Source organism: Salvelinus alpinus, chromosome 7 (assembly GCF_045679555.1).
Source record: "Salvelinus alpinus chromosome 7, SLU_Salpinus.1, whole genome shotgun sequence".
In the NCBI taxonomy this organism is placed as follows: Eukaryota; Metazoa; Chordata; class Actinopteri; order Salmoniformes; family Salmonidae; genus Salvelinus; species Salvelinus alpinus.
The window spans coordinates 61,471,046-61,543,134 of record NC_092092.1 but is presented as its reverse complement, the minus strand read 5'-3'; the positions used below and the strand labels follow the sequence as shown (position 1 = coordinate 61,543,134).

At 41.9% G+C, this 72,089-nt stretch overlaps 1 protein-coding gene and 1 long non-coding RNA gene across 3 annotated transcripts; both read right to left on the bottom strand.

Moving 5' to 3' along the window:
- Nucleotides 1–14,689: 14,689 nt before the first annotated feature.
- On the bottom strand, nucleotides 14,690–25,371 carry LOC139581422 (uncharacterized). The gene is made up of 6 exons (XR_011676216.1): nucleotides 25,150–25,371; nucleotides 24,543–24,881; nucleotides 18,445–18,560; nucleotides 16,162–18,298; nucleotides 15,749–15,861; nucleotides 14,690–15,421 (listed from the first exon to the last, which is right to left on the bottom strand). It is a non-coding gene; the product is annotated as an uncharacterized lncRNA (long non-coding RNA).
- A 19,547-nt stretch (nucleotides 25,372–44,918) lies between these two features.
- LOC139581421 (uncharacterized) lies at nucleotides 44,919–63,783 on the bottom strand. 2 transcript variants are annotated; one of them, XM_071411170.1, is made up of 5 exons: nucleotides 63,570–63,783; nucleotides 62,784–63,116; nucleotides 56,354–56,461; nucleotides 45,793–45,906; nucleotides 44,919–45,698 (listed from the first exon to the last, which is right to left on the bottom strand). In XM_071411170.1, the coding sequence occupies exons 1-5, from the start codon at nucleotides 63,616–63,618 to the stop codon at nucleotides 45,685–45,687; spliced, it is 618 nt and encodes a 205-aa protein (XP_071267271.1). In that variant the 5' UTR covers nucleotides 63,619–63,783; the 3' UTR covers nucleotides 44,919–45,684. The 2 variants fall into 2 exon arrangements, with proteins under 2 accessions (XP_071267271.1, XP_071267272.1); XM_071411171.1 differs by lacking the exon at nucleotides 56,354–56,461 and having other exon boundaries at nucleotides 63,570–63,776.
- Between the last annotated feature and the right edge of the window lie 8,306 nt (nucleotides 63,784–72,089).

Sequence of the window (72,089 nt, the reverse complement as noted above, 5' to 3'; positions counted from 1 at the left end):
CACATGGAATGAGTGGTTAAAACCTCATTCACTCTCCTCAGGACTTTGAATGGCCCCACAAACGGCGGGCCCAGCTTCCGGCAGAGCAGGCGGAGCGGCGGGTTTCGGGTCGAGAGCCAGACCCGGTCCCCCAGTGCGAACACCGAGGCCTCACTGTGGTGATGGTCTGCGCACACTTTCTGGCGCAGCACGGCGCGCTGAAGGTGGACATGGGCGGGTCCCATGTCTCCTCCGCGCGCCGGAACCAGTCGTCCACCGCAGGCAGGAGCCTCGGTCTGACTCGGATGCCAAGGAGCCAGAACCGGCTGATACCCCAATACACACTGGAAGGGGGTGAGGTTAGTGGAAAAGTGGTGGAGCGAGTTCTTGGCCATCTCTGCACAGGGCATCGCTGCCCACTCCCCCGGCCGGTCATGACAGGAGGACCTCAGAAACCTACCCACATCCTGGTTTTACTCTCTCCACCTGCCCGTTACTCTTGGGGTGAAAACCTGAGGTAAGGCTGACCGAGACTCGCTTTCCAGACCCACAACGTGAACTGTGGACCCCGATCAGACACTATATCCTCAGGCACCCCGTAGTGCCGGAAGACGTGTGTAAACAAGGCCTCCGCAGTCTGTAGGGCCGTAGGGAGACCGGGCAAAGGGAGGAGATGACAGGACTTAGAAAACCAATCCACAACGACCAGGATCGCGGTGTTACCCTGTGAGGGAGGAAGATCAGTCAGGAAATCTACCGACAGGTGCGACCATGGCCGTTGTGGAACGGGTAAGGGTTGTAACTTACCTCTGGGCAGGTGCCTAGGAGCGTTGCACTGGGAGCACACTGAGCAAGAGGAAACATAAACCCTCACGTCCTTAGCCAAGGTGGGCCACCAGTACTTCCCAGTCAGACAGCGCACCATCCGACCGATCCCCGGATGACCAGAGGAGGGTGACGTGTGGGCCCAATAGATCAACTGGTCATGGACAGCAGACGGAACATACAGAAGCCCGACGGGACACTGGAGGGGAGCGGGCTCTGTACGCAACGCCTGCTCAATGTCCACGTCCAGCTCCCACACAACCGGCGCTACCAGGCAGGAGGCCGGGAGTATGGGAGTCTGATCCATGGGCCGCTCCTCTGTGTCATACAGCCGGGACAGTGCGTCTGCCTTCATATTCTGGGAACCTGGTCTGTAGGACAGGGTAAACACAAAACGGGTAAAGAACACGGCCCACCTTGCCTGACGAGGATTCAGTCTCCGCGCTGCCCGGATGTACTCCAGGTTGCGGTGGTCAGTCCAGATGAGAAAAGGGTGTTACCCCCCTCAAGCCAATGTCTCCACGCCTTCAAAGCTTTCACCACAGCCAACAACTCCCGGTCCCCCACATCATAGTTCCACTCCGCCGGGCTGAGCTTCTTCGAGAAGAAATCACAGGGGCGGCGCTTCGGTGGCGTGGCCGAGCGCTGAGAGAGCACAGCTCCTATCCCAGCCTCAGACGCGTCCACCTCCACTATCAACGCCAAAGAGGGATCCGGATGGGCCAGCACGGGAGCCGAGGTAAACAGAGCTCTTAGGTGCCCAAAAGCCCTGTCTGCCTCAACCGACCACTGCAGACGTACAGGACCCCCCTTCAGCAGTGAGGTAATGGGAGCAGCCACCTGGCCAAAACCCCGGATAAATCTCCGGTAGTAATTGGCAAACCCTAAAAACCGCTGCACCTCCTTTTACCGTGGTGGGAGTCGGCCAATTACGCACGGCTGCAATGCGGTCACTCTCCATCTCCACCCGTTGATGTGGAAATGTGAAACCCTAGGAAGGAGACAGCCTGCTGAAAGAACAGGCATTTCTCAACCTTGACGTACAGGTCATACTCCAACAGTCGTCCAAGTACCCTGTGCACCAAGGACACATGCATGGTGTGTGTAGCGGAGTATATCAGAATGTCGCTGATATACACCACTACACCCTGCCCGTGCAGGTCCCTGAAAATCTCGTCTAGAAAGGATTGGAAGACTGATGGAGCATTCATCAACCCGTACTGCATGACGAGGTACTCATAATGCCCTGAGGTGGTACTAAACACCGTCTTCCACTCGCCTCCCTCACGGTACGCACCAGGTTGTACGCGCTCCTGACATCCAGTTTAGTGAAGAAGCGCGCCCCGTGCATTGACTCAATCGCCGTGGGGGTTGAGAGGTAATGGGTAACTGTACCTCACCGTGATTTGATTGAGACCTCAATAGTCAATGCACGGGCGCAGACCTCCCTCCTTCTTCTTCACAAAAAAGAAACTTGAGGAGGTGGGTGAAGTGGAGGACCGAATGTACCCCTGACGCAGGGATTCAGAGACATATGTCTCCATAGCCGCCGTCTCCGCTTGCGACAGGGGATACACGTGACTCCTGGGAAGTGCAGCGTCCACCAGGAGATTTATCGCACAATCCCCCCGTCGATGGTGTGGTAATTGAGTTGCCGTCTTCTTACAGAAGGCGAGAGACAAATCGGCATATTCTGGGGGGATGCGCACGGTGGAGACCTGGTCTGGACTTTCCACCGTGGTAGCACCAACGGAAACCCTTACACACCTCCCCGAGCACTGTTGCCATGAAATGGTGAGCTCATGATGAGCTAACCAGGGAAGGCTTAGTACCACTGGAAACACAGGAGAGTTAATGAGGAAGAATCTAATTCTCTCCTCGTGACCCCCTTGCGTCACCATGACCAGGGAGATGGTGGCTTCCCTGATTAGCCCGGACCCTAATGGTCGACTATCCAGAGCGTGTCCCGGGAAAGGTCTAACCACAGGAATAATGGGGATCCCTAAACTAAGGTTGAACGCTCTGTCGATAAAATTTCCAGCCGCTCCTGAATCGACGAGCACCTTATGTTGGGAATGCGGGGAAAACTCAGGAAAACACACAGGTACAAACAGGTGGACAACAGAGGACTCTGGATGAGAGTGAGGCAGACTCACCTGGGGTGACGCCCAAGTGCCCTGCCTGCTGCCTCGACTCCCAGAGGGACCAACCCGGCACCGACCGGCAGTGTGTCCTCTGCTGCCACAGATGGTGCATGTGAAGGCCCCTCCTCCAGCCTCCCTAAGCCCATGTGAAGGCCCCTCCCAGCTCCATGGGCACCGGAGCGGGGGTGCTGGAAGATGGAACCAACAGAGCCCTCTCTGGACGTCCACGGGTGACCAGCAGGTTATCCAACCGGATGGACAGATCCACCAGTTGGTCAAAAGTGATGGTGGCATCCCTGCAGGCCAATTCCCGTCGGAAGTCCTCGCGCAGGCTGCATCGGTAGTGGTTGATAAGGGCCTTGTCGTTCCATCCTGCTCCGGCGGCCAAGGTCCGGAATTTCAGGGTGAACTCCTGGGCACTCCTTGTCTCCTGCCTCAAGTGGAAGAGCCGTTACCCCGCCGCTCTACCCTCGGGCTGATGGTCGAAGACGGCCCGGAAGCGGCGGGTGAACTCCTCGAAGTGGTTCAACGCCGCGTCTCCTTCTCCCCACACAACGTTTGCCCACTCCAGAGCTCTCCCCGAGGGCAGACACCCTCTCCCTTCCTGAGGGAGCTGGGTGAACTGTGGCCAGGTATAGGTCCAGCTGTAATAGGAACCTCTGGCACCGTGCTGCCGTCCCATCATACTCCCTGGGAAGGGAGAGACGCATCCCAATGGGACTGGATCCAGGAGGGACGGGTAGAGGTAACCCCGGTTGCGCTGGTCGAGGCGCTGGTGAGACCTCCTGTCTCTCCCAATGGCGAATAAACTATAAACACCCTGGAAGGCACAGTGATGCTGAAACGTTGATAAATACCCATTCAATTGCTGGGAGTTTATACAGGGAGTGTGCAACTTTCTTTATTTTCATAGTTTATGGTTGTAAGTAATAAAATGAACTAGAAAATGTTGCAATTCTGAGTAATGACTACTTTTGTAAGGATATACAGTACACTTCAGTACTACTGCAGTTGCTAAATAATTCCAATAGATGGCAACGAAATTCCATTAGATGGCAGCATAAGATCACAAATAAAATTTCAGAACATTAGTTCTCCCTGGATTACACCTCCTCCCCACAGGAAAACTCCCACATGCACTTTTTTCTGACCCTTTCCACACTGCTAATGCAAGTGTTTCAGTCAAGGACTGAAAAAGCATTTAACAGATTACTGTGAATCAATATAATAATGAATGTTTATTTTATTAGTAACTATTTTTATGCTCAATAATTAAAATTATACTTGATTACTATTTCAATAATCATTATCAATAATCCTAAACATTAATTCAGTAACTTCTGGTCGAGAAAAAACTATTTTCCTAGGACATTCATTGTAAAATTCATCAACCAGCATCGTGGCACTCTTTCACACAAGTAGCCAACTCAACAAGCCCCGCCACAAGCAGCGGCAGCGAGCACTCTGCCTTCTCGTGCAAGAGAGGGTCATGTTGAGGTAAATATGGTACATTTGAAATTCTTCAAAGTAGCCACCCTTTTCCTTGATAACAGCTAAATTGGGTTGAGGTAGGGTGATTGTGGAGGCCAGGTCATCTGACGCAGCACTCCATCACTCTCCTTCTTGGTCAAATAGCCCTTACACAGCCTGGAGGTGTGTTGGGTCATTGTCCTGTGCAAACCAGATGGGATGTTGTATCGCTGCAGAATGCTGTGGCAGCCATGCTGGTTAAGTGTGCCTTGAATTCTAAATAAATCATTACACCAGGCTGGTGACACATCCGTTCACCTACTCCGCGTCTCACAAAGACACAGCGGTTGGAACCAGAAAAAAAAAAAATTGGACTCATCAGACCAAAGGACAGATTTCCACTGGTCTAATGTCCATTGCTCATGTTTCTTGGCCCAAGCAAGACTCTTCTTGTTATTTGTGTCCTTTAGTATGGTTTCTTTGCAGCAATTGGACCATGAAGGGCTGATTTACACAGTCTCATATGAACAGTTGATGTTGAGATGTGTCTGTTACTTGAACTCTGTGAAGCATTTATTTAGGCTGCAATTCGCAACATTCACTCAATTCGATGACTGAGAACAGATTTCTACGCATATCAAATTACCCAGCAGCCATTTAGAAACAACAAATCGTACAAACAAAATTGTTATTTCCAAATTAAAAAATGCCTTCTGGCTGTTTAAATCATTCACATCCTGAAAAAGAAGACAGGGAAGTGCTTTTCCTTTAGGCTGTACACCTTTTTCTGATGAAAAATAATATGGTTAACCATGAACAGAACATGTTTAATGTTTGATGGGTATGCGCCAGCCATCTCTAGCACTATAAATCACTACAACGAGTAACCAGGTGAACAGTGAGACTGCTTAACAAGTACCTGCAAACATAATAATAATAAGTTATGTGAGGTAAGCCGTCGAGGTTAATGCGTCAGGTCTCAACATTGGCAAAGCTGGGATTGTGACATAGAACAATGGGCTGTGTATAGAACGTTCCCGAAAGCAAGTTGGTGCCACGGGGCTTTCGCGAATACTTCAAAACTACGGCAAGCAGCTGGGAAATAGGGTAATATTATGAACAAAGATTTTTATAACTAAACCAAGAGAGAACACAGCCTTTCGTTTCCAATTGGAACATATTAGTCATAGTGGGCAGAACAAGCAAGGAGGTGGACAGAGTCAAGCATGAGCTAGTGAGGTCCTATTGGCCCGTTCTAGCATACATTTGCATATTTCCATTAGGGAATGCCTACTCTCTGAAATGCGCGTGTGCAATAACTCAATTCGACGTTGCACTCCTCCTAAATAACGCGATTTAAAAAAAACTTTGTCAAAGGCTAAAGTCTACAAAACTTAGTCCACTGATTCTACTTTTGGGAACAGAAAACTGTATTGAGATCAAATGATTCATCGATGAGATCAGTTGCAGAATGTAGGCCAAAACCCATCTCATTCCATCTTCTCCCACTGCCAGTGGGTTTCCTCTCACTACCATATTTGGTAGTGAGCGGAAACGCCAAGCGGTTGCTTCATATTTATACATCCAGTGAAATATCTGTCTCATTGTTCTGTGTTATGAAACTGGGCTCCATGTTGGATTCAATTAACATGTTTTTATCAGAAAAAAAAGCGTTGTTAAAAATGTTGTGTCCAGCCTGCTGCTTGCTTTAGCCTGCTCGGTTTCCATGACGACTAGCAGATAACTGCTACTTAACAGGAATCCGGGGCACAAACATGGGGTTCGGGGTCGTAAAGGCTGACTGTGTCATGGAATGCGTGTCGTGGAATACTTTTAATGTTATCTCAACTGCAAACCAGGTCATTTGGATCTGCTATTACACTGAAATAAAAAATATTAACGCACCATGTTAAGTGCTGGTCCCATGTTTCATGAGCTGAAATAAAAGGTGCCAGAAATGTTCATTATGTACAAAAAGTTTATTTCTCTAAAATGTTCTGCACAAATTTGTTTACATCCCTGTCAGTGAGCATTTCTCTTTTGCCAAGATAATCCACCCACCTGAATGGTGTGGCATATCAAGAAGCTGATTAAACAGGATCAGCAGGTAGAGGCAGGTAGCCTAGTGGTTGGGCCAATAACCAAAAGGTTGTTAGATCAAATCCCTAAGCTGAAAAGGTGAACATCTGTTGTTCTGCCCCTGAACAAGGCACTGTTCCTAGGCTGTCATTGTAAATAAGAATTTGTTCTTAACTGACTTGACTAGTTAAATAAATGTTAAATAAAACTGTGTGATCATTACACAGGTGCACCTTGTGCTGGGGACAATAAAAGGCCACTCTGAAATGGGCAGCTTTGTCACTAAAACACAATGCAGCAGATGTCTCAAGCTTTGAGGGGGTGTGCAATTGGCATGCTGACTCCAGGAATGTACACCAGAGCACTTGACAGAGAATTGAATGTTAATTTCTCAACATAAAGCACCTCCAATATTGTATTAAATAATTTTGCAGTATGTCCATCCGGCCTCACAAACGCAGACCACGTGTAATCACGTCAGCCAAGGACTTCCACATCTAGCTTTTTCACCAGCGGGATGTACTGAGTAATATTTCTGTCTGTAAAAAAAAATTCTGATTCGCTGAACCTGGCTCCCCAGTGGGTGGGCCTGGCTCCCCAGTGGGTGGGCCTATACCCTCCCAGGCCCACCTACAGCTGAGCCCCCGCCCAGTCATGTGAAATCCATAGATTAGGGCCTAGTTTATTTATTTAAACGGACTATTTCCTTATATGAACTGTAACTCAGTAAAATCTTAGAAATTGTTGGTTTATATTTTTGTTCAGTATTGATGAAGCACAGTGATAACACATTAATCATCTGTTTAATAAATAAACAAAATATCTCACATTGCATTCACATTTTAACTTTGCTCTGCTAAATCGTTGAAAGGGCGGTGATAGACATTTGAGTGACAACAAAACCAACATCAAACTTTGTTTTTCCATTGGACTTTAGTTGTGCTTTTAAATGGTTGAAAGCATACTGTTAACACATTGGAACTTCAACAAATTTTTGGCTGTCTTTTTGAGTGAGTGAATATAGGTTGTTATCTCATTGATCAACATCTCAATCAAATATTACCGAATTATCCATGTTGAAATGATGTGGTTTGCCCAGTGGGTAATAAACCTTTTATTTAACATATAAACTCAGCAAAAAACGAAAAGTGCCTTTTTCAGGACCCTGCCTTTCAAAGATAATTCGTAGAAATCCAAATAACTTAATTGTAAAGGATTTAAACACTGTTTCCCATGCTTGTTCAATGAACCATAAACAATTAATGAACATGCATCTGTGGAACGGTCGTTAAGACACTATTAGCTTACAGACGGTAGGCAATTAAGGTCACAGTTATGAAAACTTAGGACACTAAAGAGGCCTTTCTACTGACTCTGAAAAACACCAAAAGTAAGATGCCCTGGTAATCTGCGTGAACGTGCCTTAGGCATGCTGCAAGGAGGCATGAGGACTGCAGATGTGGCCAGGGCAATAAATTGCAATGTCCGTACTGTGAGACGCCTAAGACAGCGCTACAAGGAGTCAGGACGGACAGCTGATCGTCCTCGCAGTGGCAGACCATGTATAACAACACCTGCACAGGATCGGTACATCCGAACATCACACCTGCGGGACAGGTACAGGATGGCAACAACAACTGCCTTAGTTAAACCAGGAATGCACAATACCTCCATCAGTGCTCAGACTGTCCACAATATGCTGAGAGAGGCTGGACTGAGGGCTTGTAGGCCTGTTGTAAGGCAGGTCCTCACCAGACATCACCGGCAACAACGTCGCCTATGGGCACAAACCCACCGTCGCTGGACCAGACAGGACTGGCAAAAAGTGCTCTTCACTGACGAGTTGCGGTTTTGTCTCACCAGGGGTGGTGGTTGGATTCGCGTTTATCATCGAAGGAATGAGCGTTACACCGAGGCATGTACTCTGGAGTGGGATCGATTTGGAGGTGGAGGGTCCTTCATGGTCTGGGGCGGTGTGTCACGGCATCATCGGACTGAGCTTGTTGTCATTGCAGGCAATCTCAATGCTGTCCGTTACAGGGAAGACATCCTCCACCCTCATGTGGTACCCTTCCTGCATGCTCATCCTGACATGACCCTCGAGCATGACAATGCCACCAGCCATACTGCTCATTCTGTGCGTGATTTCCTGCAAGACAGGAATGTTAGTGTTCTGCCATGGCCAGCGAAGAGCCCGGATCTCAATCCCATTGAGCACGTCTGGGACCTGTTGGATCAGAGGGTGAAGGCTAGGACCATTCACCCCAGAAATGTCCGGGAACTTGCAGGTGCCTTGGTGGAAGAGTGGGGTAACATCTCACAGCAAGAACGGTCAAATCTGGTCCAGTCCATGAGGAGGAGAGGCACTGCAGTACTTAATGCAGCTGGTGGCCACACCAGATACTGACTGTTACTTTTGATTTTTACCCACACACCCTTTGTTCAAGGACACATTATTCCATGTCTGTGAAACTTGTTCAGTTTATGTCTCAGTTGTTGAATCTTTATGTTCGTACAAATATTTACACGTGAAAATAAACGCAGTTGACTGTGAGAGGCCATTTTTTGTTGTTGCTGAGTTTACTTACTAATAGACATACTACATGCTGAGATCTCTTGAGTGACGGTAACAGTGCTGATATAGTTTGGCATGCTACAGGCAAGAGTCCCCACAATGTCCTTCTTGTCACGCCTGCACCCGCTCCCCCTTTCTGGCGCTCGAGGGTGCCATTCATTACGCACACCTGTCACCATCGTTACGTGCATCGGCGCTTCTTTGGACTCATCTGTACTCCATCACGTTTTTTGCCTCCCCTATGTCTGTCTATTCCTCAGTTTCATCCCGGTGTCAGAATTAATTATGTTATGTTTCCGTTGTCCTGTACGTACTTCTCGTCTCCCAGCGTCTGTCCTCACAGAATGCCAATATTGAAAGCATCAGGGACTTTTTTGTTTTTGTTTTTGTTTTTAGTTTTGGTTGGTGACGTCGAGTCCGGGTGCCGCTGCCGAAGGAACCGAGCCAGCCTCAACTGGCTTAGCTGGCTCGAGAGGTTTTCTTGCCTCGGTTGGCTCGGCAGGCTCCCATCCCACGTCATGCCTCAGCTGGCATGTTGGGCTCCCACGCCTCATCGGGCTCCCACACCTTGGCTGGCTCATCGGGCTCCCACGCCTCTGCCGGCTTATCCGGCTCCCACGCCTCGGGTTGGCCCGACAGGCTCGCTCGCCTCGGCCGGTCCATCAAGCTCACCCAGGTGGGTACTACATCACGTTTTTGATTTCCTCCCCGATATCTGTCTATTCCTCAGTTTCATCCCGGTGTCAGCATTAAGGTCATTAAGCTCACTGGACTGAGGTGCTCCTCTGGACTGAAGGGCAGCTCCGGACTGATGGGGCGGCTCAGGACTGAGGGGCGGCGCCGGACAGACGGGCGGCTCAGGCGGCGCCGGACAGACGGGCGGCTCAGGCGGCGCCGGACAGACGGGCGGCTCAGGCGGCGCCGGACAGACGGGCAGCTCAGGCGGCACTGGACAGACGGGTGAGGCGCACAGTAGGCCTGGTGCGTGGTGCCGGAACTGGTGTTACCGGGCTGGGGACACGCACCACTGGGCGAGTGCGGGGAGCAGGAACAGGGCATACTGGACCCTGGAGACGCACAGTAGGCTTGGTGCGTGGTGCCGGAACTGGTGGTACCGGACTGGGGACACGCACCACTGGGCGAGTGCGGGGAGGAGGAACAGGGCGTACTGGACTCTGGAGACGCACAGGAAGCCTGGTGCGTGGTGTTGGCACTAGTGGTACTGGGCTGGTGCGAGGGGCTGCCACAGGCGGACTGGTGCGTGGAGAAGGCACCGGATAGACCGGACCGTGGAGGCTCACTACAGGTCTCGAGCACCGAGCCTGCCCAACCCTACCTGGCTGAATGCTCCCCGTAGCCAGGCCAGTGCGGCGAGGTGGAATAGCCCGCACTGGGCTGTGCTGGCGAACCGGGGCCACCATGCGTAGGGCTGGTGCCATGTACACCGGCCCGAGGAGACGCACTGGAGACCAGATGCGTGGAGCCAGCTTCATGGCACCTGGCTCGATCCCCAATCTAGCCCGGCCGATATGAGGTGCTGCTATGTACCGCACCGGGCTATGCCTGCGTACCGGGGACACCGTGCGCATCTCTGCATAACACGGTGCATGCCCGGTCACTCTCTCTCCACGGTAAGCACGGGGAGTTGGCTCAGGTCTCCTACCTGGCTTAGCCACACTCCCCTGTGCCCCCTCCCAATAAATTGTTGGGGCTGACTCTCTGGCTTCCAGCCGCGCTTTCGTGCAGCCTCCTCATACCACCGCCTCTCCGCTTTCGCTGCCTCCAGCTCAGCTTTGGGGCGGCGATACTCACCAGCCTGTACTCAGGGTCCCTTGCCGTCCAGAATCTCCTCCCAAGTCCATTTCTCCAGATATCGCTGGTTCTCCTGTTGCTGCCCGTTACCACGCTGCTTGGTCCTTTTTCGGTTGGGTGGTTCTGTAACGGCTGTCGTCTTCCTCCTCGTCTGAGGAGGAGAAGTTTGAAGGATCAGAGGACCAATGCGCAGCGTGGTAATTGTTCACCTTATTTAATGAAGTGAACAACTCAAAATACAAAAACAACAAAGTGAAAACCGAAACAGTTCTATCTGGTGCAGACACACAAAGACTGAAAACAACCACCCACAAAACCCAACAGAAAACAGGCTACCTAAATATGGTTCCCAATCAGGGAAAACGATTGACAGCTGCCTCTGATTGAGAACCATATCAGGCCAAACACAGAAAACCAACACAGAAATAGAAAACATAGATTACCCACCCAACTCACACCCTGACCATACTAAAACAAAGAAAATACAAAATAACTATGGTCAGAACGTGACATCATGACGTTTCACTTGTCCAGACGCTGTCCGTGTTTTCCTTCATGTCTGTTTGTTTTTAAATATTCACTATCTGTACTTGCTTCTCGTCTCCCAGCGTCTGTCCTCACACTTCTTCAGTATGGCGGTGTCTGTTAAGTCAATGAGAAAAGCCACAGTTCCATTCAGTGTCTGTCTGTCCAGAGTCCAAATGTACTGGTGAATGTCCCCCACAGAGGAGCAGGAGACCCTCATCTCTCCATGGGACAGACACTCAGAGGACAGGACACTGGCACTGTGGAGGAATGAGAACAGACAACTGTTATTTAACTCTCTAAAACAGTCATGAAGGTTAGGTCCCGGTTAAAGTTAGGCCTGGGGTTAGAGTTAGTTTGTTGACAGTTATTTGATCATCTATAAACGATCTATTGGCGACAATTAAAATAAAGTGTTACAAAGTTTATACCTTTAGTAACCAGTAGTAGGTCTAATTGTCTTGTCTTCAGAAGAATCCCCTCTGAGTTGTAAATGTTTAAGTGATAGTTTCCATAATCAGCTTTCTCTGTGTTACTGAGCATCAACATCCCATCCTCCACATAGAACACTGCTCTGTGTTTTAAAGGTGGGTTGGTTGTGACTTTGTTGTTTTCTAATTTTGAAAACTTTGGTCCCTACAAGTTTCTTGAATTCAAGGTCATGACCGCTGGTGTTGGTGATCTGCCAGAGATAGACCAGTCCCTCCCAGAGCTCCATAACACTGAGATTCATCCTCTCTAGCATCACAGGACTTATCCATGCCTGAGGATGGAGTGAAAAGGGGCATTGTGCAGAAAATTATAACTTTTTTAACGGAATCTCTTTCATCATTACACTTATGAACTTTGTGACCAGACTGATTGTTTATCATTGATTTTAGTCATAAGATGTAGATACAATTCAAATATATATCTGTATGATACTGCATAAGTGATTTTGCTTACCGTAAGACAGTCCGACTAACATCTGTCAGGTTTTGGCCAGGACTGTTCTGGTTTTTTGTCACTAGATGTCCCCATTGCACCTTTTTTGTACCTTTTGTTTTTCCCTTGCTCTATTATTGTTTGCACCTGTATGTCGTTCCCTTGTTAGTATTTAATCCCTGTGTGTTCCTTAGTTCCTTGCTCAGTGTTTGTATGTTAGCACCCAGCCCCAGCCCAAGCCTTGTTGTGAACATATATTTTTCTCTTGTTGGATTTTCCAGAGGTTCTCTGGTTTTGTTCTTTTGTATTTTGGATTAGTCTTTTAGGTTTGTTTTTTCCCTTGCTGTTTTTACCACTTTGTGGATTTTCTTTGTATTTTGGAAGTTATCTATTTTTTATTAAACCACCATTTCTAGTACTGCTGTGTCTGCCTCATCTTCTGGGTTCTGCCGATTTAGTGACTGTTTCTCGCACCGGGTCCTGACAACATCATCATTAGTCCATACACAGCATGCATGTTGATAGTCTGTCACAACAAATGTTGTGACAGACTATGTCATAGTATGATATGTCATAGTATGTCCTGCAACCATTGACTCACAAATGGGGGTCCCCGCTTCGTATTTCAAAAATAATTGAACAGTCAACCTCACTAATGCTGTCACTAACGGTCACTAACGCTGCTTGAACACTAGCTATGTATTATGTTGGTAGATAGCTACACCGTATCTTCTACAGGAAAGGAGGTGTTTAAACAGACTACTGTCATTTCATAGAGTGTCAGTAATGTTTTATTTTAGAACATTTCTAAAGATACAACAGTGACAACTTTTCCCCTGATGCCTACTTTTCCCCTGATGCCTTGAAATGGATGAAATCATACCTTGAAGGCAGAACTGTGTGTCAGAGTGAGCAATGAGCTGTCGCCCACTCTTAGCTATGATGTGGGCGTGCCCCAAGGGTCAATACTGGGGCCCCTCCTGTTCAGCCTGTACATTAATGATCTGCCTTCTGTCTGTACTGGGTCTGAAGTTCAAATGTATGCAGATGATACAGTGATATATGTGCATGCAAAGAGCAAACAACAAGCTGCACAAGAACTCACTACTGTAATGGTCCAGGTTACAAAGTGGCTCAATGACTCGTGTTTGCATCTCAATGTGAAAAAAACTGTTTGCATGTTCTTCACAAAGAGGGCAACAGATGCTACTGAGCCAGATGTCTATGTGTCAGGGGAGAAGCTCCAGGTGGTATCTGATTTTAAGTACCTTGGCATCATACTTGATTCTAACCTCTCTTTTAAAAAGCATGTGAAAAAGGTAATTCAAATAACCAAATTCAACCTAGCTAATTTCCGATTTATACGAAATTGTTTGACTACAGAGGTAGCAAAACTGTACTTCAAATCTATGATACTCCCCCACTTAACATACTGCTTGACTAGTTGGGCCCAAGCCTGCTGTACAACATTAAAACCTATTCAGTCTGTCTACAAACAGGCTCTCAAAGTGCTTGATAGGAAGCCCAATAGCCATCATCATTGTCACATCCTCAGAAAGCATGAGCTCTTGAGTTGGGAAAATCTTGTGCAATACACCGACGCATGTCTTGTATTCAAGATCCTTAATGGCCTGGCTCCCCCTCCACTCAATATTTTTGTTAAACAGAAAACCCAAACATATGGCAGCAGATCCACAAGGTCTGCCATGAGAGGTGACTGTATAGTTCCCCTAAGGAAAAGCACCTTTAGTAAATCTGCATTCTCTGTGAGAGCTTCCCATGTCTGGAATACACTGCCATCAGACACACATAACTGCACCACATATCACACTTTCACAAAATGCTTGAAGACATGGCTAAAGGTCAATCAGATTTGTGAACATGGTCCCTAGCTGTGTGTTGCCGCTTTCCATGTCTGTTGTCTGTAACTTGTAAGGTGTGGAAACACTTTGTTGCTTTTATGAATTTTGTCTTGCTGCTTTTTGTTCTATGTTGCTCTGTCTGTATGCTACGTCTTGCTTGTCATATGTTGCTCTGTCTGTATGCTATGTCTTGCTTGTCCTATGTTGCTATGTCTTGCTTGTTCTATGTTGCTATTGTCTATATTGTAATTGTTTTTAATAACCTGCCCGGGGACTGCGGTTGAAAATTAGCCGGCTGGCTAAAACCGGCACTTTTACTGAAACGTTGATTAATGTGCACTGTCCCTGTAAAAAAAATATATATATATATATATATATTTTTTTTTTTAAATAAGCGGCCGGGTATTAACTTGGATTGTCTACTCGTCTCAAGATTACTTTAGCCCATCATTCTAGGAAGTAGGAGACATAAGAACTGGTGACTTGAGATGTGGTCTATGATGTTGAGATGTGGTCTGTGATGTTGTGACTATTGACTGACTACACATCAGCATTGGCTCTTCATGAAGGGAAGTGCTCCAGTATGTGTGATAAAATGTATTTCAGTGGGCCGATAGAAAAGTCAGAAAACCCTGCACATTGTCACTTAGTTTGTTGTGCTTTAAACAAGCAGTAGTAGATAAAGAGAAATTAGGTCCAGAATGTTTCAAACAGTAGTAGATCATGAGAATTTAGGTTTAAAATGTTTAAAAAGTAGTAGATAATGAGAAATTAGGTTTAAAATGTTTAAACAGTAGCAGATAATGAGAAATGAGATTCAAAATGTTTCAAAGGTAGTAGTTAATGATATATTAGGTAGCTTGCTTTTACTTCTATGCATTCAAAATCGCACAAATACATCAAATCATAACATTATGAACTCACAGTAAGAATGTATATCACAAGCAATATAAAACAAAACATTGCAATGCAATACATTGTGCTATACATTTAATAATAAGTACTTACACAAAATGATAATTACAGCTTAATTAATAAAGGTTAAAAGAGCGACATCAAACATTTTCAACTGTAAGCAATATTATATAATCATTAGCAGTTATTTCATAAGGTAATCGCACAGCCTGGTTTGTCCCCATAGCAACTCTCAGGGCATCAACACGCTCTTCTGAGATCTACCATGATCCACCTGAGAGAATCCATACACTCTGCTTACTGACCATTATCTGGAGAGAGAGAGAGAGAGAGAGAGAGAGAGACAGAGAGAGACAGAGAGTGATAGTGATAGAGAAAGTAATAAAGAGGGGAGTGATAGTCATAGAGAGCGACAGAGAGTGATAGAATGATAAAGAGAGAGTGAATAAGAGAGAGAGGGAGGGAGAGAAAGATAGAGAAAGAGGGAGGGTGACAGAGAAAAAGGAGGATAGTTAAAATGATAAACTTCCTCAAACAAATATACAGCTACATGTTAATTAAATGTACAATGATGCATTACTGGCCCTGTTCTAGAGGAATCTCTCTCTTAATTTAAGGTACAATGCATGGTTACTGACAATGTTCTTGAGGACAGGTTTTCTTCTGTAGAAACAGTATGATCCCAGACAGACTGTCAGCAGAATGAAGACTTCAGCAGGTTGGAAATTAACAAACACACTGAACCCTGGTCCTGGGGGACAGACGAGAGACAGAATAGAACTTAAATTAAGTGCTCAGCTAATGAATCAAATTTGTCAAAAATCTGATGTATTTAGTTCTCCATGTGGTCTATATAAAAAAAATATCAAAGGGACGCAAAGGAACTCATTTCGTGGAACGACCCTAGAGGTCAGGATGATTATGATGCCATCAGTCGTCATCATCATCATTATTAATATGATCATGTATTATTTTGCATGATGTGTCTGCTAAAGCAAAACAAATAATGGCACAGACATAGGAATGAAAATGTGACAGTACAGTAGCTTACCTGGACACCTGCTGATGTGGTTTCTGGACGGTACAGGTGAGATCTCCTGACAGGCCTTTCTTCAGAGTGATGGTGTTTGTCTCATCACCAGGAGAGGTCTCAGTGTCTCTCAGTGTCTGTCCATCCAGAGTTCAGCTGTACTACCGTCCCCCTCAGAGGAGCAGGACACCCTCATCTATCCATGAGACGGACACTGGAGCTGTGGGGATTAAGGCAACTTCAGCAAACAGACAAAAAACATATCTACATTGTGTCAAATTATTGTATATTTCTTTGGAAGCTAATAGTCATACGTCTTTTTGTTGTTGAGATAGCCCTTTACCTTCAATGAACAGGTCTAGTCTTCTGTTGGCTAATGAACTTCCATTAGAATGAAATGTTCTAAGAGGTATTCATCAGACTCCGTCCTTTCTGTGTTATCCATCCTAAATGTCCTGTTGTTCATGAAGAACTCTGATATAGCTTTAATGGAGTCATGCATTCTCACTAAATCATTTAAAATGTTGACTATGTCTGTAGCTTTATCATTGGGGTCTTTTTATAATAAGAATGTATATCCTCTGGTATCAGTCAGCTGGAGAAAGACAGACCCTCCCAGAGCTCCATAACACTGACATCCATTCTCTCTAGCATCACCGGAGGAGATGAATGCCTGAATTGCGTTCTTTGGAATATAGTGCACGATGTGGAAGGTGTGCTAACGCATCGTGGAGTTGCATTATTTTCCGGAGAACGCACAGAGCCCTGAATTGATTATTCCTATCATACCATGGCTATAAATTAACATATTTGCCTCTAAAATGTATTCCTTTGCCAATAGAAATGTGCCAACATCCACTGAAGTAGCTAGCAAGTCTAGCTAGCTAAATTGCTACAGTACAGTAGTTGTCTTGGTAATAAAAATTAAAAAATAATCCCTAGCTCAGCTAACCAAACCATCATTCTTGCTTACTATTATGAAAATCGAATTCAACAATGCCATTAATGTTTTCAATTTGACGTTTGCTTTCAAAAGCAGCTAAAAAATAAAACATGTAAGAATGAGCTTCATAGACATTGAATTAGACCAAGCAATATTACCGTGTGTTATAGGGAAATAATGCAGGCTCTAGAATGCAGGCTCTAGAATGCAATTCAAGGCAATCAAAAATGAGTATTAAACAATGCAATGGTACAATTGTTTATAATCTAATTATCTGATTTTGAGGCTTGAACATGACAATAACATACATTTATAACTATTACAATCCTATAAATGTATGAAGAGAGAAATAAAGCAAAAACGAGAAATGGACATTGAATTCTTAAGGATCCGCCCCTTTTTTTCAATTTTCACCTAAAATGTAATACCTAATCTAACTGCCTGTGGCTCAGGACCTGGAGCAAGGACATGCATATTATTGATACCATTTGAAAGGAAACATTTGAAGTTTGTGGAAATGTTAAATTAATGTAGGAGAATATAACACATTAGATCTGGTGAAAGATCTCGTAAAATATTTATTTTTTGTACCATCAAGAGAAAGGCCATCATGTATTATTCCAGCCCAGGCGCAAATTGGGTTTTGGCCACTAGATGGCAGCAGTGTATGTGCAAATGTTAGACTGATCCAATGAACCATTGAATTTCTGTTAAAAATGTTGTATCAGGACTGCCCACATGTGCCAGTACAGGTTGTTCTATTTGAGTAAAATTAACATTTAACATTATTTAGCTTCTCTGAAAAGAGAAAGCTGCAAAACAATAGTGATTTTTAGGCTATAATAACTGTCATGAGAAAAAGTATTCAAATGCAATTTGTTTCAATATCCTCAAAAAAAGTATTAATGTAATTTAATACCAGTGCTGATTCACAGCTGCCAACAGAACAGAAAAACGCTGAATAAAAAATAAGCTACTACCATAAAAATATTTATTAGAAGTTAATTAATGCACACAGAAAAAACTAAGGAAATTGTTTGGGCTGTTTTGAAAAAGGAATGAGTTGTTTGTCTCCATTCTAGTTACTTATCAATGACTACTCTCTGGAAGCCTACTAATGAGTCCTAAACCTCTATCTCCCCTCTGTTAGCAAGTATCACAGGTTTGGTCGCCTCTTTCCTCATTCTGAAGACTGAGATCCTTTGAGTTCTGCATCTGAAATGTGAAATGGGGTAAATCAGTGGTGTGATGACACAGTAAGTCAGATCCTAAGTAGTGGTGACACACATATGTGCTGTACTGTAGCCTCATTGATAGTAACTATGGTAACATTATAGGTGGGGTGCTTGCTGTGTTCTAACCTGTGGTGCTGGACTTCTCCTTCTCCTCTGAATACAGCAGACTACCAGCATCACTGCTAGGAGGAGACCAACAACTGAACCTGACCCCAAGATGAGCGCAATGGGTAGACCTGGTCCTAGATAGAGGAGCGTTAACATGGTGGAGAGGTGATGAGCATATTAATGAATAGTAATAAACACAACACAACATACACCGACTGTACAAAACATTAAGAACACCTTCCCAATATTGAGTTGCAACCCCCCATCTGCCCTTACGGGGCATGGACTCTACAAGGTTAGCCTGGATTCACCTGGTTAGTCTTTGTCATGGAAATAGGTGTTCCTCGTGTTTTGTACTCTCAGTGTAGATGTATATCCAGGCACGTGCACAAATAGGGCTGTGCCCTCTTATAAAAAAGTGCCCTAGCAGCACAGTGGCATTTTGTCAAATGTAATAGTCATTTAAAAAAATACTTTTCAGTCTCTTTCAAATGTATTAATTTAAATGTAACAAAGTGCACATCAAACTGGCTCATTTCATAAACTTTAATCTTGGAAAATGTCCCCTCCCCTGCACTTCAGCCCCTCACCCACACTCCAGCCCCACTTGTGCACTTGTCTGACTTCTGCATGCAGTGGACTCTGACTACAGACACTGGGTGGAGAGTGTGCATACTGGAAGGCTATGTTTGAGTTGGATCTGTAATGTGTATCTCTCTCTGTTAAGGATAGCGAATAATGCATTGGACTGCTTGTTTGTATGAGGCTCAAATCAACTCAAATCAACTAAAAATGAGACAGCATAGCCAATTAGCTGGTGTCATGACATGGCCTTTTCTGGGTATAGATCGTGGCATCCCCCTCGCTCTCTCTCTCTCTCCTACACCCATGTTCTGTTATCTCAGGTTGTAAATTCCTGGCGGAGACTCTCTCCCCCTGGCCCTGCAGAAAGAAAGACACATAGAGAGAACAAAGGATTTCACATGGCGAATTCCTAAATCCCCAAAATGGGAATTTGATACAAAATGTCCACTTGTGAGAAGTTGGGAATAGTCTGTGGATACTTAAGGGACGGGTATGACGAGTGTGTTTCATTTGGTGACCTCAGAGATGACAGGAAACACACATAACTATATCTCTGAAAGTGTACATTTCTCAATTATGGGGTTTGCATCTAAGTCTTGTATAAAATGAAATAGTAAAGATGAAGCTATTTGGGAAATGATGTCATGTTTAAAGTTTAACTAAGTCATTGGCCCGCCCCCGTGAGCACAGACAAGATCTGGCATCATGAAAAAGCCCTTTTCTACTGTTACGAATAAATCCCCCTCCTGAGGAAATCCTCTTCAGACCACAAAAAACTCAGTTTAAGCTAAGGTTGTAATGGTTGTTGAATTCCTAACCATACCACGTGGAGCATTGGGTACACGGCGGGAAATGGTAAAACTCAGAGACTATCGATCCCGACAGAATAAGAGCAAAACTTAGATACTAATTACTAGTCTGCAGCTAGAAATGATGTCAACCTGGAATGCGAAGATCGACAACCGCCGAAACATCTATCTATAAGAACATTTCTGAATGGTACTCTGAAGCATACATCTAACCACGAAAGACTTTGATCTTCAGGGAAGCAGAGAGAGAGACGATGATGAACTGACTCTCTAACAGAAGGACTGACGATTCCAACAGAGATCACAATGACACACTGGGCGTAAATATATATATGGATTACAATTATTCCCGAATGAGTGAGCGTTCATTGTGCAAAGCATTAGCATTTAAATTAATATAGTTATAGTAGTACTGTGTGTAGTGAGCCTTCTGTTCTTTCCCGGCTGTTTTCAGTCCTCACCCACTTCCCTTTGTCCACCAAGCCGTCATATCGGCTTAGCCCACTAGGGAACCTCCCCTATCATTTCCTTGTAACCATATCTACTGTGTTGTTTATTCATATCTGTGATTATTAAGTTAGTTAGTAAATAAATTATTAAGACAATTGCTGTTTGGATGAATCCTAGTAAAGGCTGGGTTCGTGCCGATAACCAACAATTTATGACATTTTGAATGAGACTAACGTGAGGTAAAGAATCATTCATTAATTAGAAGACTAAATGATCAGATGTTAAAATACCTGAAGAGTTATATTAGGAAAATTATAACTTTGTAATCTGAAGATTTTCCTTGGTGCCCCGACTTCCTAGTTAATTACATTTACATGATTAGTTTGATCACGTAATAATAATTACAGAGAATTGATTTGATAAAATAACAGTCTTCACTTTAATGATTCCAAAGACACGACACTAGCTAGCAGAATTACATTTTCATTCACTATGATCAGCTGATAGCCACTCTTTTCCTACTGTCAATAATTTTGTCGTCTCTAGACCAGTTGCTAGGAGTTAATGTAACTTACTTGCTTACAATCTGTAATGAGGCCATAATGAATTGGCCTATACATATTGAAATTTGGAAACAGAGACAGTTGGTACAGTTTCCATTTCTATTTATGAAACAGGCTCCTGTGGGTAGCCCTGTTTACAGCTGATGAGGACCCCCTGACTGAAATCAGGCCACTGTTACCAGGCAACAACACCCACAGAGCACAACAACAGCACTCATCTACAGAAGTTGGTAACACAGAAGCACATATAGCATGCTGACCACTTCCTTTTTGAGAATATAAGTATAGCAACCTAAACTGAAGGTCTACATTTTTCTTAAACTCCTACTGGCTGTTTGCATTCAATGATTCCATGGCTTTTAAGCCCCTTATACATACGGAGTCTATAGAAGTCTAAGCCCCCTTTTTCCACATTTTGTTAGTGGGATTTTAAATTATTTAATTGTAATTTGTTTTACATTGATCTACACAAAATACTCCATAATGTCAAAGTGGAAAGAACATTTTACATATTTGTTTTTCAAATTAATAAAAATGTAATAACTACAATAGTCATGGAATAAGTATTCATTCCTTTTGTTAAGACAAGCCTAAATTAGTTCAGAAGTAAAATGTGGCTTAACAAATCACATAAGTTATATGGACTGAAATAATATGTGTTGACATGATTTTTGAATGACTACCCTTTCGAATGTTCCCCATACATAGAACATCTGTAAGGTCCCTCAGTCATTCAGTCATTTGCAAATGTGCTTTGTTAAAATCCCCAACTACTACAAATGCGGCCTCAGGATTTGTGGTTACCAGTTTGCAAAAAGTCCAGTGTAGTTCCTAGAGGGCCATCGTGGTATCGGCTTGAGGGGGAATATAAATGGCTGTGACTATAACCGAAGAATATTCTCATGGGAGGTAATACGTTCGGCATTTGATTGTGAGGTATTCTAGGTTGGGTGAACAAAAGGACTTTGAGTTTCTGTATGTTATCACAATCACACCACAAGTAGATAATCATGAAACATACACCACTGCCTTTCTTCTACCATGGGGAGTTCTTTATTCCTGTCTGCGTGATGAACTGAGAACCCAGCTGACTGTATGGATGGGGACAGTATATCCCGAGAGAGCCATGATTCCGTGAAATAAATTATGTTACAGTCCCTGATGTCTCTCTGGAAAGAGATCCTCACCCTGAGCTCGTCCAGAGACAGAACATTAGCAAGTGATATACTCAGAAGTGGTAGATGGTGTGCACGCCTCCTGAATCGGATTATAAATCCACTCTGAATACCTCTTCTCTGCCGGCGGCATCTTGGACCAGCCTCTGGGATAAGTTCAATTGCCCTGGGGGGAACAAACAAGTCGTATTCCTGGTCGTAACGCTGCTGAGTTACCGCCGCTCTTATATCCAAAAGTTATTTCCGGCTGTACGTAATAACACAAAAAATGTTCTGGGCTAATAATGAAAGAAATAACACACTGCAAAGTTGCTTAGGAGCTAGAAGCAGAGCTGCCATGTCTGTCTGCACCATCTTACTCTATGTCAGCATGTGAAGTAGCTAGCTACTGTCGCAGTAAAATCGGCTAAACAAACTGCACTATCAATTTAGAACTCTATCTCACTGAATTCAACTTGCTGCTCATCTCTGCCCAGAGTTAGAGCAGAGTATGTTTCTGTCCCACTTTTAAGGAGATGGGAAACTCCATTGGACTAGTATTAACGCTCATTGTGTATAGACCATGCTGTGCATTCTGGGTGATTCTGACAGCTCTCCTTCAAGTAGTGAATGGGAGTCATTTGAGATAATTAACTTGTTCTCTGTGATATCGTATAGTTTTGGACATAACATACTTTCGAGGAAAATAGGCAGTTCTCAACTCATATCCTGACTTAGAGAAGGGATTGAGTGACGATTAGTTTAGCAACCGCGTGACGCAGCTTAACAACGTGAATGCGATGGGTTGACAGTCAGTTGGGTGGGACGTTTCTCCATTCATTGCCCAATGGGATTCCTATCACATCCTTTCTGTAATATCTCTGTTTTCCAGACACACAGGATGCACTGTGACATGATACTTGAAGGAGAAACCGAGTTGAATAATTTGGTACACTGTTTAGATTGGGCACATCTAAGCAAAATATATACTTTGTCATGACTTTGCGATCTGGTTAGCTGGTAATTGTTTTAAAAGCGTTATGAAATGTGATAGTTTGTTATCCCCAATCTCCAGTGACGAGAATGATGTAGCTATGTGTCACGCCCTGGCCTTAGTATTCTTTGTTTCCTTTATTATTTTAGTTAGGTCAGGGTGTGACATGGGGAAGGTATGTGTTTTTGTATTGTCTAGGGTGGTTGTATGGTTTAGGGGGTTAAGTAGAGTAGATGGGTTTGTGTTTAGTGTAGGTGTCTAGCTGTGTCTATGGTTGCCTGAATGGTTCTCAATCAGAGACAGATGTCATTAATTGTCTCTGATTGGGAGCCATATTTAAGACAGCCATAGGCACTAGGTTAATGTGGGTAATTGTCTATGTTGTACGTTTGTAGCTTGTGTGTGCACTTACGTCTATAGCTTCACGATCGTTTGTTGTTTTGTTTCAGTTTGTTAAAGTGTTCGTTGCGTGTTTTTTCCTTTCTCTAAAATAAAAGAGAATGTATTTTGCACACGCTGCGCCTTGGTCCACTCTCTCTCAGCAAGACGATCGTGACACTATGATGTGTTTCTAAACAATTTCCTGACTTTCACAGATGGACCACTTAGAAGTTAAATCATGGGGACATTTGTTATTTTACCCATTGATAGAACATAGGCTTTCACCAAATTGACAGGAGTTGCATGCTTTTATTTCTGGGGGTGGATTCATTAAAGAAAATTGTAGAATTGTTTTGTCCACTTTGACATTACAGAGTATTTTGTTTAGATCATTGTTAAAAAATTACTATGCAATCCATTTTAATTCCACTTTGTAAACAATAAAATGTGCAGAAATCCAAGGGGGTGTTACGACTTCTACCGAATGTGGCTACTCTTCCTGTTCGGGCGGCGCTCGGCGGTCTTGTCACCGCTCTACTAGCTGCCACCGATTCCCTTTTCTTTTTTCTGTTGGTTATGTCTTTATTGGTTTCATCTGTTTCTTGTTTGGGGGTTATTGCAGGGTTATTTAAGCCTTTTATGCCCGCCTGCTTTTGTGCGGGCTTGTTTTCTGTTTTGTCGTGGAAGGTTTTGTTTGTGCATTTTTCCGGACTGTTTGGTGTCCTGTTTTGGGTCTGTCTTTATTTTGCGCCTATTGCTTTGGCGTGACCATTTAAACCGAATAAATTACGGTTTTCCCCAAAACCTCTGCTCTCTGCATCTGATTCCATACCCACCACTCCTAGCTACGTGACAGGGGGTGTAGACATTCTATAGGCACTTGTAAGCCAACATGAATGTGGATTTTTCAGTGTTGCCACGTGCTGTGTCTCAGCATATTGTATTCTCCTAATTTACACAATTTTCTGCAATTTCCAGCCGTTTAAGGAAATGGTTACTAGGTCTAAGAAGTAGTACTTATGATCTCTGCATAATGGAGATATTGATGGTTTAGCTGGCAGTTTCATGGCTACTTTGATCTGCTGCACCTTATTACATTTGTTTTGTATTTGGTCATTTTAATAGATAGGGGAGGATAAAATATGGATTAAAATATCTTGTGTTATATGATGTTACTTGCCTTCAATGTCCAGTTGTACTTGTCTGGTTCCCAAACGTAACCCATTGGAATCGTAGATCTCCGCAAGGTATTGCCCAGAATCAGTCCTCTCCACATTGGTTAACCTAAAGGTCCCATTGTTGATAAAGAACTTTGATATTTTTTCACTCATTCCCCTAAAGGTCACCTTGTTTTTTTTCAGTGAGAATATCAGTGCAGGACCATCGGTGAGGTTCTTTTTAAACAACAATTCACATCCACTAGCGTTGGTCATCAGCTGGAGATTCAGAGTTCCACTCAAAACCACAGAACACTGGGATGAGTTCTGAGTAGCATTACAGGTGGTCACCGTGTCTGTGGCTGAGGAGAGAGAGAGAGACAGACAGAGACAGACAGAGACAGAGAGAACTAATGATAATCACAATCTTGTCATTGGGATCTCAATGAAAGACATAATGCCCAAGAAATGTACGTCTCTCTTTAAATAATTTGTAGCAATAGCGGCACTCATCTAATGCATGATGCTGTATGTGCATTTGACTCAATAACCATTCATATCTTTACAAAACAAAGTAGACAATAGAAACCATGTAGCAGATGCAGAATAAGAGGATAAGAAGCATCTTACCATGAGACACTCCTGTTAACATCACCAACACTAGTCCAAACACAGCCTCCATGTCTCTTCACACAACAACCTTCTAAGTCCAGTTACATTAAAAAATAAAATAGTTACTGTAACTGATCCTTAAAGCCAGAAATGTATTGCCTTTTGATTAACCTAGTTGTCAAACAAGTAGTGAGGTGGTTGAGTCAGGAAACCAAGTGATGGTGTTGTCTCTGTGAGCAGGGGAGGTGCTTATCACACCGATCACATCTCACTTCTACATCCTATGGTGCCTGGCTTCTACCTCTGCATTGCTTGCTGTTTGGGGTTTTAGGCTGGGTTTCTGTATAGCACTTTGTGACATCTACTGATGTAAAAAGTGCTTTATAAATAAATGTGATTGATTGATTGGCATGCAATGTCTGCTCTGAATAATAGAGGCACTTACACAACTGAAAGGGGAAAACATATTTTGCACACAGTCTATAGAAACAACTTGATCAGATGTTATATGTTTTTATAGTACTATTGTGTGTCTTTTATTTTGCTGTGTTTATTTGGGATCAGCATTGTAGGTGTCCTGTGTCAGTTACAAACCATTATGATCAGAATCAGAATTACCTTCATTCACCAAGTATATTTACACATGCTCAGAGTTGTACTTGGTGAAATAGTGCTGCTAGTGATAGACAACATACTGAGAGTTTTACTTGGTGATATGGTGCTGCTAGTGAGAGACAACATACTGAGAGTTTAACTTGGTGATATGGTGCTGCTAGTGATAGACAACATACTCAGTTTTACTTGGTGATATGGTGCTGCTAGTGACAGACAACATACTGAGAGTTTTACTTGGTGATATGGTGCTGCTAGTGATATACAACATACTGAGAGTTTTACTTGGTGATATGGTGCTGCTAGTGATAGACAACATACTGAGAGTTTTACTTGGTGATATGGTGCTGCTGGTGATAGACAACATACTGAGAGTTTTACTTGGTGATATGGTGCTGCTAGTGATAGACAACATACTGAGAGTTGTACTTGGTGATATGGTGCTGCTAGTGATAGACAACATACTGAGAGTTTTACTTGGTGATATGGTGCTGCTGGTGATAGACAACATACTGAGAGTTTTACTTGGTGATATGGTGCTGCTAGTGAGAGACAACATACTGAGAGTTTTACTTGGTGATATGGTGCTGCTAGTGATAGACAACATACTGAGAGTTTGACTTGGTGATATGGTGCTGCTGGTGATAGACAACATACTCAGTTTTACTTGGTGATATGGTGCTGCTAGTGATAGACAACATACTGAGAGTTTTACTTGGTGATATGGTGCTGCTAGTGAAAGACAACATACTGAGAGTTTTACTTGGTGATATGGTGCTGCTAGTGATAGACAACATACTGAGAGTTTTACTTGGTGATATGGTGCTGCTAGTGATAGACAACATACTCAGTTTTACTTGGTGATATGGTGCTGCTAGTGATAGACAACATACTCAGTTTTACTTGGTGATATGGTGCTGCTAGTGATAGACAACATACTCAGTTTTACTTGGTGATATGGTGCTGCTAGTGATAGACAACATACTCAGTTTTACTTGGTGATATGGTGCTGCTTGTGAAAGACAACATACTGAGAGTTTTACTTGGTGATATGATGCTGCTAGTGATAGACAACATACTGAGAGTTTTACTTGGTGATATGGTGCTGCTAGTGATAGACAACATACTGAGAGTTGTACTTGGTGATATGATGCTGCTGGTGAGAGACAACATACTGAGAGTTTTACTTGGTGATATGGTGCTGCTAGTGAAAGACAACATACTGAGAGTTGTACTTGGTGATATGGTGCTGCTAGTGAAAGACAACATACTGAGAGTTTTACTTGGTGATATGGTGCTGCTAGTGAAAGACAACATACTGAGAGTTTTACTTGGTGATATGGTGCTGCTAGTGATAGACAACATACTGAGAGTTTTACTTGGTGATATGGTGCTGCTAGTGATAGACAACATACTGAGAGTTTTACTTGGTGATATGGTGCTGCTAGTGATAGACAACATACTGAGAGTTTGACTTGGTGACATGGTGCTGCTAGTGAAAGACAACATACTGAGAGTTTTACTTGGTGATATGGTACTGCTAGTGATAGACAACATACTGAGAGTTTTACTTGGTGATGTGGTGCTGCTAGTGAGAGACAACATACTGAGAGTTTAACTTGGTGATATGGTGCTGCTAGTGATAGACAACATACTCAGTTTTACTTGGTGACATGGTGCTGCTAGTGACAGACAACATACTGAGAGTTTTACTTGGTGATATGGTGCTGCTAGTGATATACAACATACTGAGAGTTTTACTTGGTGATATGGTGCTGCTAGTGAGAGACAACATACTGAGAGTTTTACTTGGTGATATGGTGCTGCTAGTGATAGACAACATACTGAGAGTTTTACTTGGTGATATGGTGCTGCTGGTGATAGACAACATACTGAGAGCTTTACTTGGTGATATGGTGCTGCTAGTGATAGACAACATACTGAGAGTTGTACTTGGTGATATGGTGCTGCTAGTGATAGACAACATACTGAGAGTTTTACTTGGTGATATGGTGCTGCTGGTGATAGACAACATACTGAGAGTTTTACTTGGTGATATGGTGCTGCTGGTGATAGACAACATACTGAGAGTTTTACTTGGTGATATGGTGCTGCTAGTGAGAGACAACATACTGAGAGTTTTACTTGGTGATATGGTGCTGCTAGTGATAGACAACATACTGAGAGTTTGACTTGGTGATATGGTGCTGCTGGTGATAGACAACATACTCAGTTTTACTTGGTGATATGGTGCTGCTAGTGATAGACAACATACTGAGAGTTTTACTTGGTGATATGGTGCTGCTAGTGATAGACAACATACTGAGAGTTTTACTTGGTGATATGGTGCTGCTAGTGATAGACAACATACTGAGAGTTTTACTTGGTGATATGGTGCTGCTAGTGATAGACAACATACTCAGTTTTACTTGGTGATATGATGCTGCTGGTGAGAGACAACATACTGAGAGTTTTACTTGGTGATATGGTGCTGCTAGTGAAAGACAACATACTGAGAGTTGTACTTGGTGATATGGTGCTGCTAGTGATAGACAACATACTGAGAGTTTGACTTGGTGACATGGTGCTGCTAGTGAAAGACAACATACTGAGAGTTTTACTTGGTGATATGGTACTGCTAGTGATAGACAACATACTGAGAGTTTTACTTGGTGATATGGTGCTGCTAGTGAGAGACAACATACTGAGAGTTTTACTTGGTGATATGGTGCTGCTAGTGATAGACAACATACTGAGAGTTTGACTTGGTGACATGGTGCTGCTAGTGACAGACACCATTTAGAGACACAATACAGACCCAGGAGTTTACAAAAAATGTACATACATTCATATCCGTAGGGATGTAAGGGTGCTGAGGGTGCTGCACCCCCACCCCCAAAGTACTTCCCGCGGCTACGCATACATGATATACAATTAGGTAGAGTGATATACAAATGTACAGTAGATTATACAGTTGATATAGAGTGGATTATACAGTTGATATACAGTGGATGTACAAATGTAGTATAGTACAGTTATTTTGTGTACCATTCAGAAATGTGATATGTTGATTTCTTTGACAGCTCGGACTGAAGGAGAAAATATTTTTACCACATAAAGTTTGTGTGACCAACAATAACATTCTGTTCAAGTAGGCCAACTGACCAGTAAGATTAGCTACTAAGCAAAACCAGGCCTTTTTAACTAGTTTACACATGTTCTGTACCACCATACACACCATGCTGTTGATAGGTTAGAGTGGCTTCACTGTTGATCTACTGGAATGTCTTGAAAAGGAAGTGAGAAAGAGGTTACTTTATGGTGGCATAAAAACTTTGTTTCTCCTAACTTCTCCTAACTGAGGGCAATGTCCCTCAGTAATCACATTGATGTGTCTGGTCCACAAAGTTCAGTGTGATGAGATGAAGGCCCATTGGTCTGACCTTTTGGATCTACTGCAGAAAGGTCATTTGAGGAAGACAGTGGACGTGTGATGTTTTTCACATTCAGTCAAATTTAATTTGGTCATTCTCAAGAGATTCTCCAACATTAAAAGAAAAGTATCCAATATCAGACATAATTCATGTTTGAATGGGTTATCATTATATATCAACAACTATCCTACAGTATAATGGACAATGGATAAATCATCCATACGTCTATAGGGTACGGAGTCCTCCTTTTACCAGCAGAAAAATACATACAGCAAGACCTACTGTCACAGGTGTTGTGTGAGGTATGTGTAGTTGGACTGAACTCAGACTCTTAGCTCTGCCCAGAGTACAACATGTGATCCCATAGTCAACCTCATTCTGAACACAAATCAGATAGCCACTGTTTACACAAGAAGACATACATAAACATACAGGTTGTGGAGTGTAATTGATTTAATAGTCTGGTTCCACATCGTCGCAATAGGGAGGTTTAAGACTGAAGCAGCTCTTATATCCGGTGGGCCATGATCCTAGTGTTAAATCTCCTGAAGAAGGATTTGGTTTTGGACAGTTTATACTTCCTCTTCCTGTCCTTGCTCTTTTTGTGGTAGACCCCATCCCAGTGCTCCTCCTCCTCTTCCCAAGTACACAGTCCCCACGCACCCCCGTTCAGGTCCGGGTCGCCCCGGTGGTTCTCCGAGGAGTACCGCACAGGGACCAAGGTCAGGTTCCAGAACATCAACCATGCCAGCAGCTTCTTTAAACATGTCCGGTCGCTGCTCTACCAAGTCGTGGCTTTTCGTGGGGGTCGTTAAAGTGCCGCACTGTCTTCTGAGGTTCTAGGTGGTGTTCCAGGTTCCACCAGCTGGCAATATATCAACTATAAATTATCCAAAATCTAATTAGAAAAACAGACAGATATATGGATCAACCAATGCAGTACTGGAGGTAATAGTGATCCTTCTTCACTACGTCCACTGCCAGTTTATCTAGCGTCAGTGTCTGGATGTCAGAGTCGTGGTAAACGATATCATTGAATCCCTGATCATCCGTCATGGCGAAGGTGACATGGAATGGTGCTGGAATATATAGCTACCGCTTGAATGTATAGCTGCTGTTTTACGGGCTCTTGAACAAATCTGCTATTTTGTTTGTTTTTCGCGCTGATCTTAACATTGTTTGTACATAATGACTCCTCCATCATTTCCAGTGACTGAAAATGGCTTCTGGACATCGGAACCACATTCCAAGATGGCATAGCAGTCAGGTGTCTTTGGCTTCGTCTTATCGTGTATATATTTTTTTTTTCGTCGCATTTTTTTCGCATAAATTTAGTATATATATTTTTAACCCCAACTTCCCCAACTTCAACAATGTGGTATGGATCTACTATTTTCTTTACATACATGAAGGGAACATTTTGACATTTGCCGTATGGTTGATGTCCGCGAACGTTTGTAAAATTCGCGGACGGCGGCGGGCCGTGCACGGGGGCCAGATCTTCCGAGAAGTCATCGAACGAAGTCTCTCAGACATTCGGTTTCCGTTTTATAAAATGTTCACATTTTGGTCGTTTTTCCGCTGTCCCGGTAGATCCCACCAGAGGGCGAATGGAATCATATTGCAAATGTACAAAACATCACCAATAACGACGTGGCCTTTTCTCCTAAACGGAAAAGACTTCGAAGATGAAACTTGGTGAACATAGGTTTGGCATAATGGGCAGTTGCCCCCGAACAAGATGGCATCGAGGCCTCAACGCTTTTTGAGTTATGGCCATCTTTCTGGGATTAAAGGTCAAAAACAAAAATAGAGCGCTAATTTAACCGTTTCACGTCAAAGTACATGAACCTACGGTGTCAGGAAAAAAAGAACCAGCCATTTATCTATCGTAATTTAACTTCTTATGGCTGCAGGGGGCGTATTGAAAAACTGGAAAATATGTGCCCATTTTCAAACGGCCTCTTAATCAATTTTTGCTCTTACAATATGCATATTATTACTACTATTGGATAGAAAACAGTCTCTAGTTTCTAAAAACGTTTGAATTATTTCTCTAAGTGGAACAGAACTATTTTTACAGCCCATTTCCTATCCGGAAGTGAGATTTCCAACATCGATGTCTCTCTTCAAGACCTTGTCTATAAAAGGGCAGGTCACTTAGGACTGTAGAAACACGTCATACGCCTTCCCCTGGGTGTCATGCGGAAGTGAGAGCAGAAAGGACTTGAATATCTCGTCCAGGGTTTGAACACAACCTCTTGGAGTGAGACTTGCGCACTTTATTTTTTTTTTCTGGGCGCGAAGTAGGACCTGTACTTGGCTCCTGGAAAACGCTCGTTAAAGGTGAATATGACCTCCGGCTTCGATTTTATTTGATACATGTCACAATATCATCCTAAAGTATGTTTTTTCAATATAGTTTAATTATATTATTGAAATTTATTCTGGACTTTAGACGTGATGCGACGCAAGAATTTTGTCAAGATGGAGAGGTTAGCGTCGCACTGCCAGTGTGCTTGCTAATTCAAGAGGGAAATCGTTCGTTCTGGATCGAAATAAAGACGTTTCTGAACAAAGGACCCCTTGGAGAACATTCTGATGAAAGATCAACAAAGATAAGGACCCAATTTGGGATGCTTTTTCATATATCTGTCGAACTGTGCTATGCTACCATTTGACTAGAATCAATGCTGCTGTGTGCTAGCTAATGTAGTAAGCTAATATAACGATATATTGTGTTTTCGCTGTAAAACACTTAGAAAATCGGAAATATTAGCTCTATTCACAAGATCTTTGTCTTTCATTAGCTATCCACCATATATTTTTCTGAAATGTTTTATGATGTGTAATTAGTAGTTGACGTTGGTGTCTGTATTTTCTCTGGCTACTCCCGTGCGATTTCTGACTGTACCTATGATGGTAGCAGTAATGTAAAACTGATTTATAGCTAAAATATGCACATTTTTTGAACAAAACATAGATTTATTGTGTAACATGTTATAGGACTGTCATCTGAGGTAGTTTTTTCTAGGTTATTTAGGTTGGTTCTAGGTTAGTTAGGTTGGCTTGCAAAAAGGAGGTTTTTTTTCCAAACGTTACAGATCCAGTTGCAGCGTGTTCAGACAAACCTTTTTTAAGTGGGTTTCGGAGCCCTGCGAGATTTCTGTGATTTTCTGTGATTTTCTGAAATAACACACACTCATTTAACCCTCTGTAAATAAGTCAGTTCTTAACATAAAGACTTAAAAGTCAATATTCTATAAGAGCCTACCCCAAGGAGGCTTTGTGTTCACTTTCAGCTTCCTGTGTCAACAGGTAGTACCTTAAAATGGTGTCATAGGGGCTGTTTCGAAGGGTTAAAAAGGTCAGATCTTTTCAAAGCTTCATATGTGTGATTAGGCAACCCTCGTGAACTGTAAATCAGTCATTTCTCCCAACAGATGTCAAATAAAAGCTCTCTCTCACACACACACACACAGCAAGGATGGAGTGACAAAGTGCGGTGCTTGAAGACACACAGAGCCTGCAATGGCATTACCATAATCTCTAGGCTGTGCCGAGTTCAACGAGATGCCCCGCTTGACTGTAGCTCGCTCCGTCTGAGTGCAGCGACCGTGAAAAAAAGAAGGCCCAAAAAGAAGCCTGTACCTAAATTTCAGGGGCTTTTGGGTGACAGTGGGAGAACCGTTAGGGTGAGAAGCACAATTCGACCTCAGGAACGTTCCTGAGGTTCTCTTGATCTGTGCAAGCCAAACCTTGACCCTGTGGCATTAACCCTTAACAGTTAAAAGAAGGTGTTTACATCAAACAGCTAGCATTGACCTCTCTCCCCATAGGAATACATTACAGGAATACATTGCCTGCTCCCCTAAAATCATCCTGAAGCCTATGTGGGTGATGAATGTCTTATGAACCTGTCTTCAATGACAATCCATCAGGCCACTATGAGGTCTACGTGTGTTGATTCTAAGCTTCCTGGAGAAACCGGACGTGATTAAAATCACCCTAAAAGTGTTTTTCCATACCCAACCAGCAGTTTGTGATATATAGTGCATTTAACCCTGTGTAAATCAGTCAGTTCTTAACGTAAAGACTTAAAACTCAGGAGTCTGTAAAAGCATACCCCAATCAGGATATGTATTTACTTATAGCTTCCGGTGTCAACCGGAAGAGCCTTAAAATGGTGTCATAGGGGCAGTTTCGAAGGGTTAAAAAGGTCAGATCTTTTCAAAACTTCATATGTGTGATTAGGCAACCCTCATGAACTGTAAATCAGTCATTTCTCCCAACAGATGTCAAAGAAAAGCTCTCTCACACACACAAACACAGCAAGGATGGAGTGACAAAGTGTGGTGCTTAACCTTTACTTCATACCCATCCCGGATCCGGGAGCATCCTCATCAAAAAAGCTGACTAGCCTAGCCTAACGGGACAGGGATATCATATAATATAATTTCATGAAATCACAAGTCCAATACAGCTAATGAAAGATAAACATCTTGTGAATCCAGCCATCATTTCCGATTTTTAAAATGTTTTACAGCGAAAACACAATATGTATTTATATTAGCTAACCACAATAGCCAAACACACAACGGCATATTTTCACCATGTTTCCACCGCATAGGTAGGCTTCACAAAACCCACAAATAGAGATAAAATTAATCACTAACCTTGAACAACTTCATCAGATGACAGTCTTATAACATCATGTTATACAATACATTTATGTTTTGTTCGAAAATGTGCATATTTATAGCTACAAATCCTGGTTTTACTTTGCAGCCACCATCACAAATAGCACCAAAGCAGCCAGAATAATTACAGAGAGCAACGTGAAATAGATAAATACTCATCATAAAACATTTATGAAAAATACATGGTGTACAGCAAATGAAAGATAAACATCTTGTGAATCCAGCCAATATTTCTGATTTTTTAAGTGTTTTACAGCGAAAACACAATATATATTTCTATTAGCTCACTACAGTAGCCAAACACACAACGCAATTTACTCCCTGCCAAAATAGCTTGCACAAAACCGACAAAATAGAGATAAAATTAATCACTAACATTGAACAACTTCATCAGATGACAGTCTTATAACATCATGTTATACAATACATTTATGTTTTGTTCGAAAATGTGCATATTTAGAGCTGCAAATCGTGGTTATACATTGTGAATACGTAGCAACGATTCACCAGAATGTCTGGAGATATTTTGGACACTCACCTAATCTGACCAAAGAACTCATCATAAACTTTACATAAAAATACTTGTTGTATGGCAAATGAAAGATACACTGGTTCTTAATGCAACCGCTGTGTTAGATTTTTTTTAAATAGCCAGGGAAAATATAGCGCGCCATATTCAAATAACATGATATAAAAATCAAACTTTCATTAAATCACACATGTAAGATACCAAATTAAAGCTACACTCGTTGTGATTCCAGCCAACGTGTCAGATTTCAAAAAGGCTTTTCGGCGAAAGCATAAGATGCTATTATCTGATGATAGCACAACAGTAAACAAAGAGAGTAGCATAATTCAACACTGCAAGCACGACACAAAACGCAGAAATGAAATATAAATCATGCCTTACCTTTGACGAAATTATTTTGTTGGCACTCCAATATGTCCAATAAACATCACAAATGGTCCTTTTGTTCGATTAATTCCGTCGATATATATCCAAAATGTCAATTTATTTGGACCGTTTCATCCAGAAAAACACAGCTTCCAACTTTCGCCACTTCACTACAAAATGTATCAAAAGTTACATGTAAACTTTACCAAAACATTTCAAACTACTTTGTTAATACAACGTTAGGTATTTTTAAACGGTAATAATCGATCAATTTGAAGACGGGATGATCTGTGTCCAATACAAAAAGAAAACAAACTGACGCAACTTTTTTCGTAACGTGCCTCTCTCAAAAAAGGTACTTCATGTGACCCTCATTTACGATAGCCCTACTTCTTCACTACACAAAGGAATAACCTCAACCGATTTCCAAGGACTGGTGACATCCAGTGGAAGCGGTAGGAACTGCAAGCAAGTCCATTAGAAATCTGGTGTCTCTAAGAAACCTCATTGAAAAGACAGTGACATCAAAAAAATACAAATTCTGAATGGTTTGTCCTCAGGGTTTTGCCTGCTACATAAATTCTGTTATTCTCACAGACATGATTCAAACAGTTCTAGAAACTTCAGAGTGTTTTATATCCAAATAATAATAATAATATCTACTAATAATAATAATAATAATAATAATAATCTACTAATAATATGCATATCTTATATTCTGGGGATGAGTAGCAAGCAGTTGAATTTTGGCATGCTATTTTTCCGAAAGTGAAAATGCTGCCCCCTGCCCTCAAGAAGTTAAATTCATATTTATATAAAAAAAATCTGAGTTTACATTGAGGCGACTAGATTCACTACTGGCAAAAACATCAAGTGACTTTGCATAGCCACATCGTTTCAACAGAAATACTCATAAATATAGATGATAATACAAGTTATACACATGGAATTATAGATATACCTCTCCTTAATGCAACCGCTGTGTCAGATTACAAAAAAACTTTACAGAAAAAGAAACCCAAGCTATAATCTGAGACGGCGCTCAAAAGTAAAACACCACAGCCACAAAGATGGCGTCAACATAAACAAGAAAATATATGATAAATATTCCCTTACCTTTGATGATCTACATCAGAAAGCACACCAGGAACCCCAGGTCCACAATAAATGTTTGTTTTGTTCGAAGAAAATCAGTTATTTATGTCCAAATACCTTTTTTTGTTAGTGCGTCTGGTTTACATATCCAAACGCTAATTCTGGTCAGCGTTATATCGGACAAAAACTTGAAAAAGTGATATTACCGGTAAAAGAAACATTTCAAACTAAGTACACAATCAATCAATAGGATGTTTTTAACATATAGCTTCAATAAAGTTCCAACCGGAGTATTCTTTCTTGTCTTCGTGAGCAATGGAACGCAATGGACTTCCATGAGGAAAAAGCATGATCAGAAAATGGCTGCTTGATGGACACCTGATTCTCCTATCATTCTCTCCCACAACATCATAGAAGTCATTATAATTTCTATTGATGGTTGACATCTAGTGGAACCCCTAGGCAGTGCACAATCATTCATATCTCAAGGGGATTTCTTTAGGGACTCTGGTGAATACATACAAGCTCAGATTTCTGACTTCCTGTTTTGATTTCAACTCAGGATTTTGCCTGCCAATATGAGTTCTGTTAATCTCACAGACATAATTCAAACAGTTTTAGAAACTTTAGTGTTTTCTATCCAATACTAATAACAAAATGCAAATATTAGCAACTATGACTGAGGAGCAGGCCGTTTGATATGGGCACCTTTCATCCAAGCTACTCAATACTGCCCCTTCAGCCATAAGAAGTTAAAGACACTCAGAGCCTGCAATGGCATTACCATAATCTCTAGGCTGTGCCGAGTTCAACGAGATGCCCCGCTTGACCGTAGCTTGCTCGGTCTGAGCGCAGCGACCGTGAAAAAAGAAGGCCCAAAATGGAGCCTGTAACTAAATTTCAATTGCTTTTGGGTGACAGTGGGAGAACCGTTAGGGTGAGAAGCATTATTCGACCACAGACCACGTGTGTGGCATCGTATGGGCGAATAGTTTGCTGATGTCAACGTTGTGAACAGAGTGCTCCATGATGGCGGCGCGGTTATGGTAAGGGCAGGCATAAGCTACGGACAACGAACACAATTACATTTTATTGATGACAATTGGAATGCATATAGAAACTGTGACGAGATCCTGAGGTCCATTGTCATGCCATTCAACCGCCGCCATCACCTGACGTTTCAGCATGATAATGCACGGCCCCATGTTGCAAGGATCTGTACACAATTCTTGGAAGCCTAAAATGTCCCAGTTCATCCATGGCCTGCATACTTACCAGACATGTCACCCATTAAGCATGTTTGGGATGCTCTCGGTTGATGTGTACGACAGCGTGTTCCAGTTCCTGCCAATATCCAGCAACTTAGCACAGCCATTGAAGAGGAGTGGGACAACCTTCCACAGGCCACAATCAACAGCCTGATAAACTCTATGTGAAGGAGATGTGTCGCCCTGCATGAGGTAAATGGTGGTCACACCCGATACTGACTGGTTTTCTGATCCATGCCCCTACAGATGCATATCTGTATTCCCAGTCATGTGAAATCCATAGTTTTGGTCCTAATGAATTTGTTTCAGTTGACTGATTTCCTCATATGAACTGTAACTCAGTAAAATCTTTGAAATTGTTTCATTTATATTCTTGTTCAGTGTAAATACATTTGGGGAGAGGTCGAAACAAATATGAAGCATTGGCAGATAAACATTGAGTTGTTATTTTACCTGAAATGCATATGGTCCATTTTTAGCTCGGTCTTTGTAGAATGTTGACCCATTTTGAGTTACACAAAGTTGTGTGTTCTCTACTCTGACAAATAATCCACAGATAAAGGGGGAAACCTACAGTAGTTATTTTTTTGTTTTTTTGTTTTTTTGTTTTCTTTGATTAATCTCTCGTCATTCATTCTTCTTCTTCTCCGGATTTTATATGGCGGTTGGCAACCAACTTTAAGGTGCATTACCGCCACCAGATGAACTGGAGTGTAGGAGTTGGAACCTGTTCAGGGAACAGAACCGAAAACCACAAAATAACAATATTTTAAAAGGAACAGAACCAGAACCGAGAACGAAAGTTATCTATACTGTTCCAGAACAGAACTGTTATTTTAAAAGCATGAGAACATTGTTTTTCCAGTCCCAGAAAAACACAGAAAACCCTCACTTTGCCACTCAGAAACTTATTCTAGTGTCTGCCTGCCTGCCAGTTGAAAATCTTTGCCAGTGTGTGCGTGTGTACAGGCTACCTGCCCCTCCCCTCCCTCCGAAGCATAGTCTACTCTTGCTACTGATGTTACATCGGTCTACTCTTGCTACTGATGTTACTTTTGGGGATTTGTCGAACGGAACATGGCTTTTGTTTTCGCAAAATATTGCGCAAACCAAATGGCGGTGTTTTGTGATAAAAGTAAATTTATCGAACAAAAATAACATTTGTTGTGTAACTGGGAGTCTCGTGAGTGGAAACACCCGAAGATTATCAAAGGTAAGCGATTCATTTGATTGCTTTTCTTACTTTCGTGACCAAGCTAGCTGTAAAATATATTTTCAAAATCTGACACGATAGGTGGATTAACAACAAGCTAAGCTGTGTTTTGGTATATTTCACTTGTGATTGCATGATTATAAATATTTTTTGTAATATTTTTTAATCTGATACGTTTGGAAATTTCCGTCTTCCTTTCAGGACCGGAATGAGGCTGAAGTTTTTTTCATCATAACGCACAACCCAAATGGCGTTTTTTTGTGATAAAAGTAATATTTATCGAACAAAAAGAAGATTTGTTGTGTAACTGGGAGTCTCGTGAGTGGAAACGTCCGAAGATTATCTAAGGTAAGCGATGAATTTGATTGTTTTTCACACTTTCGCGACTATGCAAATTTGGGGTTAGCTGATGTAGCATTGAAAGCTACACTCACAAAAGCTTGGATTTCTTTCGCTGTAAAATATATTTTCAAAATCTGACACCATAGGTGGATTAACAACAAGCTATACTGTGTTTTGGTATATTTCACTTGTGATTGCAAGATTATTAATATTTTTAGGAATATGAATTTGGCGCCCTGCAATTCAGCGGTTGTTTAGGAAAGTGAACCTGTATTCGGTATCGGTAGATCAGAGAAGTTAACAGCGCGATTTGCCAAGGCAGTATCACGCCCTGACCTTAGAGAGCCTGTTTATTTCTCCTTTTGGTTAGGTCAGGGTGTGATTTGGGTGGGCATTCTAGTTTTCTATTTCTTTGTTGGCCGGGTATGGTTCCCAATAAGAGGCAGCTGTTTATCGTTGTCTCTGATTGGGAATCATACTTAGGCAGCCTGTTTTCCACCTGAGTTTGTGGGATCTTGTTTTCTGTTTAGTTTCTTAGCCTTACAGAACTGTGCACTTTTGTTTTTTGACTTTGTTATTTTTGTTTGGTGTCATCAATAAAGTTACGATGTACGCCTACCACGCTGCGCCTTGGTCCACTCTTCATTCTACAAACGAGAGCCGTTACAGGCAGAATACTCTGATCGCAGCCCTATCCAGAAGTCTGGCAGGGGTTTCTGATTAAATTCAATTTTCAAATAACTGCTTTTTGCAATTTCAATGAGGCTCTCTTGTTCAGATATCGGTAAGCGGACTGGAGGCAGGGGATGAAAGGGATAACGAATCCAGTTGTTTGTGTTATCCATTTCGGGAAAGTACCTGCGTAATTGCGCACCCAGCTCACTCTAGGAGACAGAGTGGTATTACGGCTGTGTGGTCCCATGGTGTTTATACTTGTGTACTATTGTTTGTACAGATGAACGTGGTACCTTCAGGTGTTTGGAAATTGCTCCCAAGGATGAACCAGACTTGTGGAGGTCTATAATTTTTTTTCTGAGGTCTTGGCTGATTTCTTTTGATTTTCCCATGATGTCAAGCAAAGAGGCACTGAGTTTGAAGGTAGGTCTTGAAATACATCCACAGGTACACCTCCAATTGACTAAAATTATGTCAATTAGCCTTTCAGAAGCTTCTAAAGCCATGACATCATTTTCTGGAATTTTCCAAGCTCTTTAAAGGCACAGTCAACTTAGTGTATGTAATCTTCTGACCCACTGGAATTGTGATACTGTGAATTATAAGTTAAATAATCGATCTGTAAACAATTGTTGGAAAAAGTACTTGTGTCATGCACAAAGTAGATGTCCTAACCGACTTACCAAAACTATAGTTTGTTAACAAGACATTTGTGGAGTTGTTGAAAAACGAGTTTTGATGACTCCAACATAAATGTATGTAAACTTCTGACTTCAACTCTAGCTATGACGTGTTCCTACACAATTTCCTAACTTGCGCAGACGGACCACTTAGAAGTTAAATCATGGGAACATTTGTTATTTTACCCACTGATAGAACATAGGCGTTAACCAAATTGACAGGAGTTTCTTGCTTTTTATTTCTGGGGGTGGGTTCATAAAAATAAAATAAAAATCTTCCACTTTGACATTACAGTTTTTTTTGTTTAGATCATTGACAAAAAATTACAATAAAATCCATTTTAATCTCACTTTGTAATAAAATGTGCAGAAATCCAAGGGGGTGTAGACCTTCTCTAGGCACTTGTAAGCCTAAATTAACGTGGATTTGTCAGTGTTGCCACATGTGCTGTGTCTCAGCATATTGTATTCACCTATGTTCCACAAATTGTTTCAATCCGACAGTATTTCCAGCCGTTTAAGGAAATGGTTACTAGGTCTAAGAAGTAGTGCGTATGATCTCTACATAATGTTGATGGTTTATCTGGCAGTATCATGGCTACTTTGATCTGCTGCACCTTATTACATTTGTTTTGTATTTGATCATTTTAATAGATAGGGGAAAATAAAATATGTGTTTTATGTGTTACTTACCTTCAATGTCCAGTTGTACTCATATGGTTCCCAAACGTAACCCATTGGAATCGTAGATCTCCGCAAGGTATTGCCCAGAATCAGTCCTTGAGGTTAACCAAATTGGTTAACCTAAAGGTCCCATTGTTGATAAAGAACTTTGATCTTTTTTCACTCGTTCCCCTAAAGGTCACCTTGTTTACTTTCAGTGAGAATATCAGTGCAGGACCATCGGTGAGGTTCTTTTTAAACAACAATTCACATCCACTAGCGTTGCTCATCAGCTGGAGATTCAGAGTTCCACTCAGAACCACAGAACACTGGGATGAGTTCTGAGTAGCATTACAGGTGGTCACCATGTCTGTGGCTGAGGAGAGAGAGAGAGAGCTCCATACATAGCTACATCTGATGTGCTACATCAGAAACGACAACATGATATACAGAAACTATAGGAACGAAAAACATGTCCAAAAGTATTATTAGTTATTAGGAAAAAACAATGAAGGCAATGTTGGGACCAGCCAGAAAATGTGCAAAGGGGGGAAAAGTTCATGCAAGTTCTGAAGTTCTATTCTGACTGGAGATGCACCATTGTCTGCATTCTTGATCTGGAGAAACACTGGGGAAGTGCTTAGGCTCTTATCGAAGAGAAGTTTGTCCGGCTCAGTAATGATATTTGGAATTCAAGTGTGAAAAGGTTAAACCTCTTAGGGATCCCTTCACCCCCATTCCCGTTCGGATCCCGTTAACGGGTTTGACTTGACAACATCCAGTGAAATTGCAGAGCGCCAAATTCAAAAACAGAAATACTCATAATAAAAATGCTCAAAACATACATGTGTAAAACATGAAAATACATCTTAACTTCTTGTTAATCAAGCCACAGTCTCAGATTTCAAAAAGGCTTTACGGCGAAAGCAGACCATGCGATTATCTGAGGACAGCTCCCCGCATACATACACATGAAAATCATATTGCAACCAGGCAGGCGCGACACAAAAGTCAGAAATAACGATATAATTCATGCCTTACCTTTGAAGATCTTCTTCTGTTAGCACTCCAAAATGTTCCATAAACATCACAAATGGTCCTTTTGTTCGATAAGTTCTGTCGTTATATTCCCAAAATGTCCATTTACTTGGCGCGTTTGAGTCAGAAAAACACCGTTTCCAACTCGTCCATCATGACTACAAATGATCTAATAAGTTACCTGTAAACTTGGTCCAAACATTTCAAACAACTTTCCTTATCCAACATTAGGTATTTTAAAACGTAAATAATCTATAAAATTTAAGATGGAATATACTGTGTTCAATAGCTGATAAAATTAAAGTGGAGCGAGCTCCTGGTTGTGCGCCCCAAACATTACAGTCCACTTGGCTCGACACTCAGAAAGGAAAGGGCTACTTCTTCATTACTCAAAAGAAAAACATCAACCAATGTCTAGACTGTTGACATCTAGTGGAAGCCATAGGAACTGCAAGCATATTTCTATTAAAAAGGAATTACCATAGAAAACTAATGGAAAACAGATTGACCTAAAAAATAAATGTCCCTGGATGGATAGTGCTCGGGGTTTCACCTGCCAAATCAGTTCTGTTACACACACAGACATTATTCAAACAGTTTTAGAAACTTCAGAGTGTTTTCTATCCAAATATACTAATGATATGCATATCCTAGCTTCTGGGCCTGAGTAGCAGGCAGTTAACTTTTGGCACGCTTTTCATCCGGACGTGAAAATACTGCCCCCTATCCCTTAGAAGTTTAACATTCAGGGCCAGACTGAATAAAAGGATGCATACTCAGAGCATGCACTGAACAGCTCGCAAGTGTCTTCACTGACATTTTCAACCTCTCCCTGACCCAGTCTTTAATACCTACATGTTTCAATCAGACCACCATAGTCCCTGTGTCCAAGAACGCCAAGGTAACCTGTCTAAATGATTATCACCCTGTAGCACTGGTCATGGTTCACATCAACACCATCATCCCAGACACCCTGGATGCACTCCAATTCGCATACCACCACAACAGATCCACAGATGACGAACCTCTATTGCACTCCACACTGCCCTTTCCCACTTGGACAAAAGGAACACCTACGTGAGAATGTTACTCATTGACTACAGCTCAGCATTCAACACCATAGTGCCCTCCAAGCTCATCACTAAACTAAGGACCCTTGCACTGAACACCTCCCTCTGCAACTGGATCCTGGACTTCCTGTGGTACGGTGGCCTGATCACCGACAACGATCAGACGACCTATAGGTAAAGAGATGTGGTAGTGTGGTGCCAGCGCAACACATGGGGATGTGTGGAACATACTCCTCAGCATTAAGTGTCCTGCTTGCGTAGGCTCATTAGCTAGCTTTTGTGGTGGCACGATCGGCTAATACGCTTGAGGGAGGACAGTCAAGTGTGTTGGTGAGGAAAAGGTCCCGAGGTCGCGCCAGGTATGGACCGATTTGGGAGGAAGTGGTACTCGCTACTTTACTTTCTATTATTTATATATTTTGTTTCTCTCTGCATTGGTGGGAAGGGCCCATATGCATTTCACTGTTAGTCTACACCTGTTGTTTACGAAGCATGTGACTGTCACGGCAGCCTTCCCTCTCTTCACTATAAGAGAGGGTGAAACAGGGATCGGACCAACACGCAGCGTAGCCAGTGCTCAACATGTTTAATTAAACAAAAACAGTGAACACTTACAACGAACAAAATAACAAAATGTGGCAAACCGAAACAGTCCTATCTGGTGCAGAATACAAACACAGAGACAGGAAACAACCACCCACAATCCCCAACACAAAACAAGCCACCTATATATGATTCTCAATCAGGGACAACGATTGACAGCTGTCTCTGATTGAGAACCATATTAGGCTGGACACAGAAACAGACAAACTAGACACACAACATAGAATTCCCACCCAGCTCACGTCCTGACCAACACTAAACAAGCAAAACACATAAGAACTATGGTCAGGACGTGACAGTGACGAATACAATTTGATTTTATTTGTGAGGGAGACCTTCATTTTAGGAAAGTGTTACAGGTTCATGCTGTTTATTTTTAATGAGAAAAAGTATTCAAATGCAGTTTGTTTCCGTATACTTTGAAAATGTATTTAGCCATTGCTAATTCATATATTTTTTTATTTTTGAAAGCCAATACCATATATATATGTATTAGAAGTCTATTAATTAATACAATGAAAGAGCAAAGGGCTTTTTGCTTTCTTGAAAAGGTTATGTCGTGGAAATTCTTACGCGGGAGCACTCAAAGTCAATCTTAAATCATTGTCTATTGTCAGCACGCTGAAGAGGTTCCAACAAACTTAATGCACCATAGTGAATGTCTGTTAGGAGCTATGCTGGGATTGTCCCCGCAGTTGTCTTATATACGGCTATATCTCTCTAAAGTGAGACCTTGAAACTGAGATATCTTTCGTTCTCAAAACAAGGTCTGAGCATACTGCCAAATTGCAGATACTGATAAGTGAGGATTCATTCAATCAGTCGCTTGCTTAAACACATAAATTGGGTTAAAGAAAAGCATAAACATAGAACATAGAAATTGGTAAATAGAAAATCACAAGTATAGCAGGTACTTAAATTTTCTCTCCATTCCAGTTTATTATCTATAATCACTCTCTGCCAGGCACTAATCACATCAGACCACAGAACTGGTGACCTGAGATGTGGTCTATGACATTGTGATGTTATTCTGACTACAACTCAGCATACCTCCCGGGTGGCGCAGTGGTCTAGGGCACTGCATCGCAGTGCTAGCTGCACCACCAGAGTCTCTGGGTTCACGCCCAGGCTCTGTTGCAGCCGGCCGCAACCGGGAGGTCCGTGGGGCGACGCACAATTGGCATAGCGTCGTCTGGGTTAGGGAAGGTTTGGCCGGTAGGGATATCCTTGTCTCAGTATGTAAAATGTAATAAAATGTATACACTCTACTGTAAGTCGCTCTGGATAAGAGCGTCTGCTAAATGACTAGAATGTAAAAAATGTAAATTGGCTCTTAATGAAGGGAAGTGCTACAATACGTGTGATAACATTTTTCAGTGGGCCGATAGAAAAGTCAGAAAACCTTGCACATTGTCACTTAGTGTGTTGTGTTTCAAACTAAAAGTAGTAGATAATGAGAAAATGAGGTCCAGCATGTTTCAAAAGTAGTAGATTTCAAATGTTTTAAAAGTTTCTTGCTTTTATTTCTATGCATTAAAATCACACCAATACATCAAACATGATGAAGTTACAATAACAATGAAAGCCTATCTTACAGTTCCCCAATTAAAAAGCCTTTCAACTCTCGAACATTTCTGTTACTGTATATCACAAGCATCAAAAAACAAAACCCTGCCATGCAATCAATACACTGTACTATACACTCCTTTGACATTTTAAATGATACCTAGAAAAGCCTAGAGGGACCCCCTTCAAGCCAATGATGAGTCTTTCAGATGTCAATATTCTAACAGTCTAATAAATACATGTGATATCTGCTATTGGTAAAATAATTATCTGTTTGTGTTTATGAAGGTTTCATAAGGTAGGTAACATTAGAATGTGAAAGAAAATGTATTTTCAAAAACAACTTTTTCATTAGTTTATGTAACAGTATGAACAAAAAAGCAGCACTAAAACACTACAATTCAAGAGTTAAAATCGATTAAATAAACACCATCACATAGATCATTCACTATTCATGTTGTTAAAGGCAGGTCTGAAGGAACATAATGAAAATAAGAAAATAAATGTCAAAAGAATAGAATGGTCTTTTATTGGTTTAAATACATTACTGTGCTTTGAGTTTCAAGATTAAGAGTGATAAGTAGTAATATATCATCATTAGTCATTATTTCATAAGGTAATCTCAAAGCCTGGTTGATCCCCATAGCAACTCTTAGGACATCCACCGTGATCCACCTGAGAGACTTCATATTCCTCTGCTTACACACCATCATCTGGAGAGAGAGAGGGAGAATTAAGCAAAATAAATGAGAAATGTTTAAAACAAATATAGACCTTAATTGAAAGGTACAATATATGGTTACTGACCTTGCTCTTGAGGACAGGTTTTCTTCTTGTAGAAACAGTATGATCCCAGACAGATTGCCAGCAGAATGAAGACTTCAGCAAGTTGGAAATAAACAAACATATTGAACCCAGGTCCTGTGGAAAAGAGAGACAGAATAACACATAAATTAAGAAGGCAACAGTAAACATGTCAACCCCCACGAATTATTCTGTTTTTTAGCTAATCCACACCCTGTACTCCATGTAATGCACCAAAGAAAAAACGCCACCTGCTGGAGAAGACTTTTAGGTCCAGTTATCCCTCTCGCTTCACCTCCTCCTCTCTAGGTGTGAATCACAAATTTCATTTCAATACTATAGCTCCCACCTTGGGCCAATTGGTATATATTTGTAAATGCTGGATCTCTATGGCAAGACGCACCTTTCACCCAAGTTTCGTAAAAATCAGGACAGTGCTGTCTGAGATATTGCGTGTGACCAACATGCTGATCACACCACCCACATGTTGAGGGCAAGAGCATTGAAAAAAAACATACAGTACATGTTATCAAATCCTTTTATCCGCTCATGTGCGTCAATAGGCGTCTGCATAACAAGATGTTAAAATAGAACTTGGTTCTAACCTGGTTCTATTTTAGACACTTGACACGCTGCAAGTCCCCAGTAGTGGTGCGTGGGTTAAACCACTACGGAAGCCAAGCTAGAAAAAAAGCCATATTACAACCTTTGTGTTGTGATAATTGGTGTTTGCTCTATAACCTGTTATTTCATATGCCTTGCTACCATCATATATAAGAAGACACAGTGGCAGAATAAATTCAACACCACATTTGTTTCATCACAAAGTCCACAAAGCATACAGCATGGTCAAGCAAGCTAATGTTTCAGTTTAGCTCAACGCTGATTGGCTATTATTTTATACTTTTTTTTACTAAGGGAGGCCAAATACTCGCTGGCTTCCCTTCCATTCAATACTATGGGCGGCAACAATGTCACACTCTTTTTTACCAGACAGCATCAGATAGATGGCCGACACATACAGAGACAGAGGGGCGCTGTTACGCTTGCGTGGATGCTTACTCTGGTGAGATAATTTCAGCCTCTTGTGAATTTAAGGGAAATTATGATACACAGAGAGACAAAATAGTAATTATTTATGTTTTTTCTTGGTCATTTTTGGGGGGGAAGACTGACTCCCCTTGGCATCCTTGAATACACGCCACTACAAGTCCCACCTCTCCCATCTACTCATTGTTTTTTACGATCATATACCCATGTGGGCGATTGAAAGATGAACAAGGTCCACACTCCAGCAGGGGTTGGAAAGTAAATTATTTTCCAGTTGTTTCATTCAGAACAGTACCATTATTATTTTTAGTTCCGTTCAGCTGTTCTGACCCAAAAAAATCAGTTCTGAACCGGTTCGAACCTAAAAACAGTAACGGTTTATATTGTTCCTTTCTGCTCCTTTATAAACCTCTGAAATAATATTTCTTTAACATTCAATTATTTCACCAATGGATAGAGCAGCTTGCTAACGAGCGGGCAAGCCATGTACATTCATTGGACAGACAAGTGTAGTGTAAAGTGTGAGATGCGACTAAAATTTTGTGGGTGATGAGAGCCCTGGGAATTAAGCGTTGGGCATCTTGTTGTTATGACATATATTATCTGAATTAGGCCCCCAGAAGTATACCTTTGGAGGAGCGGCTTCTATGAAGGAACTTTGATTGTCTTTTAACTTCAGAGTTGGCTTAACTAACGTTGGACTAAAGCTAGGCCTTGATCATAACTCTCAGTTCCATTAAAGTACACATAATGCCAGCTAGAGTTTGAGATCTAGACCAGAGCTAGCTAACAAGCTTGTGTGTGCAGGGTGGCACCAGAATACAAATACAAATACATCTTACCTTTTTGTAGTAAATAAATCCAATATGAAACGTGATAACTATAGTATCCTTAACTAACATTGAAAAAGTTAATCAATTCTTCTCTAATTAAAAATCTCTCTCCCTAATTTCTGAACGAAGCTTGTAACATCAGTCGCAAGAGTATCAAATCAAATCAAATTTTATTTGTCACATACACATGGTTAGCAGATGTTAATGCTTGTGCTTCTAGTTCCGACAATGCAGTAATAACCAACAAGTAATCTAACCTAACAATTCCACAACTACTACCTTATACACACAAGTGTAAAGGGATAAAGAATATGTACATAAAGATATATGAATGAGTGATGGTACAGAACGGCATAGGCAAGATGCAGTAGATGGTATAGAGTACAGTATATACATATGAGATGAGTAATGTAGGGTATATAAACATAAAGTGGCATAGTTTAAAGTGGCTAGTGATACATGTATTACATAAAGATGGCAAGATGCAGTAGATGATATAGAGTACAGTATATACATATACATATGAGATGAGTAATGTAGGGTATGTAAACATTATATTAAGTGGCATTGTTTAAAGTGGCTAGTGATGCATTTTTACATCATTTCCATCAATTCCCATTATTAAAGTGGCTGGAGTTGAGTCAGTATGTTGGCAGCGGCCATTAAATGTTAGTGGTGGCTGTTTAACAGTCTGATGGCCTTGAGATAGAAGCAGGTTTCAGTCTCTCGGTCCCTGCTTTGATGCACCTGTACTGACCTCGCCTTCTGGATGATAGCGGGGTGAACAGGCAGTGGCTCAGGTGGTTGTTGTCCTTGATGATCTTTATGGCCTTCCTGTGACATCGGGTGGTGTAGGTGTCCTGGAGGGCAGGTAGTTTGCCCCCGGTGATGCGTTGTGCAGACCTCACTACCCTCTGGAGAGCCTTACGGTTGTGGGCGGAGCAGTTGCCGTACCAGGCGGTGATACAGCCCGACAGGATGCTCTCGATTGTGCATCTGTAAAAGTTTGTGAGTGCTTTTGGTGACAAGCCAAACGCCTTCTTCACAACGCTGTCTGTGTGGGTGGACCAATTCAGTTTGTCCGTGATGTGTACACCGAGGAACTTAAAACTTTCCACCTTCTCCACTACTGTCCCGTCGATGTGGATAGGGGGGTGCTCCCTCTGCTGTTTCCTGAAGTCCACAATCATCTCCTTTGTTTTGTTGACGTTGAGTGTGAGGTTATTTTCCTGACACCACACTCCGAGGGCCCTCACCTCCTCTCTGTAGGCCGTCTCGTCGTTGTTGGTAATCAAGCCTACCACTGTAGTGTCGTCCGCAAACTTGATGATTGAGTTGGAGGCGTGCATGGCCACGCAGTCGTGGGTGAACAGGGAGTACAGGAGAGGGCTCAGAACGCACCCTTGTGGGGCCCCAGTGTTGAGGATCAGCGGGGTGGAGATGTTGTTACCTACCCTCACCCCCTGGGGGCGGCCCGTCAGGAAGTCCAGGACCCAGTTGCACAGGGCGGGGTCGAGACCCAGGGTCTCGAGCTTGATGACGAGTTTGGAGGGTAGTATGGTGTTAAATGCAGAGCTGTAGTTGATGAACAGCATTCTCACATAGGTATTCCTCTTGTCCAGATGGGTTAGGGCAGTGTGCAGTGTGGTTGCGAATGCGTCGTCTGTGGACCTATTGGGTCGGTAAGCAAATTGGAGTGGGTCTAGGGCAGGGGTGTCAAACATACGGCCCGCGGGCCGGAACCGGCCCCCAAGGAGGTTCGATCAGGCCCGCAGGATAATTTGAAAGTGGAAAAAATGCATAAAAGACATGGAATTAATATTTTTAATTCGCTGCAATTCATGGATTATCCGCTAAGGGGCGCACTCTTTCCATCAGAGTAGAAGACAAGCCGCATCACTGAGACAGACTGAAAACAGCAGACGGTATCAATGCGCCATCTGCTGCTTGTTACGACGTTGTTAATACCTTGGTCTCTACCTCTCCGCTACACCCTCATTAGCCAAAATGTCGTTATCCAAACGGAGAAAAGTAGATAAGGAGTGTAGAATTTTCAAAGAAAAATGGACCACGTCCTATTTATTTACAGAGATGCACGGAAAACCTTCGTGCTTGGTGTGTTTGCAACAAGTTTCGGTATTGAAGGAATATAATATTCGACGCCACTACGAGACTCATCACAGCGAAAAATATGACGGCTTGCAAGGACAACTGAGAAGAGATAAGATTAACGAATTGCTGGCGGGTCTGAGGAAACAGCAGTCAACTTTCATCCAGAGCCGAGAAGTCAGTGAAGCAGCGGTAAAAGCCAGCTACCTAATTGCTAGCAAAATAGCATTAGCATCGAAGCCGTATTCCGACGGTGACTTTGTTAAACGATGCATGATGAAGGCGGCTGAACTTGTATGTCCCGAGAAGCGACAAGCTTTTGCCAATATTAGCCTGACGAGGAATACTATAGCAGAGAGGATTTCGGAACTATCGGCAGATTTAGACAGTCAATTGAAACAGAGAGTCAAGTCATTTATTGCATTTTCCGTGGCAATTGACGAGAGCACTGCCATCACAGACGTGGCCCAACTGGCCATATTTATTCGAGGAGTTGATGAGACATTGACTGTTACTGAAGAGTTTCTTGAGTTGGTGCCAATGATGGACACCACAACAGCCGAGGACATTTTCGGCTCTGTCGTTGCTGCATTGGACAGAGTTGGAGTGGACTGGTCCCGCGCTGTCAGCCTGGCTACAGACGGCGCGCCATCCATGGTCGGAAAGAAAGCAGGTGTCGCGACAAAGTTCAAAGACAAAGTACAAGCCCTTAATGGAGGAGATCGTTTCTGGACATTTCACTGTATTTTGCACCAGGAGGCATTGTGTTGCAAGTCGCTGAAAATGGACCACGTCATGGAGGTGGTTGTTCGCACTGTAAATTTCATCCGGTCCAGAGGTCTGAACCATCGTCAGTTTGACAAACTTCTCAGCGACAGCAACATTACCCACAGCCTGCCATACCACACTGAAGTGAGATGGTTAAGCCGAGGCGCTGTGCTGAGGCATTTCTTTGATCTACGAGAGGAAATCGGACAGTTCATGGAGAAAAAAGGAAAACCGGTGTTGGAATTACAATCTCAGGAATGGCTACGGGACCTTGCATTCTTGGTTGATATTACTGAACACTTGAACAATCTGAACAAAATGTTGCAAGGCCGCAAAAAAGTTGTCACAAAGTTTTCTGACAACATACATGCATTTAAGTTGAAGCTGACTTTGTGGGAGATGCAACTGGCAAATGGCAACCCTGCTCATTTCCCCTGTCTGAGAGATGTGTGTGTGACCAGACCTGATGCGGACATGAAACGGTACAAAGACAAAATTGCAGGACTACTGCGGGAGTTTGAGAAACGTTTTCAGGTATTTGGTGAACTTGAGACAGAATTTTCAGTTTTTCGCTCACCTTTCACAGTTAAAGCTTCTGATCTGCCGGTCGAAATTCAGCTAGAGATAATTGATTTGCAGTGTGATGCAGATTTGAAGGGCAAATTTGCCTCTGTAGGTCTGGACAGATTTTATCAGTATCTACTACCAGGGTACCCCAAATTAACAGCCCTGGCTGCTAAAATTTTGTGCATGTTTGGGACAACCTACCTTTGTGAACAAATTTTCTCAGTGATGAATATCAATAAAACAAAAATGCGTTCAAGGCTCACAAACAAGCACTTAAATGACATTCTGAAAGTGACAGCTAGTCAGGACATGACACCTGGTGTTGATGCACTTGTACAGGCCAAAAGATGCCAAGTTTCAGGAACAAATACAAGTCCAGACTAGACTAACACCTTTAAAATGCTGCCTTAGATACTGTTTGCATTGAAAGAATACAGCTCTGTGAAGATGAATCCTTACTGTGGTGATTTAAAAAATGTGCACTTTAATGTTAGTCAGCAGCTTCAAAACAAAAGTTGTGTGATGGAATTCTACTGTTCATACAACTCCATAAATTTTCAGTATGTATTGTATGTGTATGTATGTTTCATGTATGAAGTTTACAGATTTACAGGACAGGCGAACACTTTCTTCATTTCACATTTAAAATCACTCTCCTTAGTTTGTAAGGTGTACGCAGGGATTACATTTAGATTTTATATGCGTATGTGTAAGTGGTTTAAAAATTCCTTTCTTTAAAAGTCTCATTTAATCTTAAAGTGCATTACTATATTTTTCAGTACCAATTAAAGTTTTGTGCCTTTGTACAATCAGTGGGATCAGTTGCAATGCATATTTGTGAATGATAAAAGTAAATTGCACATTTGTCTAAGGAAATATGAGGTGTTTCATGAAATGTTTTGTAAAAGGATAGTTCATTAAATTTCAATATTTTCCTAATGTTCTTGTGCTTCTTTACACCAAAACAAAGGAAAGACATGATATTTTGGTTATTTATAGCAGAGTATGGTATAATTTTAATGGTCCGGCCCACTTGACATCTCCCTAGGCCGTATGTGGCCCACGATGCGAAATGAGTTTGACACCCCTGGTCTAGGGTGTCAGGTAGGGTGGAGGTGATATGGTCCTTGACTAGTCTCTCAAAGCACTTCATGATGATGGAAGTGAGTGCTACGGGGCGGTAGTCGTTTTGCTCAGCTACCTTAGCTTTCTTGGGAACAGGAGCAATGGTGGCCCTCTTGAAGCATGTGGGAACAGCAGACTGGGATAAGGATTGATTGAATATGTCCTTAAACACACCAGCCAGCTGGTCTGCGCATACTCTGAGGACGCGGCTGGGAATGCCGTCTGGGCCTGCAGCCTTGCGAGGGTTAACACGTTTAAATGTTTTACTCACCTCGGCTGCAGTGAAGGAGAGCCCGCAGGTTTTGGTAGCGGGCCGTGTCAGTGGCACTATTGTCCTCAAAGCGAGCAAAAAAATTATTTAGTCTGTCTGGGAGCAAGACATCCTGGTCCGAGACGGGGCTGGTTTTCTTTTTGTAATCTGTGATTGACTGTAGACCCTGCCACATACCTCTTGTGTCTGAGCTGTTGAATTGCGACTCTACTTTGTCTCTATACTGGCACTTAGCTTGTTTGATTGCCTTGCGGAGCGAATAGCTACACTGTTTGTATTCGGTCATGTTTCCGGTCACCTTGCCCTGGTTAAAAGCAGTGGTTCGCGCTTTCAGTTTCACGCGAATGCTGCCATCAATCCACGGTTTCTGGTTTGGGAATGTTTTAATCGTTGCTGTGGGTACGACATCGTCAATGCACTTTCTAATGAACTCGCTTACCGAATCAGCGTATTCGTCAATGTTGTTGTTGGACGCAATGCGGAACATATCCCAATCCACGTGATCGAAGCAGTCTTGAAGCGTGGAATCAGATTGGTCGGACCAGCGTTGAACAGACCTGAGCGCGGGAGCTTGCTGTTTTAGTTTCTGTTTGTAGGCTGGAAGCAACAAAATGGAGTCGTGGTCAGCTTTTCCGAAAGGAGGGCGGGGGAGGGCCTTATATGCGTCGCGGAAGTTAGTATAACAATGATCCAAGGTTTTACCAGCCCTTGTAGCACAATCGATATGCTGATAGAATTTAGGGAGTTTTGTTTTCAGATTAGCCTTGTTAAAATCCCCAGCTACGATGAATGCAGCCTCAGGGTGTGTGGTTTCCAGTTTACATAAAGTCAGATAAAGTTCGTTCAGGGCCATCGATGTGTCTGCTTGGGGGGGAATATATACGGCTGTGATTATAATCGAAGAGAATTCCCTTGGTAGATAATGCGGTCGACATTTGATTGTGAGGAATTCTAAATCAGGTGAACAGAATGACTTGAGTTCCTGTATGTTGTTATGACCACACCACGTCTCGTTAATCATAAGGCATACACCCCCGCCCCTCTTCTTACCAGAAGGATGTTTGTTTCTGTCGGCGCGATGCGTGAAGAAACCAGCTGGCTGCACCGACTCCGTTAGCGTCTCTCGAGTGAGCCATGTTTCCGTGAAGCAAAGAACGTTACAGTCTCTGATGTCTCTCTGGAATGTTACCCTTGTTCGGATTTCATCAACCTTGTTGTCAAGAGACTGGACATTGGCGAGTAGTATGCTAGGGAGTGGAGCGCGATGTGCCCGTCTCCGAAGCCTGACCAGAAGACCGCTTCGTTTGCCCCTTTTACGGCGTCGTTGTTTAGAGTCGCCGGCTGGGATCAGATCCATTGTACTGGGTGGAAGGCAAAACACAGGATCCGCTTCGGGAGAGTCATATTCCTGGTTGTAATGATGGTGAGTTGACGTTGCTCTTATATTCAGTAGTTCCTCCCGACTGTATGTAATGAAACCTAAGATTACCTGGGGTACCAATGTAAGAAATAACACATAAAAAAACAAAATACTGCATAGTTTCCTAGGAACGCGAAGCGAGGCGGCCATCTCTGTCGGCGCCGGAGTAGACGGAGTAGACTATGCGGAGTAGACTATGCTTCGGAGGGAGGGGAGGGGCCGGTAGCCTATACACACGCAATTAAGAAAAGCAATCAAATTAATCGCTTACCTTTGATAATCTTCGGGTGTTTCCACTCACGAGACTCCCAGTTACATAACAAATGTTCTTTTTGTTCGATAAATTTACTTTTATCACAAAACACCGCCATTTGGTTTGCGCAATATTTTGCGAAAACAAAAGCCATGTTCCGTTCGACAAATCCCCAAAAGTAACATCAGTAGCAAGAGTAGACCGATGTAACATCAGTAGCAAGAGTAGACTATGCTTCGGAGGGAGGGGAGGGGCAGGTAGCCTGTACACACGCACACACTGGCAAAGATTTTCAACTGGCAGGCAGGCAGACACTGGAATAAGTTTCTGAGTGGCAAAGTGAGGGTTTTCTGTGTTTTTCTGGGACTGGAAAAACAATGTTCTCATGCTTTTAAAATAACAGTTCTGTTCTGGAACAGTATAGATAACTTTCGTTCTCGGTTCTGGTTCTGTTCCTTTTAAAATATTGTTATTTTGTGGTTTCCGGTTCTGTTCCCTGAACCAGTTCCAACTCCTACACTCCAGTTCATCTGGTGGCGGTAATGCACCTTAAAGTTGGTTGCCAACCGCCATATAAAATCCGGAGAAGAAGAAGAATGAATGACGAGAGATTAATCAAAGAAAACAAACAAAAAAATAACTACTGTAGGTTTCCCCCTTTATCTGTGGATTATTTGTAGAGTAGAGAACACACAACTTTGTGTAACTCAAAATGGGTCAACATTCTACAAAGACCCAGCTAAAAATGGACCATATGCATTTCAGGTAAAATAACAACTCAATGTTTATCTGCCAATGCTTCATATTTGTTTCGACCTCTCCCCAAATGTATTTACACTGAACAAGAATATAAATGAAACAATTTCAAAGATTTTACTGAGTTACAGTTCATATGAGGAAATCAGTCAACTGAAACAAATTCATTAGGACCAAAACTATGGATTTCACATGACTGGGAATACAGATATGCATCTGTAGGGGCATGGATCAGAAAAACAGTCAGTATCGGGTGTGACCACCATTTACCTCATGCAGGGAGACACATCTCCTTCACATAGAGTTGATCAGGCTGTTGATTGTGGCCTGTGGAAGGTTGTCCTCTTCAATGGCTGTGCTATTGGCAGGAACTGGAACACGCTGTCGTACACATCAATCGAGAGCATCCCAAACATGCTTAATGGGTGACATGTTTGGTAAGTATGCAGGCCATGGATGAACTGGGACATTTTAGGCTTCCAAGAATTGTGTACAGATCCTTGCAACATGGGGCCGTGCATTATCATGCTGAAACGTCAGGTGATGGCGGCGGTTGAATGGCATGACAATGGACCTCAGGATCTTGTCACAGTTTCTATATGCATTCCAATTGTCATCAATAAAATGCAATTGTGTTCGTTGTCCGTAGCTTATGCCTGCCCTTACCATAACCCCGCCGCCATCATGGAGCACTCTGTTCACAACGTTGACATCAGCAAACTATTCGCCCATACGACACCACACACGTGGTCTGTGGTTGTGTTGCCGGTTGGACGTACTGCCAAATTCTCTAAAATTACATTGGAGGCAGTTTATGGTAGGGAAATTAACATTCATTTCTCTGGCAACAGCTCTGGTCAGCATGCCAATTGCACACCCTCAAAACTTAGGGAATCTGTGGCATTGTATTGTGTGACAAAGCTGCACATTTTAGAGTGGCCTTTTATTGTACCCAGCACAAGGTGCACCTGTGTAATTATCATGCTGTTTAATCAGCTTCTTGATATGTCACACCTGTCACATGGATGGATAACCTTGGCAAAGGAGAAATGCTTACCAACAGGGATGTTAACAAATTTGTTCACAACATTTGAGAGAAATAAGCTTTTTGTGAGAATGGAACATTTCTGGGATATTTTATTTCAGCTCATGAAACATGGGACCAACACTTTACATGTTGCATTCATATTTTTGTTCAGTATAGTTGGTTGAGTTCACAGTTGGTTTTGGTATTTTAACATGCGTGTCTGATGAGGATAGACAAAATCAATATGGGCACCATTGGAGTCAGTTTGGTCATCATGTAATAGACGGACTGAGACCGATCCACTGTCCCCTCCCCAATTTCATCTATGAGGGACAACTAATCAGCAAATGAATAAAATCTGTTAAAATTACTATATCAAACTTACCGGTAGCACCAGCGGTTAGTTGACAGTGGAACTGGTCATTGTCGGTGGCATTCACCCACCCTGATATCTTTGTCCCGGTGGATAAAGTACAGTTAATATATATGAGCCCTGTAGGTAGGCAAAATAAACAGTCACAAACCTGTGTTGAAAAGTGGTGAATCCCATGCTGCTTCTCCTAAAGGTCTATTGATGATAATGACAATGATGATGATGTTGATGATGATAATAATCATGTGTAATGTTTTGATAATGTATCTGCTGAACTAAACCAAACCAGAATTGTATTTTGGACCATAACTCATATTATATCTTAATATATAAGGGAGATGGACTTGACAGGATATGGTTATGACCATGCAGTGGCAACTTTTACATTAAAATATTGGTGGGGCACACTCAATTAACAAAACTCATATGCATCGAAACCAGTACACATTGGCTACACATTGAATATACTAATAACCAAACCCAGAAATTAGTTTAGAGCCACACACAAATGTTATAACATTTGGGTTATGATCAGTTTATGGCCACTTCCCATATCTGTAGCTCTTATTGCACGGAAGACCACGGTAGTTGAGCATACTTTTATAGAGTAAACTAGCTAGCAATCTGTCTGCAATATTGCGAAACTGCTTGCGTCTGTGTGCCTGTTAATACAAGGTCCCGGTTAACAATATGCAACTTTTTTAACTTTAACGTTATTCCCTCGCTTCATCTATATGTATGTATATACAGTGGGGCAAAAAAGTATTTAGTCAGCCACCAATTGTGCAAGTTCTCCCAGCAGCAGGGACTGGGAGACTCGTCAGGATCGAGGGAAAAATGAACAGAGCAAAGTACAGAGAGATCCTTGATGAAAACCTGCTTCAGAGTGCTCAAGACCTCAGACTGGAGCGAAGGTTCACCTTCCAACAGGACAATGAACCTAGGCACAGAGCCAAGACAAAGAAGAGAGACTGCAGATTCTTTCAAACAACACTTTATTATAAGATTTGCAAAAATGGAGAATCAACTATCCAGTGAACAGTGCATAGTTGAAATCTCAACGAATAGTGCCGGTTCATTGCTTTTATAGAGAAAATACATACAACCCCTTTTCGGGACAAGTCTCAATGTCCTTGAGTGGCCCGGCCAGAGGCCAGACTTGAACCCGATCGAACATCTCTGGAGAGATCTGAAAATAGCTGTGCAGTGACGCTCCCCATCCTACCTGACAGAGCTTGAGAGGATCTGCAGAGAAGAATTGGAGAAACTCCCCAAATACAGGTGTGCCAAGCTTGTAGCATCATACCCACTTGAAGCTGTAATCGCTGAGAACTGAGTACTGAGTAAAGGGTCTGAACACTTATGTAAATGTGATATTTCAGTGTTTCATTTTTAATACATTTAATTTCTTAAAACCTGTTTTTGCTTTGTCATTATGCGGTATTGTGTGTAGATTGATGAGGAAAAATAACAATTAAATCAATTTTACAATAAGGCTGTAACATAACAAAATGTGGAAAAAGTCAATGGGTCTGAATACTTTCCAAATGCACTGTGTGTGTGTGTGTGTGTGTGTGTGTGTGTGTGTGTGTGTGTGTGTGTGTGTGTGTGTGTGTGTGTGTGTGTGTGTGTGTGTGTGTGTGTGTGTGTGTGATGGGATGTGTAGGCTGTGTGTGTGTGTGTGTGTGTGTGTGTGTGTGTGTGTGTGTGTGTGTGTGTGTGTGTGTGTGTGTGTGTGTGTGTGTGTGTGTGTGTGTGTGTGTGTGTGTGTGTGTGTGTGTGTGTGTGTGTGTGTGTGTGTGTGTGTGTGTGTGATGGGATGTGTAGGCATTATGGCCAGTATGTGAATAGAATATTTAGTATATCTGTAGAATACGTAAGATAGAATAGTACATATACAGTAGTAGTTTAATGGATGGCTGTGTGGTCCTCCCACTACCTGGGAAACCATACAGTCTATTAGGCTACTGATTAAATAAATGATGATGAACTTCACATAGTGGGAATAGTGCACGGGGATGAGCTTGATGCTGCTTTCCAGTAAATATCGAGGGTCATATTATGGTGACATGATTATCGATGCTTAGCTGCCATTTAACAAATAAAAACATACTTGCTCTTATCCATAATAATCTCATCATGTAGACTAACTAACCTACCCGCACAGCCTACCCGCACCGTATCTGCCAGCTGTTGGCTAGAGTGCACGTGCCAAGACCAGAATAGGCACATTTGCTATTTAACACAACAGTTTTTGTGACGAAACTATTGGTGAGTTTAAAATGCAATGGAAACACATTGAACTTTTGATTTTTATTCGGTACATGAAAACTTAAGCAAAAAGTAAATTGTGTGTGCACTACTTCATCAAGCACTGATTTTTATCCGCAACAAGTCAGTTTTGTGGAAACACCACCGGTGGGAAAATGTCACACATTTTAGAACATTCCCATGAAAATCTGTCAACACTTGGATTGAAATCTAGCTAATGACACTTATTCAGAAAATGATTTGTTATAAAATTGGACTGTAGACAAGCTTTTGTTATTATTTCAGAGGCTCAATTAAAAACAATGTCTATCAAAACACTATAAAGCAGGGGGTTGATGAAGAAAAAATACTCAGTACGTTCTCCACCAAACTCTAATAGTGTAACACCTGGAAAACAAATGTGTCAGCATTTCAGGTCCATCATTGCAGAAAGTACACTTGACATCAATGTATGTAAACCTTGACACCATTGTGTTGGAGAGGTACACATTGTGCAGAATCTTTAGGTCCACCTATTTTATCCTATAGAAATACAACACGTAAAGGGACAAAGCCAAGCCTTTCACCATTGAATGTCTGATGGTTGTTTAATTACAAAAGGATTTCCCTGTTTCCTTGTTTTTTTGCTATAAAAAGTATTATCTTATGTGTTTATTTGTACACTTGGGACTTTTGATATCAATACCATTAATAAATAGACTGGGTTCTATTCTAAGTATACCTTGAAAATGTGACTTTTCATTAGCTGGGAGATACCTGAGGGAATAGCATTAAGCACAGAAAAATATTCTTTGTGTGTAACTAGGGCAGGCTTTGACTCTGAACACTAGAACCCCATAGGCCAACGGCCACTAACGTTTGATTTTGTAATTTAAATACTCAGCCCCGCAAAAAAGCTATAAAAAAGCTAAGCTCATTTGTCAGAATTTTTAAATCACAAACAGAAAAGAATTTAGAGTATTTTTCCCACACCTGTTCCTAACCAACAGCCAAGACAATGTGCTGTAGGACAGGCGCTAATGCGTCTCTCTCCTCACTGAATGAACGACGAGTGGGCGATAATTGTGCACCTTACTTCACAATTGTATTTAAATTAGGCTTAACTGAACGATAAGGAGGGTGAAGAGGTTGATTTAATTTCGAACAGCAATAGTGTAATGATGAGTTTGTGCTCTACCTATTTATCAGTGTTGGCGATCATGTTAAAAATTTGACCGCGTACCTTTTTACTTTGTAAAAATAACCTGTTTTGGGACTGTTTTATTTACTTTAACTCTATTACTAATCAAACGTATTTTAAGGGAACCAAAAAATGCTACATGTTGCAGGAGGCCTTTAGAATAATGCTAAACATATCCTTGACTCTGTCCATCTGCCAGCCCACTGAACGAATGGCAAATGGATGGAATGGGCGATGACTGTGCAAGTTACTTCACAATCGAATTTAAATTAGGCCTAACTGAATGATGAGGGTGAAGAGGTTGATTTAATGTAGAACAACATTAGTGTAATGGTGAGTTTGTGTTAAGCCTATTTATCAGCATTGGCGCTCATGTTAATAATTTGACCGTGTGCCTTGAAGGTTGATACTATTCTCTTTTACGTTTTACTTTGTAAAAATAAGCTGTTACATGAATGTTTTATTTACTGTAGCTCTATTACTAATCAACTGTATTTTAAGGGAACCAAAAATTGCTACATGTTGCAGGAGGCCTTTAGAATAATGCAATACATTGACTCTGTCCAAGTTGATGAGCGGGAAACAAACGATGCCTGCACAGCGGCCCATCGAAACTACACCTAAACTAATTTCACATATAATAAGAGATAAAGATAAATTGACAATAATCTGATGAGTGACAATATTAAGCCTATCAGTTGTCAAATTGTACATGAAGAGATTGGCACATCTTGTAATTGACAGATGCAGGGATATGCAGGTAAAATATTTAGATTTCTATATTGCATCTGAAAGAGCATATTGAGCAGTTTCTATGACACTAGCCAATGTTTCTTTATGCAATTAATCATTGACAATTGTTTATCCACGGGTGATTTTGTTTAGGAATACAGCATATAATTTCACCAAATGATTTCACCTGTTATTATTATGATCCTCTTTTTCGGTACTTTGTCAAAATAACCTGTAACTGGACTCTATTACTAATCGAATCTACAAATAAAGTTGGTCAAATGGACTAATATTATGTTTTTAATGTAAGGGAAACTAAAACAGGCTTTAGGCCGATGTTTTTTCTAGGACTTTGTAGAATTGTACAAAACATATCCTTGACTCTGGCTAAACAAATAACTATTGTTATTTTTTTATTTATATATTCCGATGAATGTTTATTCATGCAATTAATCCTTTACAATATATTTATCAAGCATTTATTTATCAAGCATTGTTGATATGCATCTGAAGCATCTGCTAAAGTAGATTCCCCCATCGTTCTCTAGGGGGTGCTGATAGGCTGAAAGACCAGGCGGTTCCAGTGTGAATTACTTCATAACTTAACATTTGGCCACGACTATCAAACATGTCACCTACAAAGATTACATTTTTCTCTGTCCAATTTTGCATAAAAATTATTTTGTTTTTAATAGTGATATTACCATTATTTCACAGAACAGCTTTAAGAGGTGAAAAGTCATGCACAAAACATCATGTCCATGCCATAAGGGCTTGCTGATAGAAAAATATATATACTGTAATTACAAGACAACAAAAATTGTAAACTAACACTTTTCTTAAAATTATTATGAGGAATAAAAAAGTATAAAGTCTCTGGAGTTGTTATGCCTTTTTTTCAACCACTTAATCTTAAAGGTATTATTCATTACCACAAAATCCAATAACTGAAAACCTCCTTCTGCCCTAGTCACAGAGAGCACTTTCTTTTTAAGGTGGTGATGTTTGTTTTTCCATACAACATTGGGAAATGAGTTGTTCATCTCCTTACATGTGGATTCATGTACAAAAAGAAATAGAACTGGATAAACAAACCGAGATATACCCTTAGCCTTCATAAATAGAACCCTTACTAAAATGGATGTTTTGCTGGCTAGCTCTCCCAGCTGTTGCTGCAATGAAGTAGGGTCCCCATGAGTAACAGCACTGTGAGCCAATCATGATCTCTGTCTGCCCCTCCACCACAGAAAGCAGAGTGAGGCTGAAACAGCTGCATTTTGGAGCTGCCTGACTCAATACAAATTTACCAAAAACAATACAATGGGAAAGCAACCACTTATGCTTTATTATATGAACACATTTTTTAAATAAAATTCAATTGTTTGCTAACAGATATGATATATTGCTGTGACATGAAATAATATAATTGCTTGCAAATCACCTGCACTTACTGCAGCTCCACTGTGACCATGGTGATTTCAATATTGTTTGTTTAAATCGATCAAAAGTAGAGGACTTTCAGGACCATGTCTTTTTGCACTGCAGTTAATCAGGAGATGAAGGCGTTGTCATGGTATAGCTGACCCCAATCATTTCTGATTCATTTAGGATTTTAGACAAACATGACGAAGTTGACCAAAACTCTGGACACATATTTTTTAGGAACCACAGTTTTGAGAGAAATATTACTTTAAGTCAGAGAGCGCTATTGCAAGAAACTACATGAGCTCCTTCAGAAACTACATGAGCTCCTTCAGAAACTACATGAGCTCCTTCAGAAACTACATGAGCTCCTTCAGAAACTACATGAGCTCCTTCAGATACTACATGAGCTCCTTCAGAAACTACATGAGCTCCTTCAGAAACTACATGAGCTCCTTCAGAAACTACATGAGCTCCTTCAGAAACTACATGAGCTCCTTCAGAAACTACATGAGCTCCTTCAGAAACTACATGAGCTCCTTCAACAGTTATTATACATTTTCGCAAGTTTTTAGAATTTTAAACACTTTTTTGGGGAGTTTGAAATTGTGAACCTTTGCTCTAGACAAGGGCATTTTCTGGCACAGAGCCCACATAGAAATGAATAATATTGCAAATATTTTACCTTTTAAAATTCCCTAAATATATTTTTTGGGCTCAAATAATGAGAACGATTTAAAAAAGAAAAGTTTCCCTGCCAGACAAGGATTGCCCAAACTTTCAAGTAACCCTATACAGTCATGTAGCTATATTTTTTAAAGAGGGTTAGCTATTTACCTTCAATGAACAGGTGTAGTCTTCTGGTGGCCAATGAACTTCCATTAGAATGAAACGTTTCTAAGAGGTATTCATCAGAATCCGTCCTTTCTGTGTTAGATATCCTAAATGTCCTGTTGTTCATGAAGAACTCTGATCTAGCTTTAATGGAGTCAGCGATTATCATTTTGTTTCTTCTCATTCGGAGTATCTCTGTAGTTACACCAGTGGGATCTTTTTTAAATGTGAGTTCAGATACTGTAGTATCAGTCAGCTGGAGATAGACAGTTCCTCCCAGAGCTCCATAACACTGACATCCATCCTCCCTAGCATCACAGGAGGTGGTCAACATACCTGAGGACAAAGTTGAACGTAGTGTCACAATTCTGACACAACTGGTGTAAGTGGATAGAGTGAAAATATGTTACTGTCATAACTATGACTGAACTGGTTTGCTTTTTTGTAATTTAATTGTCTGACACTGAGTTGCCAATAACTTCAAAGATGACTTATACAATGAGTGGGATACAGCAGAAAACAGTATCGAAAGGAACAATCAGATGGAGCAGTCTCAGGTTTGCCAGGAATATGCATATCTTTTATCAACAATATATTTTCCAAACACCAATTATGCTTTTGCAATGATAAGGGCACACAAGCCATCTAAAGTTATACTCAGACATGATTGGAATGGAAAACCTCTAACTCTCTACCTCCCTCCTGTCTCCATATAGCCATAGTCTTCACAGTCTGAAAATAGTAGGCTCTTGCATAATGAGCTACGACACAAATAAAGACGTAACTTACCATGAGACACTCCTGCGATCATCACCAACAGTCCAAAAACAGCCTCCATGTCTCTCTCTCTTCACTCCCTAATTCAATTAACGGACTTCAAATGAGCCCCAAAAATATGTTTCCTTTACTGTTGTCCACAAGTCTGGCTATGCAAGTCACAATGAGAAAAAGCTGCAACTGAAACCTCTTGATGTGTTGTCTTCCTCGTTCTAGAATGAACAGTTCTGATATTAGCTAGCCCCCTTTCCTCTGACAAAAGGGTGCGGAAACACAAGTGTGTAATTTAACTTCCTTACTTTGATAAAACAATGACACATTTGTCTCTAGACAAGTTGTCCTCAAATTTAGTTTTCAAATCCAGAGCAAATATTATCATATTCCAATACACAATAGGGGAGACTGGGGAACAAAGTAACCCGAGGCACAAAGTAACAACACAGTAACTCAGATTAGAAATGACGTAGAAAGCTGTTACTCAATCTGTTAATGCTTGGTTAGTGTATCTACATAACTAGGACGTTTTTCTTCAATCCCATAAATAGTGTTTTTTTTATTAACAATAAATATTTTTTCAGGCTGAATTCTAAATATTTTTGCCTTCTCTCTTTCTTGATTATTGACCTCCAGATCATTCCCCATGTGTCTAATCATGTATCAGTTTTACAGTGGAACATTCCCCATGTATCTAATCATGTATCAGTTTTACAGTGGAACATTCCCCATGTATTTAATCATATATCAGTTTTACAGTGGAACATTCCCCATGTATCTATCATATATCAGTTTTACAGTGGAACATTCCCCATGTATTTAATCATATATCAGTTTTACAGTGGAACATTCCCCATGTATCTAATCATATATCAGTTTTACAGTGGAACATTCCCCATGTATCTAATCATATATCAGTTTTACAGTGGAACATTCCCCATGTATCTAATCATATATCAGTTTTACAGTGGAACATTCCCCATGTATCTAATCATGTATCAGTTTTACAGTGGAACATTCCCCATGTATCTAATCATGTATCAGTTTTACAGTGGAACATTCCCCATGTATCTAATCATGTATCAGTTTTACAGTGGAACATTCCCAATGTATCTAATCATATATCAGTTTTACAGTGGAACATTCCCCATGTATCTAATCTTACAGTCCCTTCGGAAAGTATTCAGACCCTGTGACACCTTTGGCCGTGATTACAACCGAGAGTCTTCTCAAGCTTGGCACACCTATATTTGGGCAGTTTCTCCCCAATCTTCGCTGCAGATCCTCCCAAACTCTGTCAGGTTGGATGGGGAGCGTTGCTGCACAGCTATATTCAGGTCTCTCCAGAGATGTTTGATCAGGTTCAAGTCTGGGCTCTAGCTGAGCCACTCAAGGACATTCAGAGACTTGACCCAAAGCCACTCCTGCGCTGTATTGGCTGTGTGCGCAGGGTTGTTGTCCTGTTGGAAGGTGAACCTTCGCCCCAATCTGATGTCCTGAGCGCTCTGGTGTAGGTTTTCATTAAGGATCTCTCTGTACTTTGCTCCGTTCATCTTTGCCTCGATCCTGACTAGTCTCTCAATCCCTGCAGCTGAAAAACATCCCCACAGCGTGATGCTGCCACCACCATGCTTCGCCATAGGGATGATGCCAGGTTCCCTCCAGACGTGAAGCTTGGCATTAAGGACAAAGATTTCAATCTTGGTTTCATCAGACCAGAGAATCTTGTTTATCTTGGTCTGAGAGTCTTTAGGTGCCTTTCGGAAGACTCCAAGTGGGCAGTCATGTGCCTTTTACTGAGAAGTGGCTTCCGTCTGGCCACTCTACCATAAAGGCCTGATTGATGGAGTACTGCAGAGATGGTTGTCCTTCTGGAAGGTTCTCCCATCTCCACAGAGGAACTCTAGATGTCTGTCAGAGTGACCATTGGGTTATTGCCAGCAGCTTACTACCCTGCATAACACTGCTGGCTTGCTTCTGAAGCTAAGCAGGGTTGGTCCTGGTCAGTCCTTGGATGGGAGACCAGATGCTGCTGGAAGTGGTGTTGGAGGGCCAGTAGGAGGCACTCTTTCCCCTGGTCTAAAAAATATCCCAAATCCCCAGGGCAATGATTGTGGACACTGCCCTGTGTTGGTTGCTGTCTTTCGGATGGGATGTTAAACGGGTGTCCTATCTCTCTGAGGTCATTAAAGATCCCATGGCACTTATTGTAAGAGTAGGGGTGTTAACCCTGGTGTCCTAACTAAATTCCCAATCTGTCCCTCAAACCATCACGGTCACCTAATAATCCCCAGTTTACGATTGGCTCATTCATCCCCCTCCTCTCCCCTGTAACTATTCCCCAGGTCACTGCTGTAAATGAGAATATGTTCTCAGTCAACTTACCTGGTAAAATAATGGATAAATACATTAAAAATATATATTGGTCACCTCCCTGACCAAGGCCCTTCTCCCCCGATTGCTCAGTTTGGACAGGTGGCTAGCTCTAGGAAGAGTCTTGGTATTTCCAAACTTCTTCCATTTAAGAATGATGGAGGCCACTGTGTTCTTGGGGACCTTCAATGCTGCAGATATTTTTTGGAACCCTTCCCCAGATCTGTGCCTCAACACAATCCAGTCTCGGAGCTCTACGAACAATTCTTTCAACCTCATGGCTTGGTATTTGCTCTGACATGCACTGTCAACTTTGGGACCTTATGTAGACAGGTGTGTGCCTTTCCAAATCATGTCCAATCAATTGAACTTACCACAGGTGGACTCCAATCAAGTTGTAGAAACATCTCAAGGATGATCAATGGAAACAGGATTGCACCTGAGCTCAATTTCGAGTCTCATAGCAAAGGATCTGAATACTTATGTAAATAAGTTATTTCTGTTTTTGAAAAAGCTGTTTTTGCTTTTGTCATTATGTGGTATTGTGTGTAGATTGCTGAGGAGTTTTTATTTATTTAATCGATTTTAGAATAAGGTTGTAACGTAACTAAATGTGGAAAAACTCAAGGGGTCTGAATACTTTCCGAAAGCACTGTACATCCGTTTTCTCAGTTAGAAGAGATCTTTTGATTGGTGTAGTTGATGACAATAATTATTGTTGTATTTTCTTTTGGCACTTATTCCGATTAAAAAGGCTCAGATCCACGCACCAAGACTCAGGTTAAACTCAGATTTGTAATGGGGGTAATTTGTAAGATTTGTTACAATTAACCCCTTACCTAAAAATCAATGGTATTTAATATGGTATTTAGACACATTCACATAATGATATAACATTTCACATTTTTACATCAAGTTTGCTAGTACAACTAAGAAAAATACCTTACTTTTGCCTAAAAGAGGAAATGAAAATATGTTTTGTCAATTTGGGGTATTTTAACCAGAATGTTTTTCAACCAGCCCTCATTCATACCATTGAAGATGTAACAATTAACCCCGTGAGAGACACAAGAAACAACTTCCACCACTGTCGGTTGAATTGTAAACAACTGGTCTGTCCTAGAATCGTCATTACAGTGGGTAATGGTAGATAAAATATGTATGTTGTTTGTGTAAAAATATGAATTCAACTCAAATATTATTTTCATACTAAGAAAAAGTATAAAACTGTTACTTTGTTCACCGGGCTCCCCTACAATACAAAAAGCTATCACACATCAGTACAAATATTATTTCACTTGTACTATAATTGAAGTGTTACAATGATAAAGAGCCTTTCCAAATCATTACATTTACATTTTAGTCATTTAGCAGAAGCAAAAAAAGAAGAAAATAAAAATAACCAAAAATGTAGAACAGCATTTCATATTATACTAATCCAGAACTCTTTTAAAACATGTTTCTGAAGTGCACTGTATCTTTAAGTTTTGTGTGACAAAGTGAATATCACACCAAATGTAGTATGGGGCAGCACACACATTTAAAGTTCAAAGCAATAATGACATAGTTGTTAGGTTGAAAAACGTCTTCATATAAAAACATATTACATTCGTATTTATTGGCAAGTTAAAATGCAGTCATTCATCTGTTGTCCTGATGAAAGGTTTTGTTCATTCTGATGCCTCAACTAGCCTACTACCTAGCTCTACCTTTTATATATTGTAAGGGTTCTGCTAGATGTATAGACTCTGTGGTTGCTGCAGAGTCCATACATCTTATTGTCAGGGTTACAGGTTCAAGCACTGTGAATGATGTGATTCAAATCCTCTCTCCAGAACAGAATTGCATAAGTGAGCCCACTTGCAACACTTTAGTAGAACAAACATGCAGAGTAGTTGTATAGCATTGTATCTTTGCAATAAAGGAACAAAGGAAATGTAAACAAGTTTGGGTTTCTTTAAAAAGGAATTTTGTCTCCATTGCAGTTTCTTGTCAATAACCACTCTCTGCTTGGCCTACTAATGAGTGCACAACCTCTATCTCATCTCAGTTATAAGTTACAAGTTTGATCATTCTGAAGGCTGAGGTCCATTTAGCTCTGGGTCTGAAAATATAAGATGGGTGAAATCAGTTATTTTATGACAGTCAGATCCTAGTCTCTCGAGCCAGACGGCTTACTTCTGCAATCTTTGAATCAGTTGCCTACAGGCTTACAATCAGGAACGGGCTACCGCATTTTCGGCCACGGGGGAAATCAACTAACTTCCTGCATTTCAACACGTTGCCACGGGGTCAGCGATTTTTTTTTGCTGTTTTATAGCTCATCTCACGCTTTTGTTCACACTTTGCCATGAGGATGATAGAAAATGTTGCAGTTTTAAAGCCAATTTTTTGCAACTCTACACGTTGCTATCATATGCTATCTGGGGGTCCCTCGACCTCCAGGGGGCCCCCAACCCATGTGCCCTGCGTACACCATTCGGTAATCCAGCCCTAAATACGATGCTCCAAGGTCGGGATATCCAAGACTAGTCAGATCCTAGGTGAACACACATCTGTACTGTAGCCTCATTGATAGTAACTATGGTAACATTATGGTTGAGGTGATTGCTGTGTTCTAACCTGTTGTACTGGACTTCTCCTTCTCCTCTGAGTACAGGAGGCTACCAGCATCACTACTATAAAAAATCTGATTTCACTGGTCCTAATTTCTCATCCTATAAGCTTGTTGCGTGTGTTAAGTAAATTATTGTAAAAAAGTGTATCTGTACAAGTCAAGGATTATTTCTCATGTAATGGTCTGATAACGGGTTTCCAGTATGCATACAAAGAAGGGCATTCTACGAGTTTATTTATTTAATTTTTATTTCACCTTTATTTAACCAGGTAGGCAAGTTGAGAACACGTTCTCATTTACAATTGCGACCTGGCCAAGATAAAGCAAAGGAGTTCGACACATACAACAACACATAGTTACACATGGAGTAAAACAAACATACAGTCAATAATACAGTGAAAAATAAGTCTATATACAATGTGAGCAAGTGAGGTGAGATAAGGGAGCTGAAGGCAAACAAAATATATATATAAATAAATATATAAAAAAGGCCATGGTGGCGAAGTAAATACAATATAGCAAGTAAAAACACTGGAATGGTTGGTTTGCAGTGGAAGAATGTGCAAAGTAGAGATATAAATAATGGGGTGCAAAGGAGCAAAATAAATAAATAAACACAGTAGGTAAAGAGGTAGTTGTTTGGGCTAAATTATAGATGGGCTATGTACAGGCGCAGTGATCTATGAGCTGCTCTGACAGCTGGTGCTTAAAGCTAGTGAGGGAGATAAGTGTTTCCAGTTTCAGAGATTTTTGTAGTTCGTTCCAGTCATTGGCAGCAGAGAACTGGAAGGAGAGGCGGCCAAAGGAAGAATTGGTTTTGGGGGTGACCAGAGAGATATACCTGCTGGAGCGCGTGCTACAGGTAGGTGCTGCTATGGTGACCAGCGAGCTGAGATAAGGGGGGACTTTACCTAGCAGGGTCTTGTAGATGACCTGGAGCCAGTGGGTTTGGCGACGAGTATGAAGCGAGGGCCAGCCAACGAGAGTGTACAGGTCGCAGTGGTGGGTAGTATATGGGGCTTTGGTGACAAAACGGATGGCACTGTGATAGACTGCATCCAATTTATTGAGTAGGGTTTTGAAGGCTATTTTGTAAATGACATCACCGAAGTCGAGGATTGGTAGGATGGTCAGTTTTACAAGGGTATGTTTGGCAGCATGAGTGAAGGATGCTTTGTTGCGGAATAGGAAGCCAATTCTAGATTTAACTTTGGATTGGAGATGTTTGATGTGAGTCTGGAAGGAGAGTTTACAGTCTAACCAGACACCCAGGTATTTGTAGTTGTCCACATATTCTAAGTCAGAGCCGTCCAGAGTAGTGATGTTGGACAGGCGGGCAGGTGCAGGCAGCGATCGGTTGAAGAGCATGCATTTAGTTTTACTTGTATTTAAGAGCAATTGGAGGCCATGGAAGGAGAGTTGTATGGCATTGAAGCTCGCCTGGAGGGTTGTTAACACAGAGTCAAAAGAAGGGCCAGAAGTATGCAGAATAGTGTCATCTGCGTAGAGGTGGATCAGAGACTCACCAGCAGCAAGAGCGACATCATTGATGTATACAGAGAAGAGAGTCGGTCCAAGAATTGAACCCTGTGGCACCCCCATAGAGACTGCCAGAGGCCCGGACAACAGACCCTCCGATTTGACACACTGAACTCGATCAGAGAAGTGGTTGGTGAACCAGGCGAGGCAATCATTAGAGAAACCAAGGCTGTCGAGTCTGCCGATGAGGATGTGGTGATTGACAGAGTCAAAAGCCTTGGCCAGGTCAATGAATACGGCTGCACAGTATTGTTTCTTATCGATGGCGGTTAAGATATCGTTTATGACCTTGAGCGTGGCTGAGGTGCACCCATGACCAGCTCTGAAACCAGATTGCATAGCGGAGAAGGTATGGTGGGATTCGAAATGGTCGGTAATCTGTTTGTTGACTTGGCTTTCGAAGACCTTAGAAAGGCAGGGTAGGATAGATATAGGTCTGTAGCTGTTTGGGTCAAGAGTGTCCCCCCCTTTGAAGAGGGGGATGACCGCAGCTGCTTTCCAATCTTTGGGAATCTCAGACGACACGAAAGAGAGGTTGAAAAGGCTAGTAATAGGGGTGGCAACAATTTCAGCAGATAGTTTTAGAAAGAAAGGGTCCAGATTATCTAGCCCGGCTGATTTGTAAGGGTCCAGATTTTGCAGCTCTTTCAGAACATCAGCTGACTGTATTTGAGAGAAAGAGAAATGGGGAAGGCTTGGGCGAGTAGCTGAGGGGAGGGCAGTGCTGTTGACCGGGGTAGGGATAGCCAGGTGGAAAGCATGGCCAGCCGTAGAAAAATGCTTATTAAAATGCTCAATTATAGTGGGTTTGTCGGTGGTGACAGTGTTTCCTATCTTCAGTGCAGTTGGAAGCTGGGAGGAGGTGTTCTTATTCTCCATGGACTTTACAGTGTCCCAGAACTTTTTTGAGTTTGTGTTGCAGGAAGCAAATTTCTGCTTGAAAAAGCTAGCCTTGGCTTTTCTAACTGCCTCTGTATATTGGTTTCTAGCTTCCCTGAAAAGTTGCATATCACGGGGGCTGTTCGATGCTAATGCAGAACGCCATAGGATGTTTTTGTGTTGGTTAAGGGCAGTCAGGTCTGGAGAGAACCAAGGACTATATCTGTTCCTGGTTCTAAATTTATTGAATGGGGCATGCTTATTTAAGATGGTGAGGAAGGCATTTAAAAAAAATAACCAGGCATCCTCTACTGACGGGATGAGATCAATATCCTTCCAGGATACCCCGGCCAGGTCGATTAGAAAGGCCTGCTCGCTGAAGTGTTTCAGGGAGCGTTTGACAGTGATGAGTGGAGGTCGTTTGACCGCTGACCCATTACGGATGCAGGCAGTGAGGCAGTGATCGCTGAGATCTTGGTTGAAAACAGCAGAGGTGTATTTGGAGGGCAAGTTGGTTAGGATGATATCTATGAGGGTACCCGTGTTTACGGATTTGGGGTGGTACCTGGTAGGTTCATTGATAATTTGTGTGAGATTGAGGGCATCAAGCTTAGATTGTAGGATGGCTGGGGTGTTAAGCATGTTCCAATTTAGGTCGCCTAGCAGCACGAGCTCTGAAGATAGATGGGGGGCAATCAGTTCACATATGGTGTCCAGAGCACAGCTGGGGGCAGAGGGTGGTCTATAGCAGGCGGCAACGGTGAGAGACTTGTTTTTAGAGAGGTGGATTTTTAAAAGTAGAAGTTAAAATTGTTTGGGAACAGACCTGGATAGTAAAACAGAACTCTGCAGGCAATCTTTGCAGTAGATTGCAACACCGCCCCCTTTGGCCGTTCTATCTTGTCTGAAAATCTTGTAGTTAGGGATGAAAATGTCTGAATTTTTGGTGGTCTTCCTAAGCCAGGATTCAGACACGGCTAAAACATCCGGGTTGGCAGAGTGTGCTAAAGCAGTGAACAAAACAAACTTAGGCTTCTAATGTTAACATGCATGAAACCAAGGCTATTACGGTTACAGAAGTCATCAAAAGAGGGCGCCTGGGGAATAGGAGTGGAGCTAGGTACTGCAGG

What these genes read in the sequence shown, in the direction of transcription:
- LOC139581421 (XM_071411170.1), bottom strand. Translation starts at nt 63,618, where the DNA reads ATGGAGGCTGTTTTTGGACTGTTGGTGATGATCGCAGGAGTGTCTCAT. An exon ending in GATCGCAGGAGTGTCTCATG is followed by an intron (nt 63,117 to 63,569) that starts GTAAGTTACGTC and finishes CTTTGTCCTCAG; the next exon opens with GTATGTTGACCACCTCCTGT. An exon ending in ACTAACCGCTGGTGCTACCG is followed by an intron (nt 45,907 to 56,353) that starts GTAAGTTTGATA and finishes TCTTTTCCACAG; the next exon opens with GACCTGGGTTCAATATGTTT.